Below are 72,089 nucleotides of genomic sequence, written 5' to 3'. Positions count from 1 at the left end.
AATTTTGCCTAAGATAAAGTTGGTTACTTTTGATGGGAAAGAACCTAGGGTTTGTTTGAGGAAGTGTGAGAAATATTTTGATGTCTATAGGGTTCTAATTGATCAAAAGGTCCCTATTGTGAGTTTATTTCTTGTGGATAGGGTCGATGCATGGTTCTATAATTGGAATAGGGGTGGAGTATTCTTGGGAAGAATTTGAGAAGGGAATTTGCGGTAGATTTGGGGATGAAGGGTAAGAGGATTTAGTAGAGGGTTTTATGAAATTGAGGTAGAAGGGATCTTCAGAGGAATATCAAGATGAATTTCAGGATTTGAGAATAAGAATGGAGAGATTAATGCCTGAATTAGGTTAATCCTATTTTTTGTCTGCTTTTATGGGGCTTTTAAAGAATAAAATCAAGTTGGTTGTTAGAATGATGAAGCCTATTTCTGTCACACCTTACTCCTCTGTAAGGTATGGCATGATCCTGTAGTATACCTAATGAATTACTGAACTTCACCTACCGATAATCTATTAAATTTACTACAAGGGATTTTAACAAAACAAATTATTTTTAAGTTTAGCGTGCTGATAAAAATTTAATTTAAGTGTTTTTAATTAAAGTGTGTATTATAAAATTGATTTAGAAATGAATAAGCATCCTTAAGTTTTTTGCGGAGAATCCGTATAGTTACAGCTGTAATTTTATTAAATTACAATTTTTAAACTTGTTAAATTCTCCTGTGGCAATTATATAACATCATTAAATAAATCATCATTCAAGAATTTTCTTTTTTTTATCCATAAACCAAAAAGGATACAACTTCTACATTTACAATACAAGAAATATCTGATTACAAAATTGACGTCCATTGAACTCAAGGAAATTGGTATTACAAAATTTATAAATGATCAAACTCAGAAGAAATAATATTACAATAATTTACATTTGATTAAAGTCCTAAAAATAATATTACAAACTTTCTGTACAACTGTTCGAACGTAATTACATGCATATAACTACATAATTACATCAAAACTTAATGTACAAGGGTATACTTATGATATACCTGAAGATAGTCCTAACCTGACTTCAAGTCATAGCTTCAAGTAGTCTCACTCAGTTGCTTTATCTTTTCTTTCACCTGCTATAGCATACAGAGCTATCACTGAGTAGTGAACTTAGTGGTGTACAACTAATAATTTTAAACTAAATACAAAACATGCTTTGTCAAATCATAACAAAGAGCTTAAAATATTCAAATTCTTCATAATTCATAAAACCAAGGTTAATATTTCCAATCATGTAAATCATTTGTTGGAATGACATTTTGATCAAGTAATCACAAATTACCAAATCATAATAAAGCATTTAATAATATTCACATTTTTCTTAAACCATGAAAATAATATAACATTTTTCAACCATTGACAAACATTTGTTTCAATCACCTTTTATCAAATATGCAGAATTTAAGAGTGTTGCCAACAATTCACACTGTTGGACCCATGACACAAAATTTCTAATAGATGTCGTGTTGTACACCACGAGAAGGCACACTCCCCCCAATAATCGAGGCTAAAGGGAGGCATCAAAGGCTAGCTAGCTAATGAGTACTCATCCGAACTCAACCTCAACTGCCAAGTCAGAGAGGGACGAAACTCAACTCCTACAAGTGGAGGAGATCACATATCAAATATCATCTCACTAGGCAATCTAATGAGGAACACAATCGCATTGCCATGTCAATTGTGGTTTCAAAACATATTCAAAATAATTTCCATTCACAAAACACATTTATAAATCAATAAACATATTTAATTATTGTAAATTCATGCACATGGCTAGCAATACATCAAGTTCGTAAAAAAACTTCAAAATACATTCAAATACCGGCCCACCTCCTTACTACAATGAAATCAAGGGCCAACATCCGCCTTTCCATAATATAAATTGATTTCACAATTCATCCACCTTTCCATAATATAAATTGATTTCACAATTTACAATCTTCAAAATAATGCAATAAATTCTTAAATGCATAATAGAAATCATAGTGGAGTCATACAAATTCATTCAACACATTTATAATGTTAAAACATAAGAAAAGTCTAGTTGTGCACAAACCTTCAATGAATCTCTTTCTTTATGTCTTAAGCCTTCCCTTCCTTGAAAGCCTCTTTGTCCACTGAGATAACACAATTACCAAATCTTAATACTCATTCTAAGTTCCATTCATAGTTAACTAAATAAAATTCTAATGAATTCCTAAGTTCTAGTTGATTATGGACTCTAGGTAGATTTGAAACCTGACCTTAGAGCCCAAATTCAACCCAATTCTAATAATAATTAGATAAAGTGTTCCGCGTGAAAATTATTCCTCTATGTGTTAGGTTTTATTTCCAATTTGAATCACTTAATTTGAAGTTTTGTAGCTCACGTTATGGCTAAAAAATTAGACACTGTTCTAGGTGTCATATCCTAAAATTTCAGGTTTTTCAGATTTGTACCTCAAACTTGCATTCTATATGTGGGCATCTTAAACTTATAATTTGGCCTTAGTCACTAAAACAATGTTCTAGGCCTTTATCTTAGTTTTGTAAATCATTTTGAATCACTTCAGTTGGATTTTTTTTAGAGGAAGTTATAGCCTGATAACCATTCATAGGTCACAGGGCCAATTAGCTAAGGTGCGGGAATTCCAGATTTGGGATTCCTGACTTATCCCAACAATCCCTCTACTTTGCCCTAAGAACTGGGTTTTGGTCAAAACATGAAGTTTTTAGTTCTATGTCTTATGAGAATTTTGACTTTAGAATTACTACATTTGCAATTTTTTAGCCCAAGTTATGGCAATTTTGCCAAAACTAGTCGGATGCCTAATCCTTCACATTTTTCAGGTTAGTCCAGAATTAGGGTAGATTTGCTGGACTAAATTTGTCTAAAAATTTGATCAAGTTAAAGTCATAATTTGACCCTATAGTCTTCATAAGAATTATTCTCATATGTCTCAGGTTTCCATTAGTTCAATAATCACCTAATTCGGAGTTTTTCTAGAGTGAGTTATGCCTAATTTACTGAGTATTATTGTTCATTTAGTCATTTTTGGTCAGGACCAAGATTACAATTCCGGATTCAAGTCTCATTTAGGGTAACTTATAGTCATTTCCTGGGCAGGGTGTCTTCATGAAAATTCTAGCATTATGTCTTAATTTTCATCTCCATTTAGTTTCACACCAATTGGAGTTAAGTAACTCAACTTGTGAGCATTTAAGTGCACTAGACACAAGCTATCTAGATTCAACACCAATTGTTTAATTTTACTTTGATTAATTCCTTCATCAATTCAACTCCAATTCACATTAATTGCACATCAAATGACTTTAATTTTGCATTGAGAACCCTAATTGCACTTCCTATCACCAAAACCCTAATTTCACCAAACCCTAATTTTCCATCTTCCAAATTCATGCAAGCTCATGCAAAATCAACACATCATTCATGTATACCCTTTCATCTATGTTAGAATTCATGTTTAATTGCATCAAACTCATCAAAACACTAAAGTCCCCAAGCTGGCTGAAATTTCCTCTTCAAGATTCAAACATGATTTCATGCATTTCTAATGCTAATTCATCATAATTAAACTTAATTTAAAGAAATCTAAAGTAACTAAGTTTGAACATAAACTTACCTCAATAGGTGATTTTCAATCTTTAAAATCCTTCAAATTTTCTTGAGTTTCTTCCTTCCAAACTTCCAATCATAGACTAATTAGAGGTTTTCTAAGGTTTAATCATGAAATTTGATGGAGAAATTCAAGGTTTAAAGAGCTAAGAAAGTGAAAATGGAGGAAGGATAAAAAAGGAGAGGGAGCCGGCCATGGGAGGAAGATGAATATGATTTTTGGTTTTATTTTAATTTCTTTTGTCTTATTTATAGAGATAATTATCCCATAATTTAATTAATTTAAAATTATAATTTTTAATTGTGTCATGATGAGGTCATGGAGATGTCAAAATTACAAAATTTTAATATCTTAATCCCTTTATTTTTCTTTTCTTCATTTCTATACACTTATTCATATTTTTAATTCTTTTTTACTATTTTAACCTTACCCAAATTAATTGACATTGAGGTCAAAAGTCCACTCTTAAAGTGAATTGACCAAAATACCCCTCATCGGGTTATAGTCCATCTTTTTCCATAATGCCCGATGAGTCCTTAGGTTTTGATTCACTTAACTTTACTTCTTCCCTTTTCATTCCTTTGATTTCCAAATTCCTAATAATTTCTAAATAATTCCTTCATTAAGGTCTCCATAGGGTCCCACACGAATTTAGGAAACAACTGAACTTATAGTCGCTTCTCGTATCAGTCACTCATCGTCGGGACCTAGGCTCATTTAATCTATTTTTGCTTCATTTCTCTTATTTTTATCCAACCTCATTTAATCTTTATTAATTTAATTTATGGCTTCTCTCTATAATTTAATTATGGTTCTTGATATTCTAGCTGTCTGAACAGACATTAGTGGCCAGAACAGTAAAATGTACAGAACTGCTTAATATGCAAGTGTTACAATTTTTCCCTCCTTAAAATAAATTTCGTCCTATAAATTTACCAAATGTCCATCTCTGAATAGTTGTGGGTGTTGTCTCCTTGTGTCTTTCTCACATTTCCATGTGGCCTCTTAGCCTGAATGATGGTTCCATAGCACTATTATCTGTTTATTTCTTAGCTTCTTCACCTCATGTGCCAAAATCTTTATGGGTTTCTCATCATAAGTTAGGTCTAGATTTATTTCAATTCTGGAGGTAAAGCAAGTCTGTGTGCTAATGGATCCACTCTTTCTAGAACTTCGTATGGTTTTATGTGCCATTTTTCACCTCATTTATGTTCACTTTCATTTAACTTATTGCTCATTAATTCACTTTTTTGCTTGATAGAACAGTTCAGGATATCATTGCATATCTTAAAATTATTGCTTACTCTGGTTGCATTCCTTAACTAACTTTTCTGCTGTTGTTATAAACTTAAATGGATCTTATCCCCATTTTACCTACTTCATCTTGGAAATAGGAATAAACAGAGTTTGACCCATATCCTAAAATTTTAAACTCCATGGTTTGATTCCTAACACTACCCCAATCTCTGAGTTTTGCACTTTTGATTTCTATACCATAATAAACGTTCCCTCTAGAGTCATTCCTTTATACATTCTTTATCCTTACTTTTCTATTTACCTCTTTTACCTTTTTTAAGACTGTATTTGCTTTCTTTAATTCTTGGCTCCATTTTTCCCAATCTTATCCTAGTATGGGCTTTTTAATTTTTTTTCCTTAATTAACTTCTTTTATCTCCCCCACAACTCAACTTTGGCTATATTATTCTTTAGTCTTATCCTCTTTTTGACTGGACTATCGTGTCAAAGTTGGTACCTTTTTATCATTTCCAATAAATCATCTACACTTCAATATTACTTTGAATTGGTCCTCTGACTACTTTAGCCAGCACTTTCACTAATATTCATGGCATCTCTTTATTACATTTAAACCAACTATTCAAATTTTTACTTCTATATTTTCTTTTATCTACCAATATTCTATGACTTATTTTTCATTAATTTGCAATCATTGTCCTCTCTTTTACTTCACTATAAACTACCCTCTAATACCTTAAGAAGGGAGTTTACGAGACTCTCCTTTTTCCCTTGCCATTCAGAAGTTCTGCACCAATCATAATCTGATCCTTATGATCCTCACAATGAAAATTGTACTCTTGCTAAGGAATACCTGAGCTAACTATTTACTATCACACTACTATCTCAGTTAGAACATTATTTCACAAATCATTTTATTAGTGGCATTCTTCAGTCTCTTCTTAGAAAACATTATTATACTCTTGTGGTATAACTGACTACAAAAGAAATACTATATCTACTGCCTTATCACATCTATATAAAGTTATCTAATCTCCTTTCATACCTTAAATTCCTTAAAGCATCATTTTACAAGTTTTGAACATCATCCATAGTATCCTGTCTCTTTTAGGGGAATAAAATCATACTTTGTGCCTTGCTGCTACACAAATAAAATATTATTTTTCATTAAACTTTAAGCAAAAGGTCCATTGCAAGACCAAAATAATTGTAAGACCCCATATCAGAGACCAAATGACCTCACCCTATAGGTGTTACCTTTAATTTATGACTATACTATAGCTCAAGCTAGGGTAACTAAGTCACTGACTCTAGCTACCTTACAACTGTGACATTTTGATATTCTAGCTCTAGGGTTTTAAATCCCTAATTAGGATTTTCAAACTTATTTTCAGTAATAGAACTATGTTTTGGCATATCTATACTGAAGCAGAAACCATTTGCAGCCATCCTCATCTTGGTGTACTACAGGGAAATATGTAGCTCCACACAATAATCCCAAGTCGGTACTATAATCTGTAGCTTACAGCACAAAATCGAGAACACTGCATAGTTACTATGGTACATCTCAATAGACCAGATTTTTCCTATGTCTTATCCTTCTCGAATCCACTAATATCCTAAACTTATTCTGATTGTGATATCCACTGACAATTACTAACAATAATATCTTTGCCCTCATCTAGGGCAACTATATTGCCATAACTCACCCTTAGGCCCTCTTGCCTTGCACTAAATAGGAACGCTAATTAGCTCTATAATTTATTATATTCTAGAAAAATACCTTTCACTAACAGACTCTTCCAAAACTGATTCCAATTATACTTATTACCGTAGCTTTTATCCTAAAGGACTAGTCATCAATACATTAAAATTTATTTTCATGCAAGGGAATAACAGCAGGACATATAATTTTAACACTAATATACAAACATGTAGGGCCGAAATCAAACAACACATAAACATCTTATTTAAGGATTGAGAATGTAACGACAACTATATCTGAAGTCTCTACTTCTTCCCCTTGGTGCATGGTGTACACCCTGACTGGTGCACCCCTCTGCTCGGGTTGGTCCATTGTGCCATGGCTGCCAGAAGTGTTGCCTCAACCTCTGCCTCTGCCTCTACTGACTATCTATGAATATCTGGAAGTAGAACCTTGGATTGATCCCTCTAGCATAGTATGTGGCATAGGTCGATGTACTCTAGTACAATCTCTATTAAAATGTCTGATTCTACAACAATTGTAATAGGCTCCTGTGGCCTTATAGCAAATACCCCCGTGTAATTTACCACATATCTTACAAGTGTAAGCTGATAATGCTCCTCTAGTCATCTACTGGCTGGACTAGGGTGGCCTCTGTGCTGTTGGTTTATCTCTACCATGTGGATAAGTATTGGGCCCCTCAAAGTCTTTCCTCTTTCCCAAATTACTATCGAACTCTAACCAGTAAGTTTCCCACTTTTCCCTTTTTCATGTTGTCTTTGTGGGGGTTGGGTTTGTACTTGGGCTAAGGCTGATATATTGTCAGCCATTTGTTCAAAGAATGTGGCCATCTGCTGGGCCATTTGTGCAGTAATTTATATAGGTGGGACCTGCAGTCGAACCTCCGACACTCTGAGGAGCTGGGGCCTCACGGTTTTATCCCCCTTTTCCATGTCTATTCACAACATTTTCTATTTCCTAGACAACCAACAAAAGGAGATTTCTCCCCGTTAGTTCATTTTTACGAAGTAAATGTATTATATGTATCAAACATTTGAGCAGTTATACTTATCAAAAAGTATTTCAAATTCACAGTTTAAAACTTACATTAAAACTCCCTCTGATACCACTAAAACATGTCACACCTTCCTCCTCTATGAGATATAACATGATCCTGCCGTATACCTAATAAATTACCAAACTTTGCCTATCGATAATCTATTAAATATGCTACAAAGGATTTTAACAAAACAAATTCATTTTTAAGTTTAGCGTGGTGATAAAAATTTAATTTAAGTGTTCTCAATTCAAGTGTGTATCATAAAATTAATTTAGAAATGAAGAGGCATCCTTAAGTTTTTACGAAAAATCCGCATGGTTATGGCTGTAATTTTATTAAATCACAATTTTAAACCTGTTAAATTCTCCTGTGGCAATTATATAACATCATTAAATAAATCATCATTCAAGAATTTTCTTTTTTCATCCACAAACCAAAAAGGATACAGTTTCTACATTTACAATACAAGAAATATTTGATTACAAAATTGACATCCATTGAAATCAAGGAAATTAGTATTGCAAAATTTACAAATGATCAAACTCAGAAGAAATAATATTACAATAATTTGCATCTGATTAAAGTATCAAAAATAATATTATAAAGTTTCTGTACAACTGATCGAATGTAATTACATATATATAACTACATAATTACATCAAAACCTAATGTACAAGGGTATACTAATGATATACCCGAAGATAGTCCCAACCCGACTTCAAGTCACAGCTTCAAGTTGTCTCACTCAGCTGCTCTATCTTTTCTTTCATCTGTGGCAGCATACAGAGCTATCGCTGAGTGGTGAACTCAATGGTGCACAACTAATAATTTTAAACTAAATACAAAACATCAAAGAGCTTGAAATATTCAAATTCTTCATAATTCATAAAAACAAGGTCAATATTTTCAATAATTCAAATCATTTGTTTGAATGACATTTTGATCAAGTAATCACAATTTACCAAATCATAATAATGCATTTAATAATATTCACATTTTTCTTGAACCATTAAAACAATATAACATTTTTCAACCATTGACAAACATTTGTTTCAATTACCTTTTATCAAGTATGCAGAATTTAAGGGTGTTGCCAACAATTCACACAGTTAGACCCATGACACAAAATTTTTGATAGATGCCGTGTTGTACACCACGATAAAGCACACTCCCCATAATAACCGAGGCTAAAGGGAAGCACCAAAGGCTAGCTAGCTAATGAGTACTCATCCGAACTTAACCTCAACTGGCAAGCCAAAGAGGGAGGAAACTCAACCCTAATAAGTGGAGGAGATCACATATCAAATATCATCTCACTAGGCAAGATAATGAGGAACATAATCGCATTGCCATGTCAACTATGGTTTCAAAACATATTCAAAATAATTTCCATTCACAAAATGCATTTACAAATCAATAAACATATTTAATTATTGTAAATTCATGCACATAGTTGGCAACACTTCAAAATACATTCAAATACTGACCCACCCCCTTACTATAATGAAATCAAGGGCCAACATATGCCTTTTCATAATATAAATTAATTTCGCAATTCACAATCTTCAAAACAATGCAATAAATTCTTAAATGCATAATAGAAATCATAGTGCAGTCATACAAATTCATTCAACACATTTATAATGTTAAAACATAAGAAAAGTCTAATTGTGCACAAATCTTCAATGAATCTCTTTCTTTATGTCTTAAGCCTTCCCTTCCTTGGAAGTCTCTTTGTCCACTGAAATCACACAATTACCAAGCCTTAATACTCATTCTAAGTTCCATTTATAGTTAACTAAACAAAATTCTAATGAATTCCCAAGTTCTAATTGATTCTGGACTCTAGGCAGATTTGAAACCTGACATTAGAGCCCAAATTCAACCCAATTCTAATCATAATTTGATGAAGCGTTCTTCATGAAAATTGTTCCTCTATGTGTTAGGTTTTATTTTCAGTTTGAATCACTTAATTTGAAGTTCTGTAGCTCAAGTTATGGCCAAAATATTAAACACTATTCCAGGTGTGATATCCTGAAATTCTAGGTTTTCTATATTTATATCTCAAAATTACATGCTATATCTAGGCATTTTAAGCTCATAATTTACCCTAGTCCCTAAAATAATGTTTTAGGCTTTTATGTTAGGTTTCCAAATCATTTTGAATCACTTCAATTGGAGTTTTTTAGAGGAAGTTATGGCCTAATAACCATTCGGAGGTAATAGGGCCAATTAGCTAAGGTGCAGGAATTCCAGATTTGGGATTCCTGATTTATCCTAATAATTCCTCTACTTTGCCCTAAGAACTAGATTCTGGTCAAAACATGAAATTTTTAGTTCTATCTCTTATGAGAATTTTGGCTTTTGAATTACTACATTTTCAATTTTGTAGTCCAAGTTATGGCAATTTTGCCAAAACTGGTCGGATGCCTAATCCTTCACATTTTCTAGGTTTGTCCAAAATCAGGGTAGATTTATTAGACTAATGTTTTCTAGTAATTTGATCAAGTTAGGGTCATAATTTAACTCTATGGTCTCCATAAGAATTGTTCCTCTATTTCTCAGGTTTCCATTGGTTTAAGAATCACCTAATTTGGAGTTTTCTAGAGTGAGTTATACCTAATTTTCTAAGTATTATTCATTTAGTCATTTTTGGTTAGGTCCAGAATTATAATTCCGAATTCAAGTCTCATTTAGGGTAACTTATGGTCATTTCCTAAGCAGGGTGTCTTCATGAAAATTCTACATGTCTTGGTTTTCATCTTCAATTTGTTTCACACCAATTACAGTTAAGTAACTCAACTTATGAGCATTTAAATGCACTAGACACAAGCTGTGCAGATTCAAGACCAATTGTTCAATTATACTTTCACTAATTCCTTCATCAATTCAAGTCCAATTCACATTAATTACACATCAAATGACTTTAATTTGGCATCGAGAACCCTAATTGCACTTCCTATCACCAAAACCCTAATTTCACCAAACCATAATTTTTCATCTTCCAAATTCATGCAAAATCAACACATCAATCATGTATGCCCTTTCATCTAATTTAGAATTCATGTTTAATTGCATCAAACTCATTTAAACCCTAAAGTCCCCAAGTTGGTTGAAATTCCCTCTTCAAGATTCACACATGATTTCATTCATTTCTAATGCTAATTCATCATAATTAAACTTAATTTCAAGAAATATAAAGTAACTAAGCTTGAACATAAACTTACCTCAATAGGTGATTTTCAATCTTCAAAATCCTTCAAATTTTCTTGAATTTCTTTCTTCCAATCTTCCAATCATAGACTAATTAGAGGTTTTCTAGGGTTTAATTATGAAATTTGGTGGAGAAATTCAAGGTTTAAAGAGCTAAGAAAGTGAAAATGGGGGAAGGATAGAAATGGAGAGGGAGCTAGCCATAGGAGGAAGATGAATGGGATTTTTGGTTTTATTTTAATTTCTTTTATCTTATTCATAGAGATAATTATCCCATAATTTAATTAATTTAAAATTATATTTTTAATTATGTCATGATGAGGTCATGGTGATGTCAAAATTACAAAATTTTAACATCCTAATCCTTTTATTTTTTTTTTTCTTCATGTTTATACACTTATTCATATTTTTTATTCTTTTTCACTATTTTAATCTTACCCAAATTAATTGACATTGAGGTCAAAAGTCCACTCTTAAAGTGAATTGATCAAAATACCCCTCATCGGGTTATAATCCATATTTTTCCATAATACCCGATGAGTTCTTAGGTTTTGATTCACTTAATTTTACTTCTTCCCCTTTCATTTCTTTGATTTCCAAATTCCCAATAATTTCTAAATAATTCCTTCATTAAGGTCACCATAGGGTGCCATATGAATTTAGGATAGTAACTGAACATATAGTCACTTCCCGTATCAGTCACTCATCGCCGAAACTTAGGCTCATTTAATCTATTTGTGCTTCATTTCTCTTATTTTTATCCAAGCTCATTTAATCTTTATTAATTTAATTTATGACTTCTCTCTGTAATTTAATTATGGTTCTTGGCATTCTAGCTGTCCGAATAGACATTAGTCACCGGAACAGTAGAATGTATGGAACTGCTTAATATGCGAGTGTTACAGTCTCCTTATCTCAAGCTATAGAAGTAGCTAGGCTTTAAGAACAAGTGTTGGAAGTCAGTAAAAAGCCTAAGAATACCAATAAATTTTCCAATACCAGTAATTTTTCCAAACCTTTTAGAAGCCAATCTACTATCACTTCAACTCCATATTAGACCAATTACCCACACTAGTATGCCAAGCAATATCAAACCTATCAAAACCCTCAAAGACCACCAAATTTTGACAAATCCAATCCCACAATAATTGAAACTTATCCTAGTACTAACTCACCCAATCCACCACCTGTTTCTACTTCATCTTTAGTATATAAACCAACAAATTCTTCTTCAAACCCTATTAAGAATCAACCTAAACCATGTTACAGATGTGGGGATAAGTATTTTCCAGGGATGTAAGCAAATCATTAAATGCAATTTGTGCTGAGGGGAAGGATGATGATGGAGGTGAAGAGGAGTAGTTTGAAGTAGGAATGGAGATGGAGGATAGGGGAAATATGGAAGACAATACTCTGTCAGTTCATGCACTAGAAGGTAGTCATAACACTAGTAGAAATCCAAATATAAAATTCTGTGAGATATTTTAATGATTGAAATACTATTTAATTGACGTTTAGACGCTCAAACTTTCCAGAAATCCCATGCTCAATTGCTTTCATACTCAACAGGCCCTATTATTTCCTGGGCCCACTATTGCCACTACCCTATGCATCTACTTCTGTCCAAACCTACCACATTCAAAGATTCATTGTGTCAATCAATCTATGTGCAAATTTTTACATTTGTCTCTAGATTAAGTGATTGCTTGAACAACATTTCTTTAGCCTTCGGATAATTCCCAAAACCTCCAAACTTCTGGAACTCCTAAGATCAATTACTTTCAAACCAATGGAAACCTATTTCCTAGGACACTCTTTCCCATGCCTTGCACATCTGTCCCTGCCCATGTCAACTGCTTAAAAAATATTTGTTTTGCTCTAAGTGCAAATTTAGATATTTCTCTCTTTAAAAACTAAGTTAATTTAACATCTCCACAACATGACTTTTGTGCATAGAAACCACAATAAAGATAGTGAAGCAATTACACTACAAACATCATGTGTGAGCATTAAAAAGCTTAATGGCAACAAAGCCCAGCCAACAATGATGCAACTATACAAGTGATGTCCAAACTGAAGGAGCAGAAGCATGAAAAATATAAGTTTAGATCGTTGAATTCAAAAATTTTTCATCTAGGGTCACATGCATCATGTAAGATTCATTTTTATCTATTTGATTTCAATAATAAACAATATATTAAAACTCTTTTAATATGTATTTGGATCTATATTTGCCATTTAAGATTTTAGAATTAATCAGATTAATTATTAGAACCCTAGATTGGATCAAGAACAAGTGTACTAACCTCTTGATGCACTGCAGTGTATTTGACACCTTTGGGATGTGTCTAGGACACCAAATATTGTCCCTTTAGCTTATCCACACCAAGATCACCTATGGCAGCCCTTGAACAGCTTCTAAAGCTTTTTTTTATGAATTAGAAAATCAAGTTTTACCTTTTGAGAGATTACAGATGTAAACAGGACACTAGAAACGATTTCTAGTATTTTTAACTCAAGGGATTGTTGCCTAATCTCTTTGAAATGATGAGAGATGAAAAAGAAGAGAAGGGAAAGGCTTCTTGGGTGGAGGCACCAAAGAGAGCAGCAGCCTTGTTATGTTTTTCTTTCATAACAACACATTATATAGCTAGGTCATCACTTAAAACCCTTGCCACATGTCACCCTCTGATTGGTTCTAGGTTTAATTGACCCAATCACATTGTGCCAAGTGTCAAACCTATATTTAATCTTGACTTTGATCATCTTACATGATTAAAGGAAATTTGGCAAGCTTATGTGTAGTGCCACTTCTCACCATCTCATAGTGCCACATGTCACCCTGTGAAATGACCAAAATACCCTTGTGTCTTAATTTTGAGATCTCAACCCAAAATAATTATTTCTATTCTTCTAATCAATTTATATCAAATATAAATAAATTAATTAATCTTTATTAGTTAATTTCTCATTAATTAAATTCATATTTAAACACTTTAAATATAAATTTAACTTATACTATACATCCAATAACCTAGATTTGGTTTCAAGCCATGCTAGGGACTTTGCAATCTAATTGCAAACTAAACCTATTTAATTTGGTGATTACTTGTGTATGTGTGTGACTTACTAGGTGGCAATGAGACATGATGTAAACTCTTAATATCATCAGAACTCTTTCTTACCATAAATGATTTCTCTAAACCATTTTATGCACCTCATAGACTATGGTTAACACCTAGCATAGCATGCCATGGCCACCCAATTAGTAATAAGGTTTACATTAAATGAACCTATAATCATTTGTTACCATGCACTAGAATCTCTCTGTTACAAAATCCCAATTCGAGCTAGAGTCATGGTTTATGTTAAACCCCATTTGCTATGAATATTATGTTCTCTTTTAATTCCAGTTCTTGATTAAAAAGATTTTCTCATCAGAAACTCTTTTCTGATTAAATCTATTTGTCTTGGCCAGGAACTTGAAACATCAAGAACAATTAAATGAACATAGGATTATATCCCTATTTACTTAGAGGAACAGATTCCATCTTGATCAACACCTACCTCCATATATAACTAATAGGAGCCAACACATGCCCATATACCCATACACAGTACAAGTATGAAAGCAGTATCAAACTCAAACCACCTATATACAAGGTAACTGTGCTATCTCAGATCTAAAAATTATATGCACTGATATGATTTATGATAATACATTGATAAGACTAAACTCCATGTGCTTGTCATAAATGTCACTGGTTCGACCTATTTATTATGTATAAGTGCCTATCATGTTTGTTATATGGCATGAGACTCACCATTCCATCTTATTTATATCTCATATAAATAACTTGAGAACAAACATGAATACAATCTTTTTGGATAAGTCATGTCCTTATTGTGAAGTATCCTCGATTGTGAACCTATTTATGATACTTTGTGCTAGAAATACTGTCACTCATATTCTTAACAACTTAAGAATAGAATTTCTAACAAAATATCAATGGACCTTTTCTATTACACATTAATATATTATGTAAATGGAAAAGTGAAAAATGCCTTTTATTAATAAAAATATATACAAGATACATACTAAATGATATGCTCTAGGGCATACTACTTACAGTCTCTCACTAGCACTAGAGCCATTCATTACAATACCTTAGACCCATCTTCTCAAGATGTCGGTCTAACTGAGCTTGTGACAAAGGCTTAGTGAATGGATCATTTGAATTTTCAGCTGATGCTATTTTCTGCATGGCTGTATCGCCTCACCCAACTATTTCTCTGATAACGTGGTAGTGCCTTTCTATGTGTTTGGATTTCTAGTGAGACCGGGATTTCTTATATCTAAACAACTTCCTTTGCAGCATCTGATACGGCAATATACTCAGCCTCGGTAGTGGAATCTGCAGTCGTACTCTGTTTGGAACTTTTCCAACTGACTGCACCTCCATTATAAATGAACACAAACCTAGAGGTAGACTTTTTATCTTTGATATATGATTGGAAATCAAAATCAGTATAACCATCCGATTGCATGTCACCACTTTCATATATCAAGAATAAATCCTTAGTTCTTCTCAAGTATTTAAGGATATTCTTGACAGCTATCCAGTGTTTCAAACCTGGATTGGATTGATACCTGCTAGTTAAACTAACAGCATATGCGATATCTAGCTTAGTACATAATATTGCATACATCAAACTTCCAATAGCCGAAGCATATAAAATCCTGGCCATTTTATCTCTTTCTACAGGTGTCTTTGGAAACATCTCTTTAGAAGGGTGGATACCATGTCTCATTGGTAACAATCCTCTCTTGGAATCAAGCATGTTAAATCTCTTTAACACCTTTTTCAAGTATAGACTTTGGGATAAACTAATTATTCTTTTCGCTCTATCTCTATAGATGCGAATTCCAAGAATATAGGTTGCCTCCCCTAAGTCTTTCATGGAGAATGTATTTGACAACCATACCTTTACAGTTGTCAACATACCTATGTCATTATCCATCAATAGTATGTCATCCACATATAAGATAAGGAAAGTGATAGCACTGTCACTAACCTTCTTATATACACATGGCTCATTCTCATTTTTGATAAAACCAAAAGACTTAATGGCTTTATCAAAATGGATGTTCCAACTCCTCGAAGCTTGTTTCAACCCATAAATGGATCGCTTTAGTTTGCATACTTTGGAACCATCTTAGGATTTAAACTCCTAGGTTGTTCCATGAAAATGTTTTCTTCAATGTATCCATTAAGAAAAGCTGTTTTGACATCCATATGCCAAATCTCATAATCATAGTATGCAGCTATTGCTAATAGAATCCTAATTGATTTAAGCATGGCAACAGGCGAGAAAGTCTCGTCATAGTCGATTACTTGCCTTTGGCGAAACCCTTTCGCTACTAGCCTTACCTTATAGGTCTCTACTTTTTCATCAGAACCAATTTTCTTCTTGAGAACCCATTTGTTTCCTATAGGTACAATACCTTCAGGAGGGTCAACAAGATCCCAAACTTGATTCTTATACATGGAATCAATCTCGGATTTCATAGCATCAATCCATTTTGAAGAGTCTATATCTGATATAGCTTCTTCATAGGTAAGTGGATCATCTCCATGTTCTACTTCTTCATGAGTAGACAACTCTTGTTCTTCTTCATGAAGGAAACCATATCTCATTGGTGGGTGAGATACCCTGGTTGTTCTATGAGGAACAGCTGTAGACGTTTCATCAATGGGTGTAGGTTGACTAAATGGATCTATATCCATCTGATCTGTTGGTTAGTCAAAATTCTCTAATTCTAACTTTATTTGCCTTCCTCTGCCTCCTTCTTGAACAAACTATTGTTTAAGAAATGTGGCATCTCTACTTATCACAACCTTTTGTGATGTAGGCAAATGAAAATAGAATCCAAAACTATCTTTTAGATATCCAACAAATCGACCCTTTTCTGATCTGGTTTCCAATTTATCAGTGTTCAGCTTTTTGATATAAGCTAGACAACCCCAAATCTTAACATGGTTAAGACTTGGTTTTCTTCCATGCCATATCTCATAAGGTGTGAAAGAAACTAATTTTGATGGAATCCTATTCAGAATATACAAAGCTGATTCTAATGCAAATCCCCAAAAAGATATTGGCATATCAGTATAGCTCATCATACTACGTACCATATCCAATAGGGTATGATTTCTCCTTTCAGATACACCATTCAGCTGTGGTGTTCCTAGAAGAGTCAGCTGGGAAACAATGCTGTGCTCTCTCAAGTATTCATCAAATTCACTACTCAAATATTCACCTCCACGATCTGATCGAATAGCTTTAATACTCTTTCCTATTTGATTTTCTAAGATTTAAATTCTTTGAACTTTTCAAAGGATTCATGTTTGTATTTCATCAAATATAAATACCCAAACCTTGATTTATCATCAGTAAAGGTAATAAAGTAATGAAAATCGCCTCTAGCCATTTCCTTAAATGGACCATATACATCACTATGTATTAACTCCAAAATATTTTTAGCCCTTAACCCTTGTCCAAAAATGGGTGATCTAGTCATTTTGCCCTGAAGGCAAGATTCACAAGTTGGAGTAGGCTCAGAGCCCAATGAGGATAGAATCCCCATTTTCTCCAGTTATGCAATTCTATCTTTTGCAACATGACATAACCTTAAGCGCCAAATATATTTTGAACTTGAGTTGATTTTCATCATGGCATTACATTCATTTAGATCACTTGCATTCATTTTGTGTTTGTCATTATTATCCAAATAATAAAGACCATCATTCATATAACCCGAACCAACATATTTATTTCCAAAATAAATATTGCAAATATCATCTATGAACTAAAATTCATAGCCATTTCTAGTCAAACTAGATATAGAAATGATGTTCTTAAAAGCATTAGGTACATATAAAATATTATCCAAACACAAAACATGTCTAGACATGTAAAAAGATTTGGATCCTATGGCTAAAGCTTCAACAGTTGAGCCATTGCCAATCTGGACTCTAACATCTCGAGAACGCAAGCTGCTACTATTTGCTAGTTCCTGCATATTATAAGAAATGTGAGAACTGGTTCCAGTATCTAAAAGCCAAGCTATAGATGAACTATGAGTATCATCAGAATCTAAATAACAAGATATGGACATACCTTCCGAAGATTTATCCTTTTTGTCCTTCAGAGAAGAAAGATACTCTGGGTAGTTCCTTTTCTAGTGCCCATTCTTCTGGCAGTGGAAACACTTTCCTTTGCCTCTATCAGCTTTAGTCTTCCCTTTCTGTTTAGCTATTTTCTTGGAAGGACCAGAAATCTGAGGTTTCTTTTTCTTATTTCCCTTCTTCTTGTTGGACTTTCCAGTAGAAGAAAATGCAATCAAAGCTACCTCTTTTCCTTTATTGCTCGGCATATTCTTTTGGGCAATAACTAGCATTTTGAGTAAACCAGCCAAGGTGCATTCCTGTTTAGTTATACAAAAATTTGTCACAAAATTCCCAAAAGACTCAGGAAGGGACTGAAGGATCAAATCCGTCTGCAGTTGGAAATCCATGTTAAAATCAAGATGTTCCAGCTGCTCAATTAGCCGAATCATCTTGTGGACATGATCTCCAACATTCTGTCCCTCAGACATCCTCATGTAGAATAGCTGTCTAGATATCTCATACCTAGCATTGCTGTTGTGCTCACCATATAACTCTTGTAGGTGAAGGAGCATCTCACTCGCACTTTGCATGTTCTCATGCTACTTCTGTAACTCATTACTCATGGAAGCAAGCATGTAACACTTAGCTCTCATATCATGCTCCTTCCACTTATCCAAAGTTTCATGTTCCTCTTGTGTGGCCTCTGGAGGTAAGGGTCCAAGAACATTTGAGTCTAGAACATATCCTATATGTTCAAGGTTCAGGACAAAATTTAAATTTCTTAGCCAATCAGACAGATTAAGTCCTGTCAACCTATTGCGATCAAGTATGCTTACAAGGATATTGGATGGTGGTGGTTATTTTGTGCTCATTATTATCAGAAAATTAACTGCAGAAAATAACTAGATTAATAGTAAATATATCATGTAATTAACCAAAATGATTATTTTCTTTTAATCAAATTGGTCCTCCCACTAACTTAGCGAATCCTACACTTCCAAAGTAAAAAACGGAATTCCTAGTTAGATGGATTTCTAGTGGGTGATTGAATTCTTATAATTCTATTGATCATCCTCAGGTACATCCATTATTGGAATTACAATAAACTATAAGTGAGCAACTCCTTGCCCATCACATCTCATATGAGGTTCAATCCTTTACCTAGCCCCTAATGCTCAAAATCTCAGGTACATCCATTATTGACTTATCTTGCATTAGTTAAGTTGATCCCATTGAGTCAGTAATTATGCAAATAATTTTAATGTCCTTAGGTACACCAATATTGGCTACCAAACCATTTACATATTTACAACATCTCATGCTTAATAATTATTCTTAAGAAAATCTCTTAAATTAATTGCATCTTATGCAAGTATTTAAAATTTCTTAAAATAATTGCCTCAATGGAGGGCCCATGTTACAATTACTTTAATTATAGCATTTCTAACTTAATCATTTGTTTGGAAGATTTTATGGTCATCCTAATTACTATTAAGGTCTCACTTTGCACATTATCCATTTAGCATGCATATATCATATACTTGCATACATTCACATACATCTCATGCATTCATGGATAAACAGTAATTATGGTATGATCATGGGCTTTCTAAGGGATTCAATTCTGAGCCACCAAGAATTGAATCAGGGCATTCCTAGGTGCATTTCATTCATTCATTTTACAAGAGTTGCTGAAGGAGTACATAATCAACACTTGATCTTGAATTCCTCCCACTAGTCCCACCAATGCTCTTGACCTCCTTGATCTTCTTGCAATCCAATTACATAGTAATACTTAGCATACCAAGGCGAATTTACAAGAACTGAATAAATGAAATTACAACCCAAAAATTATTATAACCTTAATAATACATGCCCAAAATAAATTAAAATAAATTAATTAATTTACAATCCTAAAAAAACATAAAAGAAATAAATCCAATCACATTGGTCTTTTATAGTCCATGATCATCCAAAATGTATATCACTATTTAACAATTAAATAAAATATACATACTTAAATTAAATTGAATATCTCATATTCAACTTAAAAATCCAGATTTGAATATGATTCAAACAAATTTAAAAATTCAGATTTGAATCACATTCAAATAACTTTTTTTTTTAAAAAAAATTCAGATTTGAATCATATTCAAACAACTTTTAAAATTTAGATTTGAATCACATTCAAACAACTTTAAAAATTCAGATTTGAATATGATTTAAATAACTTTAAAAATTCAGATTTGAATCACATTCAAGCAACTTTAAAAATTCAGATTTGAATCACATTTAAACAACTTTTAAAATTCAGATTTGAATCACATTCAAACAATTTTTAAAATTCAGATCTGAATCAAATTTAATTGTGTGATAAAAAATCCTAATTAAACACTTTATTTAGTAATGGGCCTAATTATGGGCCTTTGAATCCAAGCACACAAACAAGCCCAAAGCCATGCGCATGGTTGGATGCACCAAACCATGCGCATCAATGGAGTTCACCTCCATGCCGCCACTTTGACCTTGCAAACAGCAATGAATTAATCATTTCATGATCAAATCACATAATTAAATCATATAATCAACAATCTAAATGGCAAATATAGTGGCTCTGATACTAATTGAAGGAGCGGAAGCATGAAAAACATAAGTTTAGATCATTGAATTCAAAAATTTTTCATCTAGAGTCATACGCATCATGCAAGATTCATTTTTATCTATTTGATTTCAATGATAAACAGCATATTAAAACTCTTTTAATATGTTTTTGGATCTATATTTTCTACTTAAGATTTTAGAATTAATCAGATTAATTATTAGAACTCTAGATTAGATCAAGAACAAGTGCACTAACCTCTTAATGCACTGTAGTGTATTTGACACCTTTGGGATGCGTCTAGGACACCAAATGTTATCCCTCTAGCTTGTCCACACCAAGATCACTTATGGTAACCCTTGAAGAGCTTCTAAAGCTTTTTCTATGAATTAGAAAATCAAGTTTTGCCTTTTGAGAAATTACAGATGTAAACAGGACACTAGAAACAATTTTTAGTATTTTTAATTCAAGGGATTGTTGTCTAATCTCTTTGAAATGATGAGAGATGAAGAAGAAGAGAAAGGAAAGGCTTCTTGGGTGGCGGCACCAAAGAGTGCAGCAACCTTGTTATGTTTTTCTTTCATAACAACACAATATATAGCTAGGTCATCATTTAAAACCCTTGCCACATGTCACCCTCTGATTGGTTCTAGGTTTAATTGACCCAATCACATTGTGCCAAGTGTCAAACTTATATTTAATCTTGACTTTGACAATCTTACATGATTAAAAGATATTTGGCAAGCTTATGTATAGTGCCATGTATCACCATCTCATGGTGCCACATGTCACCCTGTGAAATGACCACAATACCCCTGTGTCTTAATTTTGAGTTTCAAGCCATGCTAGGGACTTTGCAATCTAATTGCAAACTAAACCTATTTAATTAATCAATTAAACTCTTTAATTAATTAATTAAATCATATTTAATTTGGTGATTACTTGTGTATGTGTGTGACTTACTAGGCTCATCACTAATTAGCGATGAGACATGATATCAACTATTAATATCATCAGAACTCTTTCTTACCATAAATGATTTCTCTAAACCATTTTATACACCTCATAGACCATGGTTAACACCTAGCATAGCATGCCATGGCCACCTAATCAGTAATAAGGTTTACCTTAAATGAACTTATAATCATATGTTACCATGCACTAGAATCTCTCTGTTACAAAATCCCAATTCGAACTGGAGTCATGGTTTATGTCAAACCCCATTTGCTATGAATATTATGTTCTCTTTTAATTTCAGTTCTTGATTAAAAAGATTTTCTCATTAGAAACTCTTTTCTGATTAAATCTATCTGTCCTGGCCAGGAACTTAAAACATCAAGAATAATTAAATGAACATAGGATTTTATCCTTATTTACTTAGAGGAACAGATTCCATCTTGATCAATACCTACCTCTATATATAACAACTAGGAGCCAACACATGCCCATATAACCATACACAGTACAAGTATGAAAGCAGTATCAAACTCAAACCACCTATATACAAAGTAGCTATGCTATTTCAGGTCTAAAGATTATATGCACTAATATGATTTATGACAATACTGTAACACCCTCTTGGTAACAACTCTGTACATTCTACTGTTTCGGTGACCGGTGTCGGTCCAGACAGCTAGAACGTCCGAAAAAATATTTAAACTAAAGTCAGGAACCATAGTTAACTCAAATATTAATAAGAAAAATTTAGTAAAAATTTTAGAATTAAAATACAATCAAATTAAACGAGCCGGTGCCCTAGCGATGGGTAACCCAGAGTGAAGTTGCGGTTCTCGCAACTAGGAACCCTAGACCCGGGGGAAAAATTAGAAGATAATTTTTGGGACTCCAGAGAAGGGTTATTGAGGTTCCCATGGCATTAGAATGCCAAGAAAATACCTAGAAAAAATTTTCAATCGGTACAGACAATTTTGACCCGTTAAGCCAAACGGAGGGCATTTTGGTCATTTCGCCTTCAGAGGTGATTTTTGGCCGACTTGTCCAGTTGAGTAAATAATTAATATGACATAAAATATGAATAAACATTACTAGAAATTAAATTGAAAATGAGTAGTGAAGGAAAGAAAAGAAAATGAGAAAAAAAGGCTTAATTATGACATAAGGTGATGTCATTAAAAGCCACCACCAATTGCAATCAAAACAACTAATTCATTAACTAATAAAAGAGATAAATGAAGACCAAAAATACAGCAGCCATCCTTCTCCCTCTTACCAGCCGAAACCTCTCCTTCTTCTTCCTCCATTGATGTTCAACCAAAAGCTCCCTTTCTCCCTTTGTTACACCACTAAACCCTAAACCCCTTTCATTAAAATTTGTCCACTCATCTCTTGGGAGAGTGTTTGGCAGCCTAGAAAAGGAAAGAAAGTGAAGATTTAACTTGGGAAAAATCTGCCACTTAAAGGTTAGTGCATCTATACACCTAAAACTCCTTACTTTCATGATTAAGGACTTGAATTTAGTGAGAAATTGTAGTTTAAATGAATAAAAGTTGTGTGTATGGCCACCGTAAATTTCGGCTGTCCTATTGAAGGAATAGAAATGGAGTGTTTTGATGGACTTAAGGTGGATTAGAGGTTATGTTTAAACCATCTACGCACGTGGTTAGTGAATGGGTTAGTAATTAAGGTGTGTTGTGAAAAACCTATAATGGGAACTAGGGTTTTAAGGGTGAAAATTGGACTTGGCATTTGAATTGATTAATGGACCTTCTAATGGTCAATTAGTGACCATTTAAGGCAAATTAATCATAATTTGAAGTGAGTTAATGCATGGCAAAACTGAAATGGAAGGCTGCCTAAAGACAGCAGAAATGAGGCTGAGATTCCAGCCCACTTAGACAGCCATAACTTTGGCTGTGTAGGTCCAATTGGTGTTTGGCCAATTGGACATGAAACTAGACTTATAATGGCACATTTTTGCTGAAGAAACCATGCCCAAAAGACCAAAGCAAGTGGACCAAAAGTTGGCCCCAATCCGGATACCCTGCAACAGCTCCTGCAGAAATGACCAAATGAACAGTAACTGTTCATTTGGCCATAACTCACTGTAGAAATGGTCAATTGACCTGAAATTTTTACAGAAACAAGTTAAGACATAGAAAAACAAATTTCATGAAGAAATCTACCCCAAATTATGACCAGAACCTAACCCAAATGGCAGTCACAGTCACTGTTCATGGTACTGTAGATTTGGTAATTCTGCAGTTTTGGCAATCCGGCCAGCTGTGGTTTTTGGACCATATCTGGAGCTACAAAACTCCAAATGGAGTGATTCAAAAAAAGAAATTCAACTAGACAAAATAAGGAACAACTTTCATGTTTACCATTTTCTCAAATTCTCACTGCAACAGTGCTCAATGAAACAGTAAAATCATGCTTCAAAATTTGAAAATTCTGCCCTTTTGATTTAAGCCTAGAAATGGTAATGGTAATCAATTCCAACAAGTTTTAAATGGAAAATGTGGTATGTTGGAAGTGTCAAAACCAATCTACCTATTTTCTATCCAAAAGTCAACATTTTTGTTGACCAATGAGGTGAATAGTGACACCAAAACTTGAAATTCACAAAGTGAAGAATTTAAAAGTTTCAAATGCCCTAGTATACCTAACAAGATTGGTTTGGATAGTTTGGCATGCCAATAGGGTTCAGTTAGCAGTACTGCACATGGCAATATGCCATTCTGTGATTTTATGGCTTTTAGCCATTCTGACCTTGTATTGAGATTTGGCCTTGTGCCTGATGTATTTACAGCTTGTTAGCTGTTCTGTTGCACACCGGGAGATGCATATGTGACCGATGGTGTGACGGCCCGAGGTACTAGATACCCAGTGCCAGTTTACCCGTTATCCAGTCCAGTCGTCTAGTGTAGGTTACTTGGGGCAACCAAATAAATAAAAGTGGACAAAGTAAATGATATACAAATACCAAACAAATAAAACATATACATTCGTTACATATTTATTTCTTGCTGTTTCTTTTATTTTATTATTGCACCACTAAGCATTATTGCTTAGCGCGTTGCTTTTGCCACGCGTAGGTTCTGGAGATACAGATCGTGAGCCCAGTAGACCGCAGACTGGGTGAGTCCATCCTGCAGTTCTGCACAGTGTCCGTGTCACCTCAACTTCTGCAGTGCATTGGTAGGAGACTAGGTGTCATTTTGATATTTTGTAACTAAATTTTTATTTTCTCATATGTATTTGGATTTATGTAATGTATTTTGATGTTCCTATAATTAATGAAAGTTATGGTTATGAATGCAAAATTTGAGCATTTATTTATTGTTTGTATATGAGTATTATGAGAAATGAATGTTTGAGAAATGAAAAAGTTGTTGAGATTTTGATATTGGAGTTTAAGATGATAAGATATGAATATTGAAAGTGTTTTTCACAGGTTCCGAAGAATTGTTTTCTCCATTTTTAGCCGGTATTCTGTCGAATTTTCTATAAAATTTTCCTAACCTCAAATAAATTATAATTTCAATAAATGAACTATATTTCACAAACTATATTCAAAACTATGACAAAAAAATTAATTAAGGTAAAATAGAGTGTGCCGGTACACCGTGTGACATAGCTTACTCGGATACACTGTAGCCGGGTAAGGGGTGTCACATTTAGTGGTATCAGAGCACGGTTTAGGCGTTTCTGGGCCTAAATTGAGTCCATACCATGCATTGCATTTGTAAGAGTCGAGGTGACACTAATGCAGATCTGTTTGTCTTTGTTAAATAGGATATGGACCCTTCATCTCAAAGAGCAGTCGAGGAGGGAGTGGAGAGTCATGCTCCACCTGTAGCAGCTGAGACTGGGGGCATGGGAGAACCTGCTCCGCCAGCTCAAGCAGAGCCTGCTCAGCCTCCACAGGCCATGTTCCAGCAAATGGCCGATTTCTTTAGACAAATGGCCGGAGTAATGCCAGCACCACCACCACCTCCACCTCCACAGCAGAAATCACACCTGGAAAGGCTAAGAAAGTTTGGAGTAATGGACTTTTTCGGTAAGAGAGAAGATGACTCGGTTGCAGCCGAGAATTGGTTGAACAGAACAGGCAGAGTTCTAAAACAACTCCACTGCACCCCAGAGCAAAACCTAGAAGCTGCCATATCCCTGTTGCAAGATGATGCTTATGAATGGTGGGATACTGTGTCCAGTGAAGTGCAGCCAGAAGCTATAACTTGGGACTTCTTTCTCTCAGAATTCAAGAAGAAATATGTGGGTACTGTATACCTGGAGAGAGAAGAAGAGAGTTCATTAATCTGAGGCAGAGACAGCTATCAGTGGCCGAGTATGAGAAGGAATTCGTCCGATTAAGCCGCTATGGAAGGGAGATAGCCCCTAATGAAGCTAAAAGATATAAGAGATTTGAAGAGGGACTAAATGACAACATAAAGATCCAGCTCACTGCCTTGGGAATCACAGAATTTAGCAAGTTAGTAGAAGCTGCAATAAGGATTGAAAAAGTAAGAATAAGTGAGCAGACCAGAAGGGATAGACAGCAGAAGAGGGGCCCGGGTCAGTCTAGCTCATCTCCTGCACCTGGGAAGAAGTTCAGAGGTCCATCTGTACAAAGTTCGGTCGCCTACAAGGTCGTGGTCGATCTCAGGGGCCCAGGCCACAGTTCACCCCTAGGAGAGGTCAGTCCACACCATCAGTGGGCAGCTCTCCAGGGATGGGGTTCAGGGGACCAGCCCCAACATCTTTTGCATGTCCACACTGTCTGAAATGGCACAAGGGGGAATGTTGGAGAGTAACTGGTGCCTGCTTAAGATGTGGGTCGACAGAGCATCAGTTAAGGAACTGCCCACGTAGAACTACTACAGCTGCTTCAACACAAGCGCATGCACTGCCCGCACTAGAGGGTAGAAAATCTGCAAGTCTCGAGGTCAGTAGGACCATCACAAAGGCTCGTGATTCGAGCCAGAGAGAGGCCCGATGACCACCTGTAAGAGCTTATGCTATTAGAGCTCAGGAGGAGCAAGATGCCCCGGACGTCATCAGGGGTACGTTCTCCCTCTACAATACACCTGTGCATGCATTGGTGGATCTAGGATCCACTCATTCATATATCTGCATCAACCTATAGAAAGGGGGATACTAGTAGGGGAGAGTGACCAAGACATTCTGGTCACTAATCCATTGGGCCACAGTGTAGTGGTGAACAAAGTATATAAGGGTTGCCCGTTAAGGATTCAGGGGTATGAATTCTTGGCAGACTTAATTGAGTTGCCTTTCCACGAGTTTGAAGTGATTTTGGGAATGGACGGTTGTCACGTCATCGTGCAATAGTTGATTGCAAATTGAAGAGAATTTCTAAAAACTTCAGAGGGTAATGAGATCACAATTGTGGGGAAAGGACGATTTCTTGTCCAATGTCATCTCAACCACGATTGCAAGAAGAATGATGAGAAAAGGCTGTGAAGCCTACCTAGCACATGTGGTGGATACTAGGCAGGCTAAGCCAAACCTGAGTGGTATACCCACAGTAAGAGACTTCCCAGAAGTATTTCTTGAAGAATTGCCTGGTTTGCCGCCAGATAGGGAAGTTGAATTTGCTATTGAGACAACTGCACAAAGACCCATTTCCATTGCTCCTTATAGGATGGCACCCACGGAATTGAGGAGTTGAAAAACTCAGTGCAAGAGTTACTTGATAAGGGGTTCATACGCCCCAGTGTGTCACCATGGGGAGCTCCCAGTGCTGTTTGTGAAAAAGAAGGATGGGACTTTGAGGCTATGTATCGACACTGCAGATTGAATAAAGTGACTGTGAAGAACAAATATCCGTTGCCTAGAATTGATGATCTGTTTGATCAGTTAAAGGGAGCAGGAGTATTTTCTAAGATTGATCTCAGATCAGGGTATCATCAGTTGAGGGTGAAGGATGTAGATGTGCCCAAGATTGCATTCAGGACCCGGTATGGGCATTATGAATTTCTGGTGATGCCCTTTGGCCTAACAAATGCACCAGCGGCATTCATGGACCTTATGAACCGTATCTTTCATCCATACCTAGATTGGTTCGAAGTGGTCTTTATTGATGATATTTTGGTGTATTCCAAGACCAGTGAAGAGCATGATGAACATTTGAGGATTGTTCTACAAACCCTGAGAGAAAAGAAGCGGTATGCTAAGTTGTCCAAGTGTGATTTTTGGTTGAATGAGATTGCATTCCTTGGACACATAGTGTCAGGTGATGGGATTAGGGTGGATCCCAAGAAAATAGAAGCAGTGATGGAATGGAAGCCTCCCAGGAATACAACTGAGGTCAGAAGCTTCTTGGGGCTAGCTGGGTATTACAGGAGAAAATGTAGAACTCCAGTGTGCTGGACTGAATTGGGCGAAGACAAACTGGTGGGGCCAGACCTGGTGAAACAGACTGAGGAGAAAGTGAAACTAATCAAAGCTAATCTGAAGGTTGCCTCAGACAGACAGAAATCTTATGCCGACCTGAAGAGAAAAGAAATAGAATATGTGGTTGGCGACAAAGTGTTCCTCAAGGTATCACCGTGGAAAAAGGTATTGAGGTTTGGAAGAAAAGGTAAGTTAAGCCCTAGGTTCATTGGCCCATATGAAGTCATTGAACGTGTGGGTCCAGTGGCCTATAGGCTAGCTTTACCACCAGAGCTAGACAAGATCCACAATGTGTTCCACGTGTCTATGCTAAGAAGATACCGCTCAGATCCTTTACATGTCATCTCCAGAGAAGAAATTGAAATACAACCGGATTTGACATATGAAGAAGAACCTCTACGGATCTTGGCTCGGGAAGTGAAAGAGTTGAGGAACAAGCAGATTCCATTGGTGAAAGTGCTTTGGAGGCACCACAACACCGAAGAGGCAAGTTGGGAAAATGAAGAGACGATGAGGCAACAGTTCCCTCAACTGTTTGCATCAGGTAAAATTCGAGGACGAAATTTAAATTAGAGGGGAAGAGTTGTAACACCCTCCCGGTAACAACTCTGAACATTCTACTGTTCCGGTGACCGGTGTCGGTCCGGACAGCTAGAACATCTGGAAAAATATTTAAACTAAAGTCAGGAACCATAGTTAACTCAAATATTAATAAGAAAAATTTAATAAAAATTTTAGAATTAAAATACAATCAAATTAAACGAGCCGGTACCCTAGCGATGGGTAACCCAGAGTGAAGTTGTGGTTCTCGCAACTAGGAGCCCTAGACCCGGGGGAAAAATTATAAGATAATTTTTGGGACTCCAGAGAAGGGTTATTAAGGTTCCCATGGCATTAGAATGCCAAGAAAATACCTAGAAAAAATTTTCATTCGGTACAGACAATTTTGACCCGTTAAGCCAAACGGAGGGCATTTTGATCATTTCGCCTTCAGAGGTGATTTTTGGCCGACTTGTCTAGTTGATTAAATAATTAATATGACATAAAATATGAATAAACATTACTAGAAATTAAATTGAAAATGAGTAGTGAAGGAAAGAAAAGAAAATGAGAAAAAAAGGCTTAATTATGACATAAGGTGATGTCATTAAAAGCCACCACCAATTGCAATCAAACAACTAATTCATTAACTAATAAAAGAGATAAATGAAGACCAAAAATACAGCAGCCATCCTTCTCCCTCTTACCAGCCGAAACCTCTCCTTCTTCTTCCTCCATTGATGTTCAACCAAAAGCTCCCTTTCTCCCTTTGTTACACCACTAAACCCTAAACCCCTTTCATTAAAATTTGTCCACTCATCTCTTGGGAGAGTTTTTGGCAGCCTAGAAAAGGAAAGAAAGTGAAGATTTAACTTGGGAAAAATCTGCCACTTAAAGGTTAGTGCATCTATACACCTAAAACTCCTTACTTTCATGATTAAGGACTTGAATTTAGTGAGAAATTGTAGTTTAAATGAATAAAAGTTGTGTGTATGGCCACCATAAATTTCGGCTGTCCTATTGAAGGAATAGAAATGGAGTGTTTTGATGGACTTAAGGTGGATTAGAGGTTATGTTTAAACCATCTATGCATGTGGTTAGTGAATGGGTTAGTAATTAAGGTGTGTTGTGAAAAACCTATAATGGGAACTAGGGTTTTAAGGGTGAAAATTGGACTTGGCATTTGAATTGATTAATGGACCTTCTAATGGTCAATTAGTGACCATTTAAGGCAAGTTAATCATAATTTGAAGTGAGTTAATGCATGGCAAAACTGAAATGGAAGGCTGCCTAAAGACAGCAGAAATGAGGCTGAGATTCCAGCCCACTTAGACAGCTATAACATTGGCTGTGTAGGTCCAATTGGTGTTTGGCCAATTGGACATGAAACTAGACTTATAATGGCACATTTTTGCTGAAGAAACCATGCCCAAAAGACCAAAGCAAGTGGACCAAAAGTTGGCCCCAATCTGAATACCCTGTAACAGCACCTGCAGAAATGACCAAATGAACAGTGAACAGTAACTGTTCATTTGGCCATAACTCACTGTAGACATGGTCAATTGACCTGAAAGTTTTACAGCAACAAGTTAAGACATAGACAAACAACTTTCATGAAGAAACCTACCCCAAATTATGACCAGAACCTAACCCAAATGGCAGTCACAGTCACTGTTCATGGTAATCAGATTTGTAATTCTGCAGTTTTGGCAATCCGGCCAGCTGTGGTTTTTGGACCATATCTGGAGCTACAAAACTCCAAATGGAGTGATTCAAAAAAAGAAATTCAACTAGACAAAATAAGGAACAACTTTCATGTTTACCATTTTCTCAAATTCTCACTGCAACAGTGCTCAATGAAACAGTAAAATCATGCTTCAAAATTTGAAAATTCTGCCCTTTTGATTTAAGCCTAGAAATGGTAATGGTAATCAATTCCAACAAGTTTTAAATGGAAAATGTGGTATGTTGGAAGTGTCAAAACCAATCTACCTATTTTCTATCCAAAAGTCAACATTTTTGTTGACCAATGAGGTGAATAGTGACACCGAAACTTGAAATTCACAAAGTGAAGAATTTAAAAGTTTCAAATGCCCTAGTATACCTAACAAGATTGGTTTGGATAGTTTAGCATGCCAATAGGGTTCAATTAGTAGCACTGCACATGGCAATATGCCATTCTGTGATTTTATGGCTTTTAGCCATTCTGACCTTATATTGAGATTTGGCCTTGTGCCTGATGTATTCTGACTTGTTAGCTGCTGCACACCGGGAGATGCATATGTGACCGATGGTGTGACGGCCCGAGGTACTAGATACCCAGTGCCAGTTTACCCATTATCCAGTCCAGTCGTCTAGTGTAGGTTACTTGGGGCAACCAAATAAATAAAAGTGGACAAAGTAAATGATATACAAATACCAAACAAATAAAACATATACATTCGTTACATATTTATTTCTCGCTGTTTCTTTTATTTTATTATTGCACCACTAAGCATTATTGCTTAGCGCGTTGCTTTTGCCACGCGTAGGTTCTGGAGATACAGATCGTGAGCCCAGTAGACCGCAGACTGGGTGAGTCCATCTTGCAGTTCTGCACAGTGTCCGTGTCACCTCAACTTCTGCAGTGCATTGGTAGGAGACTAGGTGTCATTTTGATATTTTGTAACTAAATTTTTATTTTCTCATATGTATTTGGATTTATGTAATGTATTTTGATGTTCATGTAATTAATGAAAGTTATGGTTATGAATGCAAAATTTGAGCATTTATTTATTGTTTGTATTTGAGTATTATGAGAAATGAATGTTTGAGAAATGAAAAAGTTGTTGAGATTTTGATATTGGAGTTTAAGATGATGAGATATGAATATTGGAAGTGTTTTTCACAGGTTCCGAAGAATTGTTTTCTCCATTTTTAGCAGGTATTCTGCTGGATTTTCTATAAAATTTTCGGAACCTCAAATAAATTATAATTTCAATAAATGAACTATATTTCACAAACTATATTCAAAACTATGACAAAAAAATTAATTAAGGTAAAATAGAGTGTGCCGGTACACCGTGTGACATAGCTTACTCTGATACACTGTAGCCGGGTAAGGGGTGTCACAAATACATTGATAAGAGTAAACTCCATGTGCTTGTCATACATGTCACTGGTTCGACCTACTTATCATGTATAAGTGCCTATCATGTTTGTTATATGGCATGAGACTCACCATTCCATCTTATTTATATCTCATATAAATAACTTGGGAACAAACATGAATATAATTTCTCTGGATAACTCATGTCCTTATTGTGAAGTATCCTCGATTGTGAACCTATTTATGATACTTTGTGCTAGAAATACTGTCACTCATATTCTTAACAACTTAAGAATAGAATTTCTAACAAAATATCAATGGACCTTTTCTATTACACATTAATATATTATGTAAACGGAAAAGTAAAAATGCCTTTTATTAATAAAAATATATACACGATACGTACTAAATGATATGCTCTAGGGCATACTACTAACACAAACATGCCAATTTTTGTCCTGAAGTTAGGTAATGAAAATCTTAATTACCTCTCCATTGTCATCTTGATCAGAATCCACTTCATCAACCTCCTGAAATAATAATAATACAAGAATACTATATGAACATTCAACTGAGAAACCTTGACAATCTCAATTTAATTAGTAAAGTCATTATAAAGAATAGAAAATCCAAGAAGATAGTAATAATAAAAAAAGAAATATGTATGATGATGTTACATTGTTGAAGTACTTCCGAGGATTGGTCCACAAGTCCTCCCTAATTGTGTCTACTAGCTCCTCTTTTGAGCGAAAAACCTCATTTAGATTATGCAATTTTAGGAACCAGTTTGCTGAATGATTTCATATGAAGGCGTTAGGAAGCATGGTTAAGGCTTTAGAGGATGGATTTCAAAAATTTTATCTAGGGTTTCATGCATACATGCAAGTGTATTATGATCCTAGCCTTTCTCTAATGCCCTAAAGCATGTCAAAACACTCTTTTATCATGCATTTGTAATTCATTTGCCATTAAAGATTGAGGTTTAACAATTAAACCTAGCAAACCCTAACTAAAAGAGGGTTTAAAGACAACTAACCTGAAAGGGTAAAGAATTAAACTTCTTGCTCCCTTTGGTAGTCTCCAAGAGCACCATTTGTTGCTCCTCTAGCTTGTCCACCACAAGCTTCCACCAAAATCACCTTAGGTAGCCTAAGTCCTCTCTTTAATGCTTGCCAATCACTAACAATTGGGGTATTTGCTTTAGGTAATTTCTATGGATGTATTTGAGCTAGAAACTTTTTCTAGTGTCTTTGATTCAAGAAAGAAACAAGCTTTCTTTCTATCATCAATGGAGGAAAAAACAAAAGAAAGAGAGGGAGAGAGAAGTTGCCATCTAAGATCTCAAGAAGGAAGAAGAAGTTAATTCTTCTTATCTTGTATTTATATACAAGAGACAAAACCCATTAATGGAGTGCCACATGTCAAGCTCCAATTTAATCTAGCTTTTTATGTGTCTTAATCTCATTATGACACTTGTTAAGACAAGATTAAATCATCAACAATCATCTTTCATCACATGGAAGATAAATGGCATACATCCATGAGTGACACGTGTCATCATCTCAAGGTACCACGTGTCACCTTATAAAATTATCATTTTGCCCTTGCAATGAATTTTGAGTTCTCAATCCAAAATTATAATTTCTCCCTCAAATTAATTAATTAATTAATTAATTAATCTCCATTAATTAATCTCACTATTAAATTCATATTCAAACTCTTTAAATATAAATTCAAATTTCATCATACATCCAATATTCAAGAATTAGTTTCAAGTCATGCTAGGGACTTTGCAATCTTATTGCAAACCAAATCTATTTAATTATTAATTAAACTCTTTAATTAATCAATTAAATCATAATTTACTTGGTGGTTAGCTTGTGTAGGTGTGTGATTTACTAGGCTTATTACTAATTGGCAATGAGAAATGATATTAACTCTTAATATCATTAGAACTCTTCCAACTCACAAATGATTTCCCCAAATCATTTTAGGCATCTCATAGACCATGGTTGACACCTAGCATAGGATGCCATGGCCACCCAATTAGCAATAAGAAATATCTTAAAATGAACCTTTAATCATACATCACCATGCACTAAAATCCTTCCGTATTATATCCCAATCCCATTAAGGGTCATGGTTGAGTCAAACCCCTTTTATGGAATCTTATGCACTCATTTGAAATCTGATTCTTGACATATAAGACTTTACCATGAGGAAACACCTTTCCTAAAATAGTTATTCGTCTTGGCCAGGAACTTAATCTTGTCAAGAATAGCTCAAATCCGCATAGGACTTTTAACCCTGTTTACTCATGGCTACGGATCACCTCTTGACTGAACACCTGTCCCAACATATGACTAATCTGAGCCAACACACACTGAAATATCCATACACAGTACAAATATGTAAGTGGTATGAAACTCAAACCACCCATTTAAGAGACAATCGTGTCATCTCAGGTCTAAGAATTATATGCACTAGTATGACACAGATAACATTTTATTGACTCGAGTAAATGCCATGTTCATGTTATCTGAATGTCATAAGTTCGACCTACTTATCTCATAAGTGCCCACTGTATTTATCTCGATATCTCATATCAGATGGCATGAGGCTCACCATTCCATATTCATCAGTATCTCATACTGATCAATGGAGATAAAAAGAGGTGATAGCTCTTTGGATATAATGTGGCCACCAAAATATCCTTTAGCTGCGAACTCTGATTTATAACAAATGTCCCATGTATTTTACCGCTCATATTCTTATCTCATAAGAATAGAACACATAACATATTGCTAATGGACAATTTCAAATAAATATGGTATTAAACACACATAACATTTAAATGAAACGTTCATTGCCATTATAATATTTACAATGTTATTTACAAGTTACAAGATTAGTGCATGCTCTAGGGCACACATAACTAACATCATATTGATCCCACTGTACAAATTCAAGTAATCCCACACAAAAACTAAAATATTATTTAAGAAGGGCCAAGAGAAAAAAAAAAGAAAAAGAAAAAAAACTAATTATCAAATGACCATCATTCATTAGTCATCACTGACAAATTATAAAACAAAAGGCAACTCTTACTTCATCTTGAAGCACTAATATGCTATTACCTTCAGTTTTATCAAACTAATCGAAAAAGCTACTTTCATACAATATTAAGAACATTAATACGCACATACAAGAAAACAAAATAAAATCTAGAATAATCATTTATTTATTTAGAAGAAAAAAAGCTTTACTCCATTTCTTAGGAGTTTCTACCCTGAAATGAGCTCTGAAATTAAACTGTTTTCCATTGTGAATGAAAGACTCAGCAATGTGTTAGTGTAAGGAAAAAAACAGTAACAATTTGGAAATAATCTAAGGACATTTACCAAATTACTTGAGTAGGAAATTCAGTATAATGAGCACTATATCTCCAATTTTATCATAAAGACTCTCATCCCTTTTAAATCTCATCAACAACTCTTAGGTATTCACAATTCTTGAACTTTTGATTCTTTTTTTCTTTTCTGCCTTTTGCTTTAACCATGGATGAGTAGACAAAGTACATACAAGAGCACATCCTTTGGCAGATGCCTTTTGTTGAGTACTCATGATAGATAAAATTTAACTAGGGTTAACAAAAATCTAGAACAAAGAAAAACACCTTAGAATCGGATTTTCAAGGGAAGAAGAACCAAAGAAAAATATATGCATTGCAATTTTAGTAATGGAATAGAAAGTGAATTAAGCTTAAACCAGACAACATGTGAGTGGAGACATTCTACAAGATAAAAAGCTAGTCCCATAATACACTCTATGTAACACCCCCTATTTGTGTAGCCTGGTATATTTCACTGTTTCGGTGACCGGTGTCGGTCAGGACAATTAAGGGGATTAGAACCACACTTAAGACAACTAGAGAAGACATAAATACAAATAATTAGTAATTGCCAATTAGTTAAGTATAAATAAGAAAAACAGAATATAAGAAGTTAAACGAGCCGAGAGTCACAGCGATGGGTGACCTTCTCGGGAAGGACTGCGAAGTCATTTTAAACTCAAATTTCGAATTGTCAAATATGACGCTACGGTCCTTAGGACCCTTATGAACATAGTGGAAAAGAGAAAATCATGAAAAAGAATTGTTAAGTCAGTCAAATAATTAGGTCAGGGAGCCGAAAGAAATATTGAATTATTTGCAAACTGGGATGAACCAACAAGGGGCAATTTGGTCAATTGACCCCGAGAGCTGACTCCTGACCTAACTGTCAAATAAAATCGGGGAAAAGAAAATTTCAGAATCAAGAATTAAATTAAAGAACTAATAGAAAAAAAAATGAAAAAGTGTAGGGAGATAACATCATGCATGACATCATGCATGATGCCATAAAAGTAATAATTAATATATTTAATTAATTAGATTTTTTTTTGGTCTTCCATAAGAAAAATTACATAAAAGAAATAAAAAGAAAAAAAATTCATTTTGGTCATCTTTTTTTCCTTGTTGCTGCCTCCCATCTCTCTCTCCCTCACCATAGTTAAACCTCCATTAAAGCTTGTCTTCAAGCTTTGAAACCCTTACCAAATCCTAACTTTTTCCATAATCACTCCATAAAATCTTATTCCCTTCCCTTGAAAAAGAAATTTAACAAGAAAGAAAGAAGAAAAGAGGAGAAAAATTGAAGATTGGATATCAAAGTTGAGGTAAGCACATCAATTTGAAAGTTTGAGATTTGATTGTTGTGTTTTTAGTTTGAATTAGCTTGTAATATGCTTAAAATGAAAAGAAAAAAATTGTGAGGGACCATTACTAAAATTCGGCCAGCATGAAGGGAATGGTAATTTGCATGATTTGATGGATTTGAATGAGTTTAGAAACTTTATTTAGTTGAATGGTTAGGATTAAAAGCACTAAATGTGGTTAAATGCATGAGGTTGGTGAATTAGGGTTTTGAACATTAGGGTTTATGGACCAAAAATGTGAGAAATGAGTAAATGATGTCTTTGACCTATTGTAAAGTGAAAAATGGTCATTTGTGACCAAATGAGTTGTGCTGGAATGGTTGGAATTAAAGCTAAATTCGGAGGGAGTGTGGTCATGCTGTTGGCAGCATGACCAAGTCAACTTTGAAGAACCAAAAATGAAATTTTATAAGTCCAATTGGTATGGGACCAATTGGGGATAAAAATAGACACTAAATGACACAATTTTCATTGAGGAAGCATGCCCAAAAAGTGACCAAAACCTAGTGAACAAATTGACCAAAGTTGAAAAATTGCAGGCTTCCCTGTACAAACTGACCAAATGAATAGTGTTCGTTCATTTGGTCATAACTCGAGCTAGGCAAGTCAAATGACCTGAAATTTTACCAGTGGTTAGATAAGATATAGACCTAAAACTTTCATGAAGAAACGAACCCAAATTCTGCTAGCAACCAAGCCATTTGGCCACCCCAAGTTGGTGACCCAAAACTGCCAGAACCAAAATTTGTCCAGAAAATCTGGGTTGTGTCCAATCCGGCAGCCATGGTTCAAATGGCCATAACTTGAGCTAAAAAAACTCCAATTGGAGTGATTCAAAAAGGAGAATAAACTTAAGACAATAGGAAACATTTTCTATGAAGAAAGGTTTGCCAAATTCCAACAGTAGAATGACCAATGGAACAGTGCAACTAGTGATACCAAAACCGAAAATTTGACAATTTTGCCTAAAGGACTTAAGCTTTGAGAAAATGACCAAAACCAACAAATTTAATGACCAAAATGTGGTATGTGGGTGAAGTTGGAGTTCTCATACCTATTAAGCCTTAAAAAGTCAACAATTTGACTAGCATAGTATAGTGAATAGTAACCCAAAACACAAAAATTTTGAGAACGTCGAATTTAGCACATTAAAGCTAGGTAAAAATGAAGTTAAATTTATTTTTGGATTTATGCTAAGTTATGGTACTGAAACACTGTGAAACTGTGTGTTTCAGCTGAAAAAGACTTGGAAGCTCTGAGAGACTGAGTCAAGGCCTAGAGGCGACTCACGTCAGGTCTGTGCACAATAATTCTTGTTTAAATATTTTATTCTCAAAAATTTGACTTATGTGATTAATTATGTACTGTGTTGCCATTTTATAATCGCAAATATGACTTTGGAAATTGATCAGATTTCTCATAAATTATTTAAATAAATTGTTTTGAATTGATTTTGTGTTCACACTTAGCCTGACAGTATCACATTATTCCTCCTCCATTTATGGGGTTGAGATCGTTTATTTTCCTCCCTCTTTGGCTTGCCAGTTGAGGTTGAGATCGGATGAGTACTCACTAGCTAGCTAGCCACCTCCCTCATTGATTTCGATTAATGGGGTTGTCGATTGCTTTGTCGTGGTGTACAACACGGCATTGATCGGAAATTTTGTGTCATGGCTCAAGTTGTGCATGATTTTGGTAACACTGTGTTTATTAAATTATTTGACTAAATTGTGTTATTATGAGCTTTGATAATTTGTGAAATGTGATTGAGAAATATTTAAATTGTGTTTCATCAATGAATGATTTATGTATTGTATTTTAAATTTTTATTGTGCACCACTGAGTATTTTTATACTCAGCGATAGCTTATTTTGCTGTCGCAGATAAGAGCAAGGAAAAAGCAGTAGAGTGAGCCGCTATTGAATTGTGGACCACACTGATCTTTTGTACGGGTATTATTTTATACCCTTGTAGTTAATTTTGATGTAAATATTATAACGCTTTATGTATCAATGTAAAGTTGAGCAGTTGTAAAATAAATTGTAATAATATTATTTTTTTTGGATTTTCTTCTGTAAATTAATATTTGTACTTGTGAATTTCATACTTTATGCATTGTGAATGAAGTTATTAAATATTTTAAGATGATAAATTTTGATTTGGATTGTGGAATTATTTTGAAGTGAATTGAATTGAGTTGATTTGAGATTTATTGGAGGTTGGGAGTTGAGAAAATTATTGAAAGTGTTTTTTTTTTTTCCAGATATTTGAAGAACTGTTTTCTCCAAATACAAATGGAACTCTGTCAAAATTTTTATAAAATTTGCTGCAAAATTAAAATGGACAAAAATTTTTACTAGTATTTAAACTTTGAATAAATGGTTTTTAATTCCTACCAAAATGCTCACCACTTCCAAAATGTAAGAAAATTGTTTTAAAATCCCTTGTAGGGTATTTAATGAGTTATCGGTAGGTGAAGTTCGGTAGTTCATTAAGTATTCTACGGGATCATGTTATGCCTTACAGAGGGGTAAGGTGTGACACTCCATTTCCCAATGGGTCAACCAATGAACCATCACTAACAAAAACAATAATAAAAGAGGCTAATGATCATGTAATTCAGAAATTTGCACACATCTTATTTCCACTTGGTTCATAGGTCACTGATTTTATTGCATTTGTGTCCAATGAGTCTAAACCTAAGGCAAGCACAATTACGGCACTAAGGTGGAAGCAAACATGAAAACAACTTGCTAATTTGGAATTGGAAGTTTAGTGATTGTGCTAAAATTACTAATAAGTTCAATTGCTATGGGTGAATTTAAACCTATACCCTATACCAATAGAAGGCCAACTTGAACCATAGACTGCACTCAACCAAAACCCACTCCATTCTCAATCATGATTAACATGAGTGGCATATATAGGGGAAAGCCATATGAGATTCTAATGGAGAAAATTACCCAACAAAGATACATGTCCTCTCCCATGTAAAGTTAAATTCACATCAACAGCACTGCAAGTTTCTCTTTTTTTATATATATAATTTAATTAGGTTCAATTATCTCCATCCATTAGCCAAATAAATGCAAAAAAGAAGATTTTAGCTTAACAAGTTTCCATCTAATTGACAAAACTTAATTTTTAAATTAAAAAAAAATAATAATAAAATGAGGTTCCCTATTAGCACTTTCCCTTGATAGCAATATACAATAACTTTGCAAGATTTTCCTATCTTGTAAAATTCTACAATAATTTGTTTATAGGAAAGAATCAACTACACCCAATGTATTACACCAAACCATAGAAGATTGCCACGTAGTATGAATGCTTTATAGTAGGCCAATGATTGATCATCATTTATCCTGAGTGTTTTACACTTCTCCATCCATAACATCATTTATTGGTTTGGCATAATACACTACAAGTAGCCAAGTATTTTCCTTTTTTTTTTAGCACACATAGAATGCCCAGTTGGACAAAAACATATGAGATGTCATGTCGTCCTATCTACTAGTATACAAATCAGGGAAAGAAAAGGCAAATATTCTTCCTGAAAAATTTAATAATGAATGTTTCTCATTAATCAAGCAATTTGCTTTATAAATTCCATATTTCAATCAACGTGTCCGAACATCTACTAACATTGAAGATGTCACGCTTTTTTTTTTTTTTCCTATAAACAAGCAAACCTTTTTAGCTGCCAAGTGCATAAAGTTTTGCATTGCTAATAGAGCAAAAGGTGGTTAGAAAAGTAACCTCCTCTTACCAAATGGTTATTTGTTTCCTTTCTTCTCATGGTTACCTCCATTCATAGTTCCCTACACATTAAAATTAATCATTAAACGTTCTATAAAAATAAAAGAGAGAAGGAGAGTAATACTTTCTAAGAAATACAAATGTTCTGTAAAAATATGAGAGATAAGGGGAGTAATACATGCTAAAGAAATACAAATGTAACCATTATCAAGCCTTCCTTCCACTGGATGTTTGCACCCATTATCTTAATCATCCCCTCATCAAAGAATGTAAAGGTTTTTCTCAGCTTTGTATTTTTAAAATGAGGATTTTCTTTGAAATTCTAAAAGTTAGGAGTGGAGAGCAAGAAAAAGGGAGGAAATCAGTAGTAACTCATCAATGATGTCACCATGCTAGAATAATAGATAAATAGCATCTCAAACCAAAAATTAAATAACAAATAATTAGAATGCTAGCTCACAAATATAAGATATTACAACAATGCCTACAACTAATAAAGAATGGATGGAAGAAGAAGCTTACAAATATAATGGAGTATCCTGACTTCATATCTTTGAAATCCTCCACATCAAGAGAATCTAGATACTTAAAGATCTATAATAATGACAAATGAATTGTTTTATTGAGAAAGCACTCACTATTAATATTGCCATAGAATGAAGAACCTTAGTTTTGTAATTCAATTCTAATAATAATAATAATAATAATAATAATAATAATAATAATAATAATAATAATAATAATAATAATAATAAATTGCAGCAAGATCCAAATAGTTATAATCAATTTTTATCATAAGCAAGTTCATTATATTTGAAATCAATTCCCATACCTTTTGGTTTTCCTCTATCAAAAGATAACATAGGGCTAGATGACTCAGAAACTATATCATGCATGTGCTAAATTAACCATAAGGAAATAACAATCAGTAATGAATTAGAAAATAGAAATTTAGGAGAACAAATGAATCACATATAACAGTTAACCAAAAGTCGGGAATAGCTTTGATGATCTCATTCTGTTGACATAGAAAGGCCTGCAGATCTCATTATACTTCTGCCTAACTTCAAGCACTTTGTCACTGGATCAATCTGCTGGGTGCCAAAGCAAATACCAAAATTCATGAATATTTTATCTAGTTCAAAAGTTCGAACAATATTTAATGGTCCACTCCAGTCCCATAATCATTTAAGAATAAAATGATAGATATTGAACCCGCATCTATGTTACATGGCCTTGTTTTATGCAAAATCACCAATTTAAATGATTCATTTAACAGACAATGTCCACATTTCCCTGTTAAAGAAGTTGCACAAAACAAAAAATAACAGGACTGCAATAGACTATTGCTACCAAAATTAGAGTTCCAACATTAGAACTAAATCAATTAGGAACTGACACATTTTACCAGAAATATCTCTACATTACCCTATTACAAAAAGTTGCACAAAAAAATAACTAGATTGTAGTAGACTATTGCTACTAAAATGCACATTAAAGTTTTGATATTAGAGCTAAGTCTAATGATAGACACAAATAATCTGCACAACCATGAAGCTTCCATCTCTTAATTCCCAAAAACAAAAATCCAAGCTTTATCCTTAAATACTTTATCATATCCACATTTCATCATTTTCCAAACACAAGAAACAACAAAACCAGTAAGTAACCATTAAACTCTCCCACCTATAATAAAGACAACAAATGGATGGAAATATTCACACTCAAGGGAACTCCACACAATCCAAAAATAAAAAAGAAAAAAGAAAAAACAACCTTGACCAATCTCATTAAGCCTCAACATAAAAACCTGCATGCACAATCATATCATTGTAGTAAAGCCCACAATGGCCACGGTTACGGATATGTATGAGTACATTTGATTCATAAAAGGAACATATGTGTGTTAATAAAGATATATGTAAAGATATAAGGAAGAGAGGGGGAATACCTTCTCAAGCTCCTCTTAGATCTCCTGTAAATTCCCAACAGAAATTATAAGTTCTCCATTCATCTATTTTAATACAAAGATTTTCTTAAGGGCATATGAACAGTAAAACAATACCCATTTTGACCTAAGGTAATTGAAAATACAAAGAAACTCAAGAGCTTGTAGTGTCTTCGTCAAAACCCATCATCCCTCTCTTTGTGTTTTCACATTCACTTTTCCTAATGACAAGAGGCTGTATTTTCTTTTCCCCATTTCTAAAGTAAGCACCTTTTACTTGCATCAAACATATCCCACAAAGGCAAATCGGTGGTTGCATTTTGTTGTTTTCGTTAAAGGGAAGGAGCGGATCATTGTTGTTGAATGTATGTTAAGGTTTGTTATATGCTTTATTTATATGTTTCTCTATCCATGTGGGTTATTTGTTGCTGTGGTTGTGGATGTCATTATGGGTGTGATACAATGCATTTAAGGGTTTGTTTATTGTACCTATTATGATAATTCATAAAAAAATGTGTAACACTCTCACTTTAAGTAGTCCGTACATTCTACTATTCTGGTGACTAATGTCTATCCAGACAGCCAGAATGTTTAGAACTATATTTAAACTAGAGTGAAGAGTCATAAATAACTCAAATACTGATAAGAAAAAAATTAAGGAAAAATTTAAGAAATGAAATGTAAAGAGGTTAAATGAGCCGAAGCCACGGAGATGGTAGCCCTAATGAAAAGTGGCTGTGAAGACAGTTGCTAACCCTAGACCTGAGGAAAACCCTGTGAAATAATTTTAGGGACTCCAGTAAAAAGTTATTCAGCCTTAGATGACAATATAATGCTAAGAAAACATGAAGAAAATTTTGTAAATCGGTATAAAAAATTTTAGCTCATTAAGCACAACGAAGGGCATTTTGGTCATTTCACCTTTAGAGATTATTTTTGACCGACTTGTCTATTTAAGTAAGTAAGGTTTATATCCTAAAATATAAGTAAATATTGCAAAAAATTTAATTAAAAATGATAAAAGAAATAAGAAAGAAAAACAAAATAAAATGAAATTTAAATCCTAATTATGACATCATGCACATGTCATAATGATACAATTAAAAGCTCCATCCAATTAAAACTTGACAAACCCATTTATAAGACATAAAAGAGACTAAATGAAAGTAAAAATCCAGCCATCTTCTTCCCTTACCCCAAATGGCCGAACCAACTCCCATGGGTGCTTCCACCATTTTCATCTTTTGCTAGCTTCATTTCCCATTAATCTCACCCAAAACTCACATGTCTCTTCATAAAAAATTATCCCTACACCTTGAAGAAGTTAGTGGCAGCCAAGAATTGAAGAAATTCTTGAAGTTTTACAAGAACAAACGTGGCTCCAAAGAGGTTAGTGCTATTCTCCACCTCTCTCTCTCCTTATTCATTGTTAAGGACTTAAGTTAGGCTAGGATTTGTTGAAATTGAAACAAAACATACATATATGAGTACCCTTGATTTTTGGTAGCCATGAGTATGGAAGTGTGTGATGAATTTTAATTGAATTAAAGTTGTTTATTGATGGGCTTGGATGAGAAAATAAGGATTAGAACTTTAATTTCTATGTGTATGGCAAGATTGAGACATTTGGGAATTAGGGTTTTGAGCCAAATTAGGGTTTTGCTAAATTAATAGTGAATTGGTGTTCTAATGGTCAATTAGTGACCATTTGAGGTGAATTAACCTTAATTTGGAATGAATTGTGGCATTGAATGGTGAATTGGTTAAGCTGCCCTATGTGCCAGAAATTCTGGACTTGAATCCAGTGAGTTTGGGCAACCATAGGTTGAAGTGCACAACTTCAATTGGTGTAAGGCCAATTGGAGGAGAAACTAATGCCACATTTTTCATGAAGAGACCCTGCCCAGAAAACCAACCTAGAGTGACCTAAAAATTGCCTAAATCCAGGTAACCAAAATCTGAACTTGGAAAACTGACCATATGAATAATGATTGTTCAAATGGCCATAACTTTGTGTAGAGAGGTCCAAATGACCTCATTCTTGAATCTATAGAAAGCTTAGACATAGGAGAACAACTTGCATGAAGAATAGAAACCCAAATTTTGACCATAACCAATTCAAATGGCTGACCAAATTTAGCTCACCAAAATTACCATAACCAAAATTTGCCCAGAAATTTTGGACAATGACCAATCCGGCCAGTTATGGTATTGGATCATAACTTGAGCTACAAAACTCCAAATGGAGTGATTTAAAAAGGGAATTAAAGTGGAGACGTTAAGGAACAACTTTAATGAAGAAAGTTTAGCTAAATTTCCACTGTAGATTGGTCCAATGGAGCAGTAAACATAAAACACAAAAACTAAAATTTTGGACTTACATCTAGTAAGCCTTGAATTGCAATTGGCAACCAATGCCAACAAAGTTGTGACCCAAAATGTGGTATAACTATGTATTTAAAATTTGTATACCTATTATTTATGAAAAAGTCAACATTTTGAATGAATAGTAATATGAATAGCAACCCCAATAACATAGAAAATAGTATAATAAATTAGAGAAGCCATTATGATTGTTAATATACAATGTGATTAGTGAATTGTAGTTCTTGAACTTGAGTGACCCTAAGACATAGGGGAATGACTTATATGAAAGACCTTAGGCAAAAATATGACTACAACATGTCCAAATGATTGGACAAAATAGGGATTCAAGAATCTGCGTGGTTCTGAAATCAGAAAGAGACAATGAATTAATTTTGGTTATTTAACCATAACTTGAGTTCTAAAATTTCAAATGACACAATTTAAAATGATATGAAAAACTAAGATGAAGGACTAGAACCTTATTTTAGAAACCTAGAACCAATTCTAAGCCTAAGTGCTTGGAATTGTATAACAAAGAAGACAGGAATTTTTTGAAACCAATAGATTGACAGGGTTCAGTACCCTGGACAATCATTAATCAATTGACTATAATTAGAGTTATACTTCAAAGTGAATGATTCAAAAGGGAAATTTAAGTTAATACATAAAGAGACAACTTCCATGAAGGAAGTATGGCCAAATGGACTATGTGTCTTGGCTAAATTGTTAGAGAAAATTAAGGTCTAAACTCTGAAATCCATAAAATATTTATGGATTACTTGGAATATGACTGATAATACATATAAGTATTGTAATAAATAAAAGAATCATATGAATGTATGAATGGGACATTAGCTCTCATCATGAGAGTAAGGAAAAATGTTGTGAGTACAATAGCACATGAGAATAATTGATGTGAATTGTGATAAATATGAATGATTTAATGAATGTATAAATTATGATGAAAGCATAAACTATGTAAAACTGTGATTTAGAAATTTATGCTTCTACTAGAAACAGAATTAAAATGTTATAAATTATAATTGGAACTTGTAATGAAATAATAAAACATATTAATACTTAACGGTACTAATGTGCCCACGTATTGCCTAGACACGTGTGTCAGATTGGATAGATTGGCATGCCAATAATGAATTGTTTGAGCAGTACTGCGTAAGGCTTTATGCCTGTATTTATGGCTTTATGCCTGTATTTATGGCTTTATGCCCGCATTTTTGGCTTGTATGCCTTATTATTTGTTATCATGGCTTCTTAGCCATATTGATTGCATACGTAGTTGACGTTTTGCGCTTTCACATCCCATGGTATGACGGCCTGAGGCACTGCGGTGCCCTATGCCAGCTATATTGATTGCATACGTGGTTGACGTTTTACGTCCCATGGTATGACGGCCCGAGACACCACAGTGTCCAATGCCAATGACCCACTTATCCAGTTTAGTCAGCCTGTCATAGCTTACTTGGGCAGTGAAATTTATTAAGAATAATAGAAATTAAATAAATGAGTAAGAAAAACCTAAAATGAACTAGATTAGCTCTAAAATTTTATTTATTATGAAATGATCCAAAACACCTAGAAAGTTTTCAGTAAAGTGATAAAAAGATTAGTAAAATAAATTTAACTTAAATAAATATTATAAATGCATCTTCCACACAATATGAACATAAATTTAATATTTTTAGAAATTTTGTATATTGTATATTAGTATCTGTAAATTATGAACTAAGTACTTCTAAAGAGGAATAAAAAGGATAAAAGATAGTTAATATTAGAAATTTCATATGAAATCAAAATAATTCTTGAATACCCAAATTATGCTTCATTTTTATTTTTATTTGTATATTATTTCCTTGTTATATTATTACACCACTAAGCAGCAATGCATAGTACGATGGATTGTTTCCTTCGCGCAGGTACAGAAGATAAAGCCCAGTGGACATTAGACTGGGATTTTTAGAGTCTGGATCTGTAGAAGTGTCAAGGTTGTCACATCCTCAGTAATACATGTAGATAGGGCCCATGTAGGTCATACTAATATATTTTGTATTTTATAAATAGTTATCATGTTGTTATGTAATGTAAGTTATGAAAATGTATTTAATATGTATGTCATTTAAATTAATAAATTAGCTCTTTCATATGTAATTAATTTGTATATCTTGTAAAATATGAATTTATGTAATTAGCTTGTAAATCATGTAAATTAATGAAATTTGAGAATTTTTTTTATGTGAATTAAGCATGAATGGAAATGTAGGAGAATAAATATGGAATGGAAATGTAGGAGAATAAATATGGAATGGAAATCTACAAATGATATTTGAAATGATGAGTTGGTTGTGATACATATGGATGAGATTTATATTAGAAATTTTTATTGAAAATTTATATGAGATTTTTAAACAGGTAAATATGAAGACATGCCAAACGGTAATAAATTAGGGGAAACTCTGTCAGTTTCTCCTATGAATTTAATTTATTTTAAAATATAACAAGTTTAAAATTTTTAAAGGGATAAAGTAAGATAAGATAGGGTGCTCTGACACTGAATGTAACACGCCTTGCTCAGCTACATTATAAACCGAGTAAGGGGTGTTGCAAAATGTATTTTTTTAGAATAGTTAAAATATATTGTCTTTACTACAAACCATAGTTAAACCAAAAGTGAATGCTTAAGTATAGTGTAGATTTTGCAATGGGTTTGGGTAGTGTAAACCTAGGTGAATAGTGAGAAGTAATTGGTTGTGTAAATGCAATTTTCATGTTTAATATGATAGTGTAAATATTGGTTTATTTAAAATGCCAATGCATTTTTATTGAATGTTAAAGGAAAAAAATGGATTATGCTAAATACTCTAATTGAGATTGGGAATGTTCCTACTGATAAGTATCATGTATTAGCATGTTGACTGATGTCTGATTTTCTGGATATCAATTGTGGTAATGGAATGTAAATTGAGGATTATTTGGATTTAATGTTAGTATTTGAGTAATATAAAGATAATCTTACCATTCCTGTGACTATTACCTTGAAAGTTGCATTAAATGTAATTCCTTCTAGGAATGGTGAGGGACCAAGTAATGTAAAACATAGGAATGATGACGTCCATGTAAGCTAGGGTATTGAGAGTTCTTTCAACTCTAATTTAATGAGAGACATAGAAATGGAGGATAAAAGGGTCCATAGTGATAGTAGTAATGGTCAGGTTAGGGAAAGGGTGTATAGAGGTAAAAGTGGTGATGGGAAAGGCCAAAGGCCAAGTTAATGATGGTGATAATGATGAAGAAAATGTATTTGAATTATCTGTTAGTGAAGATGTAGATTGGCAGCCTACAAAGGTGGAAGAAGATAGTGTTAATAATGGAGATGGGATTGGTATTGAAGATGAAGATAATGACGTTATTTATGGGGATAATGATGTTTGTCTCATTTGGATAGTGGGAAGGATACTAAAATAAAGGGTTCTAAACATGAAGAATATGACAAGAAGCTTAGAAAGAGGAAATTTACAAATCCATTAAAGGAGTATACTCTGACCCTTATGGGCATAGAAGTGGAGATCAAATTCAGTTCAATATTGGGTAAGTATTTGAACATGCTGGTGCATCAAGGGATGCATCGAGAGATTATGCAGTGCAGGGGGGTTATACAATTAGAATGATTAAAAATGATAATGAATGAGTTATTATTGCTTGTGAAGGTAAAGACTGTCCATGGAGATTTCATGCTTCAATCTTGGCTGATAATATTACTTTCATGATTACAACACTAGTGCCTGAGCATACTGTAACATCCTCCCTATACGTGTTCTGTACGTTCTATGGCTCCAGTAGTCAAATAATAGTTCAGGCAAGTCAGGACGTCTGGAACTACACTTCGATGATAGTGAACACACATATAATGATGAAATAAATAAAAAGAAAATACAAATAAATCAAACAAAAATGAAAGAGAGAAAATGAAGCTAAGTTAAACGAGCCGGCACCACAGCAATGGGTGACCGCACCGGGAAGGCCATTGCCGACCCCAGGACCGCGGAGAACTCTCTGAATCTAATTTTGAGACATAAATAAAGGTTTATTGAAATATAATTGACACTAGAAATATCAAAGAAAAATTAATAAATTAGTATAAAGAAAAACGAAAAATTGAGAAATAGACAAAAATCGGTGTTACTGAAAAATCGGGAATGTAACCCAAAGTGGGGTGTTTTGGTCATTTGACACATAGTGTTGCTTTTTGACCTCAATCTCCATTAAAAATAAATGACATTACACTTAGAAAATTTCAAAGAAAAATTAGAAAGTTAGTATAAACGAAAAATAAAAATTAAAGAAATCGGCGGTACAAGGAGTAAATCGGTGTTACCGAAAAAGTCCGAACTTGAACCGAAGAGGGGCATTTTGGTCAATTGACACCTAGAGTTGACTTTTGACCTAAATGTCCATGAAAAATAAGTAGTATTAAATTTTGAAAATGTCATGAAAATAAGAAGTTTTATACATAATGTAATTAAAAGAAATTATGGGGACATAATTGAAATAACTATAAGTTTAATTATACTAATATTAACCTAAAGTGAGTGGCATATATTATATTCATAAATCTTAATTAGTGGAGCATTATGGACATGTAAAAGCACTAAGTGGACAGATTTTATTAGGAAAACCATTCATTTTCTTCAATTCCACTTCCATGGCTGAATATGGGTCTCCATTTTTCCTCCATGAGAACTCATCATGCAAGCTTCAACCCTCCCCCATTTTCAACTTAAAACTCAAGGTTCCCTTCATAAAACTTTGTCTCCACATCATGGGAAAGCTTTGGACAGCAAGAAAAAGAAGAAATTTCAAGGTTTAGCAAGCTCTAAACAAAGGTTAGTGCTAGTTTTCCTTACCTCACTTAATTAAAATTTGTACTAAGGTTGAGATGAGTTGAATTATTGAAAAATTAGATGGATTGGATAAATATTTAATGGTGATTGAATTTGGCAGCCATGGAACCTAAAGAGGTTTGAATTATCTTTACATGTATTTGATGGGAAATGATATTGATTAAGGTAATTAGAGGTCCTAGAAAATTAACTTTATGTATATGTTGAGATTGAGTGATTGAATTAGGAGTTTGAAAGAATTGTTGAAGACCTTGGAAAATTGTTGAATTGGGGCAGCCTTGAGAAGCATGAAAATGGTTAATTTATGCATATTATTGTTGATTAATGATGCTCAATTTATGTGATTATAAGTGGTAGAATTTAATTGTAAGAGTACATGTGAGGTTGACAATGTGAAAGTGGGTTTTGAACAAAATTTTGAAGACTTGGACAATTGAGCTTGAAATTGGCAGCCTATAATGTTATGAATTGTATTTGAATTTATGTAATATATTGATGAGATGTGATGGTATTAAATTGTGGGCAACATGTGTAGTTAAAATGGAAGTGTTTGTGTAACATAAGTGCTGATGTACATTGAATTTGAGTGGATGTAAATGTTGAAGTTTAATGGTGTATTGTGTGCCTTGTGCCCTTGAGTATTCTGCCCAGAATTCTTGCTGGAATTGTGTACAATATATATATAGAAGTGTTGTTGATTGAATATTGTAGTAATGAGGAGGAGAAGGAACATTAAATTGGGAGTGTATGAGCTTTGTGCAGGTTGTGTATTGAGGGCAGCACCTAAATGAGGCCATAAGTGCCAAACTATGAACCCAATTGGTATGAGGCCAATATGGGGTGAAACTAGACACCAAATAGGCCAACTTTTATGTAGAAAGGCTGCCAAAATTCTGCCTAGAAACTGACCTTAAAAAGTGACCAAATCCGGATTAGCGCATTTAAGGCCTGAAAACTGACCATTTGGGCAGCAGTTAGTGTTTAGGCCATAACTCACTCAAAACAGGTCCAATTGACCTGAAATTTTGACCATGAATAGTTAAGACCTATATCTACAAGTCTTATGAAGACACCCAAGCCCAGAAATGACCATAAGCATGTCAAAAAGCTTGCACAAATTCGGGTCCAAAAACTGGCCGAACCTAAAATGACATAAAGTGACCAATTTTGATACATTTTGACCAGCAATAGTAAAATGACCATAACTTGGCCTACATAACTCAGAATGACCTGAAATTTTGCCCCGCGTTCCATAAGACATAGATCTACAGGTTTGTAGTTTGGACCGAAACCCGAAAACTGAGGAAACTAAGTCGTCCAGCTAGGTCAAAATAGTACACCGAAATCCGATAAATAGCAATAAAATGCAATACACTTAGAAATGAAATTGGTAACATATACCAATACTAAAAGGCTATAAAATGTGACATATTGGTGACATTAGAATTGACTCATGTAGAGTGCATCAAGGGTCAACATTATAGGTTGACTAATGAAATGAACTGAAGGGAATAGTACCAAGAGAAATATGACTTTAAGCTAGACAAATCTAGCACACAAAAATTGAGAAATTAACCCAATTTTGCACCAAAGTTGCAATCTGTCCAGTTTTAGTAAATTGACCATATCTTGGTCTATACAACTCAGAATGACCTGAAATTTTGCCCCGCGTGCAATAAGACATAGAGCTACAATTTTGCTTCTTTGACTAGAAGCTAAAAACCAAGGGAAATAGGACTTTAAGCTAGATCAATCTAGCTCACTATAATTGAAAATTGGTAATTACATAAAATAATGCTTGAAGTGATTTGGCAATGAATGCCAACTTGTGAAAAGGGTAAATTGCATTATATTGACAACATATTGAATTGTAAATTGTGACATGTGATGCTAGAATCAACCTATCCATGATGCATAAAAAGGTCAATAATTTTATTGACCAGTGAAAAGCAGAAAGATGTATAAGCCCTATGAATAAAGAATTAAATATGTAATATTGTAATATGCCCTAATTTGCCTAGTTGACTAGTTTGGATAGGTTGGCATGCCAATAGGATTCTGACAGCTGTTCTGTAAATGACTTTACGTCATATTGTGTTTTATGGCTTATTATGCCATACTATGATCTTAATAGCCTATGGCTATATAGATTGTGTTATTATACTCGGCTTAATGCCTGATTGATTATATGGCTTTTTAGCCACACTATTTGCACACCGGGAGACACTTTGTGACCGATGGTGTGACAGCCCGAGGTACTAGATACCCAGTGCTAGTATATCCATTTATCCAGTCTGGTCAGTGTATAGGCTACACGGGCAGTCAATTAAAATATTATTCAATTCAAGCAATTAAGTTAAGTATAATGAAATTTCAGTATAATTAAGTTAAGTATTGAATGAATGAGTAAAAGAGATTAGCAAAAGAAACATAAAAATAATATAAATTGCAGAACCGTAGAGACTTGAAATACAATACAGTTAGAATAATTTGTATACTGGGTAGTATTACTGAAAAGTTATAAACTAAGCACTTCCAAAGAGGAACAAACTAGTATATGGGATCATTGATGCTAGAAATACCATACCAAATTAAATTGATTCCTGAGTATCTAAATTATGATTTATTTCTTTCTTTACTTGTATATATTATTTCTTGTTATATTATTGCACCACTAAGCAGAAATGCTTAGCGCGATGGAATTGCTTTCTCGCCAGTAATCAAGGTAAAACCAAGAGACTATCGATCGAGATTTTTGGAGTCCGCACTGCGAAGTGTCAGAAGAGTTCAAGATTGTCACCTCCCCAGCAATACATGTAGATAGGGCTCATTTTATACATGTTATGTATATTGTTCATTCCTAACACATTGTAAATTATTTGTATATCTTGTAAGAAATAAACTCATGTAATTAACCTATGAATTATGGAAGCTACTCAAAGTAAGTTTTTTTTTTTTTTTTTTTTTTTATATATGTGAATTGAATTTGAGTTATAATGAGATTGTACTTGTGAATATTGAAATGTTGAAAATCTGATGAGATTTCTGAGAAATCTGAATACTGTATTGAGATAAATTATGTTTGAAAATTTTTTAGACTATTAAGTTTGAGAAATTGATTATATATTGAAATTGTTTTTGGCAGGTTCAGAAGAACTGCTAGTCCAAATTACAGCTGGCACGTTGTCGGATTATCATTAAAATTTTTGAAATTTCCAAATTAATTAGATTTTGATAAAAGTAAAAAAAAAAAAAAAAGCCTAAACCTTAAATAAAGTTTTTGAATAAATAAATCAAGAACTGTAATGAAATCAGATAAGATCAGGTGCTCCGACACGCCGTGTAGCACGCCTTGCTCGGCTACACTGTAGACGGGTGAGGGGTGTTACATTTAGTGGTATCAGAGCATGGTTTAGGCGTTCTTAGGCAAAGATAAGTGGAAAGATAGTGTGCATACATGCATTGCATTCATAAGAGTTGAGGTGACACTATGCAGATCTGTTTACTTTTGATTATTCAAAGTTAAGATATGGACTCAGAGTCACAGAGGGTATTAGAAAAAGAAGTAGAAAACCTAGATCATGAGGTTATAACGTAGTGACTATGTAATATTCTCGATGTTTGTATTGTAAGCTACGGATTACAGTACCGACATGGGATTATTGTATAGAGCTACGTGCTTCCTCATGGTACAATAAACTAAGAATATTTGTAAGTAATCTATAATTTGATACAGTTACGCCCGAATAGAGTACTATTATGGGAAATAAATGTGAAAATTCTAGTCAGAAATTTAAAACTTCAGAACTAGCCTATCGAAAGACTACACTTCTAAGGTAGCTAGAGTAAGTGACTCGGTTACGCTAATGTGGACTACCTTTACCACAAAAATTGCTATGAACTTAGAGAATCTAGTATGGCTATAAATTAGAAAGAACACCTTAAGGATGAAGATATCTGGACATTGATATGGAGTCTTATCAGTATTTTAATATTTTTGACAGGAAGGAATGATGTAGGTATTTGAGAATACATTTAGAAATTGTATTGATGCTCTCTCCGGAAGCAAGAATAGATACCTTCCATTGATGGAGTTATTTTGGCTGTTTGCAAGTGAAGTGAATCATACAACAGATACAGGATGGGCGTAAGACGATGGGAAATTAATGGTCATATGGGCAAAATTACGAGGAAGGAAATCAATATGAAGTGAAAGAAAATGGGTGCTCAGACTATAAAGAAAGAGTGTGTATTCCGGATGATAAAGAATTGAAAACCAAGATTCAAAGAAGCACATAACAAAGGTGTATGCTATGCACCTGTGAAGCACCAAAATGTACCATGACCTGAAACTCCGATACTGGTGGCCAAGTATGAAGAAGGACATAGTTGACTATGTAACTAGATGGTTGACATGTCAGCAAGTCAAAGCAGAACATCAAGTTCCATCAGGCTTGTTATAGCCCATAAACATACCTGAATGGAAATGGGATCAAGTCACTATGGACTTTGTCAGTGGTCTACCTCTCACTCAGAAGAAGCATGATGCAGTATAGGTGATTGTGGATAGGTTAACCAAATCAGCACATTTTCTCGCGATGAATCGACTACTCACTGGAAAAGCTAGCAGAATTGTACATCAGTGAGATAGTTAGACTACATGGAATTCCACTTTCCATTATATCTGATAGAGACCCGAGGTTTACATCTAGATTTTGGAAGAAATTACAAGAATCCTTGGGCACACAACTCCATTTTAGTACGGCTTTTCATCCTCAGACGGATGGACAGTCAGAAAGAATAATCCAGGTCCTCAAGGATATGCTGAGAAGTTGTGTTATTGAGTTTGAAGGAAGTTGGGACAGATACCTTCCACTGGCAGAATTTGCATATAATAATAGCTATCAAGCTAGCATACAAATGGCACCCTATGAGGTATGGGAGAAAATGCAGAACACTTGTGGACTGAATTGGGTGAAGATAAGCTAGTGGGGCCAGACCTGATAAAACAGACAGAGGAAAAGGTGAAACTAATAAAGGCCAATTTGAAAATTGCATCAGACCGACAGAAATCTTATGCTAACTTGAGGAGAAAAGACATTGAGTATGAAGTTGGCGAGAAGGTATTTCTCAGAGTATCACCGTGGAAGAAAGTGTTGAGATTTGGGAAAAAGGGAAAATTAAGCCCTAGGTTTATTGGCCCATATGAAGTTATTGAACGTGTGGGACCAGTAGCCTACAGATTAGCCTTACCACCTGAGCTAGACAAGATACATAATGTGTTCCATGTCTCGATGCTCAGAAGATACAGATCAGATCCTTCACATGTCATCTCAGCAAAAGAAATTGTGGTACAACCTGACCTGACATATGAAGAAGAACCAATTAAAATCTTGGCATGAGAGGTAAAAGTGCTCAGAAATAAGACAATTCCACTAGTGAAAATCCTATGGAGACACCACAACACGGAAGAGGCAACATAGGAGAGCGAGGAGACAATAAGATAACAGTTCCCTCAGCTCTTCACATTAGGTAAATTTCGAGGATGAAATTTTTATTTAGAGGGGAAGAGTTGTAACATCCTCCCTATACGTGTTCTGTACATTCTATGGCCCCAGTAGTCAAATAACAGTCCAGGCAAGTCAGGATGTCTGGAACTACACTTCGGTGATAGTGAACAGACATATAATGATGAAATAAATAAAAATAAAATACAAGAAAAATCAAACAAAAATGAAAGAGAGAAAATAAAGCTAAGTTAAACGAGCTGCAAGACTGATGGGTGATCAGACCGGAAGGCCGTTGTACCCAGACCGCATGAGAACCCTCTGAATCTAATTTTGAGACATAAATAAAGGTTTATTGAAATGTAATTGACACTAGAAATATCAAAGAAAAATTAATAAATTAGTATAAAGAAAAGCAAAAAATCGAGAAACAGACAAAAATTGGTGTTACCGAAAAATCGGGAATGTTACTCGAAGTGGGGTGTTTTGGTCATTTGACACATAGTGTTGCCTTTTGACCTCAATCTCCATTAAAAATAAATGATATTACACTTAGAAAATTTCAAAGAAAAATTATAAAGTTAGTATAAACGAAAAATAAAAATTAAAGAAATCGGCGGTACAAGGAGTAAATCGGTGTTACCGAAAAAGTCCGAACTTGACTCGAAGAGGGGCATTTTGGTCAATTGACACCTAGAGTTGACTTTTGACCTAAATGTCCATGAAAAATAAGTAGTATTAAATTTTGAAAATGTCATGAAAATAAGAAGTTTTATACATAATGTAATTAAAAGAAATTATGGGGACATAATTGAAATAGCTATAAGTTTAATTATACTAATATTAACCTAAAGTGAGTGGCATATATTATATTCATAAATCTTAATTAGTGGAGCATTATGGACGTGTAAAAGCACTAAGTGGACAGATTTTATGAGGAAAACCATTCATTTTCTTCAATTCCACTTCCATGGCCGAATATGGGTTTCCATTTTTCCTCCATGAGAACTCATCATGCAAGCTTCAATCCTCCCCCATTTTCAACTTAAAACACAAGGTTCCCTTCATCAAACTTTTTCTCCACACCATGGGAAAGCTTTGGGCAGCAAGAAAAAGAAGAAATTTCAAGGTTTAGCAAGCTCTAAATAAAGGTTAGTGCTAGTTTTCCTTACCTCACTTAATTAAAATTTGTACTAAGGTTGAGATGAGTTGAATTATTGAAAAATTAGATGGATTGGATAAATATTTAATGGTGATTGAATTTGGTAGCCATGGAACCTAAAGAGGTTTGAATTATCTGTACATGTATTTGATGGGAAATGATATTGATTAAGGTAATTAGAGGTCCTAGCAAATTAACTTTATGTATATGTTGAGATTGAGTGATTGAATTAGGAGTTTGAAAGAATTGTTGAAGACCTTGGATAATTGTTGAATTGGGGCAGCCTTGAGAAGCATGAAAATGGTTAATTTATGCATATTATTGTTGATTAATGATGCTCAATTTATGTGATTATAAGTAGTAGAATTTAATTCTAAGAGTACATGTGAGGTTGACAATGTGAAAGTGGGTTTTGAACAAAATTTTGAAGACTTGGACAATTGAGCTTGAAATTGACAGCCTATAATGTTATGAATTGTATTTGAATTTATGTAATTTATTGATGAGATGTGATGGTATTAAATTGTGGGCAGCATGTGTAGTTAAAATGGAAGTGTTTGTGTAACATAAGTGGTGATGTACATTGAATTTGGGTGGATGTAAATGTTGAAGTTTAATGGTGTATTGTGTGCCTTGTGCCCTTGAGTATTCTGCCCAGAATTCTTGCTGGAATTGTGTACAATATATATATAGAAGTGTTGTTGATTGAATATTGTAGTAATGAGGAGGAGAAGGAACATTAAATTGGGAGTGTATGAGCTTTGTGTAGGTTGTGCATTGAGGGCAGCACCTAAATGAGGCCATAAGTGCCAAACTATGAACCCAATTGGTATGAAGCCAATATGGGGTGAAACTAGACACCAAATAGGCCAACTTTTATGTAGAAAGGTTGCCAAAATTCTGCATAGAAACTGACCTTAAAAAGTGACCAAATCCGGATTAGTGCATTTAAGGCCTGAAAACTGACCATTTGGGCAGCAGTTAGTGTTTAGGCCATAACTCACTCAAAACAGGTCTAATTGATCTGAAATTTTGACCATGAATAGTTAAGACCTATATCTACAAGTCTTATGAAGACACCCAAGCTCAGAAATGATCATAAGTAAGTCAAAAAGCTTGCACAAGTTCGGGTCCAAAAACTGGCCGAACCTAAAATGACCTAAAATGACCTAAAGTGACCAATTTTGATACATTTTGACCAGCAATAGTAAAATGACGATAACTTGGTCTACATAACTCAGAATGACCTGAAATTTTGCCCCACGTTCCACAAGACATAGATCTACAAGTTTGTAGTTTGGACCGAAACCCGAAAACCGAGGAAACTAGGTCGTTTGGCTAGGTCAAAATAGTACACTAAAATCCGGTAAATTACAATAAAATGCAATACACTTAGAAATGAAATTGGTAACATATACCAACACTAAAAGGCTATAAAATGTGACATATTAGGGACATTAGAATTGACTCACGTAGAGTGCATCAAGGGTCAATATTATAGGTTGACTAATGAAATGAACTGAAGGGAATAGTACCAAGAGAAATAGGACTTTAAGCTAGACAAATCTAGCATACAAAAATTGAGAAATTAACCCAATTTTGCACCAAAGTTGCAATCTGTCCAGCTTTAGTAAATTGACCATATCTTGGTCTATATAACTCAGAATGACTTGAAATTTTGCCTCGCGTGCAATAAGACATAGAGCTACAATTTTGCTTCTTTGACTAGAAGCTAAAAACCAAGGGAAATAGGACTTTAAGCTAGATCAATCTAGCTCACTATAATTGAAAATTGGTAATTACATAAAATAATGCTTGAAGTGATTTGGCAATGAATGCCAACTTGTGAAAAGGGTAAATTGCATTATATTGAAAACATAATGAATTGTAAATTGTGACATGTGATGCTAGAATCAATCTATCCATGATGCATAAAAAGGTCAATAATTTTATTGACCAGTGAAAAGCATAAAGATGTATAAACCCTATGAATAAAGAATTAAATATGTAATATTGTAATATGCCCTAATTTGCCTAGTTGACTAGTTTGGATAGGTTGGCATGCCAATAGGATTCTGACAGCTGTTCTGTAAATGACTTTACGTCATACTGTGTTTTATGGCTTATTATGCCGTACTATGATCTTAATAGCCTATGGCTATATAGATTGTGTTATTATACTCGGCTTAATGCCTGATTGATTATATGGCTTTTTAGCCACACTATTTGCACACCAGGAGACACTTTGTGACTGATGGTGTGACGGCCCGAGGTACTAGATACCCAGTGCTAGTATATCCGTTTATCCAGTCTGGTCAGTGTAGAAGCTACACGGGTAGTCAATTAAAATATTATTCAATTCAAGCAATTAAGTTAAGTTAAGTATAATGAAATTTCAGTATAATTAAGTTAAGTATTGAATGAATGAGTAAAAGAGATTAGCAAAAGAAACATAACAAAAATATAAATTGCAGAATCGTAGAGACTTGAAATACAATACAGTTAGAATAATTTGTATACTGGGTAGTATTACTGAAAAGTTATAAACTAAGCACTTCCAAAGAGGAACAAACTAGTATATGGGATCATTGATGCTAGAAATACCATACCAAATTAAATTGATTCCTGAGTATCTGAATTATGATTTATTTCTTTCTTTACTTGTATATATTATTTCTTGTTATATTATTGCACCACTAAGCAGAAATGCTTAGCGCGATGGAATTGCTTGCTCGCGCAGGTACTGAAGTTAAAACTAGTAGACTGTCGACTGAGATTTTTGGAGTCCAGACCTGCAGAAGTGTCAGAAGAGTTCAAGATTGTCACCTCCTCAGCAATGCATGTAAATAGGGCTCATTTTATACATGTTATGTATATTGTTCATTCCTAACACATTGTAAATTATTTATATATCTTGTACGAAATAAACTCATGTAATTAACCTATGAATTATGGAAGCTACTCAAAGTAAGTTTTTTTTTTTTTATATGTGAATTGAATTTGAGTTATAATGAGATTGTACTTGTGAATATTGAGATGTTGAAAATCTGATGAGATTTCTGAGAAATCTGAATACTGTATTGAGATACATTATGTTTGAAATTTTTTGAGACTATTAAGTTTGAGAAATTGATTATATATTGAAATTGTTTTTGGCAGGTTCAGAAGAACTGCTAGTCCAAATTACAGCCGGCACGTTGTCGAATTATCATTAAAATTTTTGAAATTTCCAAATTAATTAGATTTTGATAAAAGTAAAAAAAAAAAAAAAAAAAAAAAAAAAAAAAAAGAGCCTAAACCTTAAATAAAGTTTTTGAATAAATAAATCAAGAACTGTAATGAAATCAGATAAGATCAGGTGCTCCGGCACGCCGTGTAGCACGCCTTGCTCGGCTACACTGTAGACAGGTGAGGGGTGTTACACATACTTTCATTAGACCACTAGGAACAAGAATCCAAATTCTATTGTTAGATGGATTGCAAGGCAATTGGCAAGTAGTTTAAGTGTAGACCCTAAAACGAGCTATGATCTAATGAAGAATGAACTAATGGAGAAACAGGGAGTGAAAGTTAGTCATTAGTAGCTATATAGGGCTAAATGTCAAGCAAGATCACTAAATGATGGAAATCATGCTGCTAGCTTCAAAAAGTTGCACAACTATGTACATTACTTGCAAATATACAATCTTGGTACTGTTGTGAAGATTCAGACAGAATTGAGGCCTATTGATGATGACCCGTTTGTGTTTAAAAGGATATTCATTAAATTTAAAGCAGTGAAACAAGGATACTTATTTGGATGTAAGCCTTTCATAAGGTTGGATGGATGTCATTTGAAGGGACGTTATGGTGGTATATTTTTATGTTTTGTTGCCTTGGATGGCAATAAGGGAGTTTTGGCATTGCCATTTGCAATAGTTGACTCTGAATGTGGAGATAGTTGTTTGCTAGTTTTTCAACCACCGTAAGTCCATGGATCGCTAACAAATAATAAAGTGATGAGTGAAGTATCGTTCTCACGAGAAATTTAATTATCAAGTACTAGGATACATGGCAATTTTGACTGTTTAGGCTACTGAATATAGATGGAGAATGAGTAAAACCTATTTTAGATACTGAAAGTAATTTTTGAATTAAACTATTTATAAAAGCAATTCCAGAATTAAGATTTCACACTGCAACCTTACTATGGATTTTAATATTATCTATTCATCGGATTGGGAATAGTTACTTTGATGGAAATTAATCTTAGGATATCCTAAGTCCTCTCTCAAGGAACTTAAGGTGTATTTTAATTAACCCAAACCCTACTTTCGTGGTGATTAAATTAATTAAAACCCTTTAAGATCTATGATTAATTTTGAAACTCCACAAAGGTCATCAGCCTATCTCTAGGTCAGATTTCCTAGGTTCAAGATCTCGATTTTCTAATATTAATCTTCACCTTTCAGTCCTTCAATTAATATCTGCAATCAACACTAAGTGGGTACCAACACATAGTATGCATTAAGATCACAAGAAATTGAATCAAAGAACTAAACTCAAATACAATAAAGAAAACTCAATATTTATCCATAATAACAATTACAAATGCTACTTTCTTAACTCCAGAATAAAGGAATTACTCACTCATGGTGAGTTTAACAAACATAGAGAAAATAAAATAAAAGAACATAAAGAGTCCGCTTAGAGAAATATAACAAAAGAATCGAAGAGGAATGACTGTAGTTTCTATCCTTGTGGAACTTTGGCTGAGGATTTCTCTTCTATACTGGTGTTCAACTCTTCAAGACGGCTGCGGAGAATGCAAGTATGAAAAAGTGAAAACCCTTCTGAAACTCTCTAAAAATCTTCTGCAAAAGGGTTGAACTCTAGAGAGCCTCTTCTGTTGTCATTTTCTGCTTCTATTTATAATAGTTGGTCTAGGGTTAGGTCTTTAGAATCCCAAAAGCATTAGGAGTCTGTTTGGAGTATGTAAACAAGAGCTGAAATTTGGATTAAGAAACTGGCTACTGCATGGTACACGGCCCAGGGCCGTGTAACTTACTGGAGCTGAATGGTTGCATCTTGCATAGGCACAGAAGTTTACATGGGTCCGCATTAGTCACACGAGTCTACACTAGTCACATGAGTCTGATTACACAACCCGTGTTCTTCTGTTCTTACAAAATTCTTCAAGCCTATGCCCGGCAAAGACTTACACGGGTCTCTATAGCTTATACGGGTCTGATTACAAGATTTGTGTACTTTTGCTTCTTCTTTGGCTCTCTAGCTTTCTTTTGGTAGTAGGTTACATGAGTCTGTGGCTTTGCTTACACCATCCCTGTAATGTATATCAGTAGCTTTTCTCAATCGTTTGGCCTTTCCAAGTTTCCTTCCACACTCCTATGCCCTGGGACTTCACTCAAACACCTGAAATGATGTAGAAAACATGGAATTTAGAGCTTGGTAGTGGAATTTACAGAAGTTAATGAAATTAATGGTTATGCATAAGATTACTATTCTAAATGCTATGAAATATTATACAAATGTACGTAAAAACATCGATATAATATAAGTGTATCAAATACCCCCAAACTCAAACTTTTGCTTGTTCTCAAGCAAATCAAAACTCTTTTTAGAACACCATTTAGGGGAAAACTTAGAAACATAACCATAGATTCAATATGCACATAATTGAACTCTTTCAACCTTCATACCAATTTCCTTCCTTCAAGGCATAAGGGCTTCAATAGCTACCTGCTTAAACCTTCACACTTTTCATGGAGTTTTAACTAGTTATTCCTCTATGCAAGGCTATTAATAAGTCACAAATAACTTGTTTTGTCATGATAGACTTGAGAAACACTTACTCTCCCAAATTTGCCTCTAATATGGATAATTGTGATAGAGTGACTCAATTCCAACTCCATAGGCATATCTCAATTTTTTATCTCCACTAATGTAGTATACACTTTGCAAAAGATCAAAAGGTCTTTAAAAGGGTTATAATGGGGCTAGAGGATAATGACTTGGTTGCCAATAAAAGGTTTTTAGAGAATGCAAATATGAGGATAACATGTATGCATAAAATATCAAGCATACTAAGTTTATTCACTGATTTTATATGGAGAAGAGGGGCATTTGGGTTTTTTATAGTGCCAAGCATGGTTCCATGATACTTATTTTGGGACTTCTTCTCTCCTTTCTTTTTTTTTTATGTCCCTTTTGTCCTCTCCCCTAAACTCATCGCTTTTACTGGGTTGGAAAGGTAAATTTTTCTTTGATTTCAATTGCACACTTGCACTCTTTCTTGAGTTCTACACCCTCTCTTCATTTTCCTTTTTTTTTTTTTTTAACACTTAATATACTTTTTACTTATGTATTTAGCTTCCTCAAAAGGGTATGATAGGTGTTTAGGCTAGGGGCTAGGTAAATAATATGGGCAAGCAATAAATTTTAAGAGATAGATATAGGTTTCAAATTTGCTACAGGGGATATATATTTTAATTAAAGGTGGCTAAGGCTTAGTGAGGTTATTTCAAAGAATGCCTTAATCATCTCGTCATCAAGCATATACTAGGATTTTGCCTTGATAGGTCCAAGAGACATGTTCTAGAGCTGATGAGGCATTTTTAGGTTCACTTGTATTTCAAAAATTTTCTCCTAACTTTGCAAGTTCAATGTGACAAATTAATAGCTATGAAGGGGTTTAACAAGTCTAGCTCCACTAAGGTGATCAAGTTGTTTTATAGATAATAGATTAAAGCCTTTTTGCCTATTCAGATACATTCATTCCTCATCCCATGGAGTCCAATTATTAGCTCATTGATTTTTGAGGTTATAGTTCTAAGTTAAAAACCAGTCCAAAAATTCAAAATTTGCAAAATTTTTGGATTTTTGATATACAAGTATGATATGGATATAATTAAGCAATGAGATGCAATGCATGAAATGCATTAGTACCCCCAAACTCAAATTTGGCATTGTCCTCAATGTCAATTACAATATGCAAAATTAAAGCATAGCACACAGAATTATCAAAAAGCATTTTATGTTATTGAGAAATTTAAAGTTTGGACAAAAAGCAAGTAATAGGGACCTATGAGTACTGAGTAGGATTAGGGCATATAAATTTTTACATGAAAGATCTTATCCTAAAGTCCTAGCTCTTAAATGTCTCTGATGGAGATGATGGTCCCTCGCCATCAAGTCTCTACATGATCATGTCCAGCTTGTTGTGGGCCTCCTGGAGACTATCCTTGATCTCGTCCATCCTATTGTTTATGGTAGTCTCCATTCATTGAAGGTAGGCAAGGATGGGATCTATCGGGGGTGGAGTTTAGGGAGGCACTCGGGCTGGGGAATCATGGTGGAGTGGCTCTTAGGCTTCCTCCTATGGCTCTGATGGTTCACTAGGCTCTGGTTATGCTTCATCTCTTCTGGGAATGACATTTCCTTCAACATCAACTAGGAAGTAGTTGTTCCCAACCTTCTTGCATATCCCCATGGATATGCATATGGTTTGGTCAATTTTGGTTATACTAGCAATGGAGTGCAGCCTGTGATGCCCCGAGATGAAGCCGAAGTGCAGTGCGAGGGCTGTGATGAGGCTACCAAGCACTATTTGCCCTGTAGGCTAGTGACATAAGCAGTGAAGGTGGTTACAGAAGAAGAAACCAGTGCTACAGCACTGTCAAGTGACCATACACCATAGGAAAAAGAGTTTGTTGGCATTTACTACACCCAGGCTGTCCCCATGGCCCATTATAGTGTGTGCGGAGAGTCAGTGCATGTATGTCAGGGTGGGACTGGTGATGCCAGTGGATTTAGATTTTCTAGAGTTATAAACTTTGGTGTTTGGTGCGATGGAGAGCTAGAAGTCCACACTGTTGTAGATCATTTCATTGTGTGGAATTTCTTAGAATCCGGCACTGTCAAAGCCAAACACCGCGTTGAACTCGTCCATGTTCATAACGCAGTCAATGCCAAGAATCCTGAATTTGATCCATCCCCTATCTTCTTGATTTGTGGGCCATAGGGTGGCCTTGAAACTCCCTAGGAACTCCAGGGTGGTGTCATGGTAGGCTGGGAATCGTAGTTGGGCAAATCAAGTCCACCCAATGCTGTCAAGCAGCCCGTCAATCTCCTCTCAAAGGCCGATTTGCTCTAACAGCCCGAAGTCCATGTATTTGGTGGAGATAATCCTCCTGTTGTTCAGTTGGGCACACAAGTCTCGGTGGGTGCTATCTCCGAATGGCCAGGCGATGGAAAATTCAGGTTATGGTGGTTGTGGTTCAGCTTGTGGCTGGGTTGGGGTTATTGTGGTTGTGGTTAGGGTGGTTGTGGTGCGGCTCGTGGCTGGGTTTGCCTGGTTCTCCAGTGATGGGGTGATGGCTGAGAAGGTGAAGGTGTGGAGTCGCCTCTTTACCTCGAGGAAGAGCCCATTCATTGGGCTGGTCTCTTTACAGGTGCCATTGATGGTTTTGGAAAAGGAGAGGCTAGGGTTTGTGAGAGAAGAAGAAGATTTGAGGGGGTTTTATAGGGGAGGAGGCTTAGAGAGGAAGAGTTTTTTATTGTGAGGGAGTTTAAGGGAGTGGGATGAATTTAAAGGGTCATTGTGACCCTTCATTTTGCGCATTTCGCGCCCCAAAATTCGCGTCTATGACATGATACATGGGTCATGTATCACTACATGGGTCCTGACCTGGAGACCTGTGTAATCTTCTGTTCAAGATTTTTCTTTTTCTGTTGAGTTACATGGCCCATGTAACTTTATTCAGGGACCCGTGTAACTTTTTGTCTCCTTCAAATTTAAAGTTTCTCTTTCTATTATCAAAGCACGACCCATGTAATGTTACATAGGGTCAACCCGTGTAAGTTTCTGGGGCTTATGCATGGGTTTTTTGAGGATCCCAGAAGGTTACACGGGGCATGTAAAACCAATACACGACCCGTGTAATTTTCTAACTCTCTAATTCTTCCCATATGAAAAATTAATGCTTACCACTATGCATAAAATGAATGAAAAAGTTAGCAACAGAGCTACTTCCCCAGTTTTGTATGGTCTCCTTTTGTGTGGTTTAGACTTGACATCTCATCTCTTTTAGTGCCCTCAGTTTTTGCTTTTTGCAGATTTGAGACTTGGGGTACCTACAAAATAAAGCATGAACAAACAAAAATAAGAGTTGAAATAAAGGAAATTACATAAAATAAAGTAAAAATTAAAATTAAAATAAAAATTTTGGGTTACCTCCCAAAGTGCGCTTGTTTATAGTCATTAGCTCGACTCTGCCTTTATTCTATCACGGTTTGTTTGGAGGGTTGTTGAAGGTACAGTTGATTCCCTCCTCTATGGGTTCTCCCTAAAAATATGATTTTAGCCTTTGCCCGTTCACTTTGAATGCTCCTAAGGTTTCACTCCAGATTTTTATAGCTCCATGCAGGAAGATTTGTATAACCTTAAATGGACCTGACCATATTGATTTCAGCTTTCCTAGAAAAAGTTTTAGTCTGGAGTTGAAGAGTAGGACAAGGTCTCCTTCTCTTATTTCTTTTCTTGCTATGTGTCTGTCATGCCATCTTTTAGTCTTATCTTTGAAGATTTTAACATTCTCATATGCATCCTGTCAGATTTCTTCCAACTCATTGAGCTGTAGCAATCTTTTTTCACCAATAGCCTTGAGGTCAAAATTTAGGGTCTGAATTTCCCAGTAGGCTTTGTGTTCAAGCTCGACAAGGAGGTGGCATGATTTCCCATAAATTAACCGAAAAGGCGTTGTTCCAATTGGAGTTTTATATGCAGTGCGGTATGCCCACAATGCATCATTTAACTTCATAGACCAATCCTTCCTTGAGCGGTTTACTATTTTCTCTAGGATTCATTTTAGCTCCCTGTTTGAAATTTCTACTTGACCACTGGTTTCAGGATGTAACACTCCTATTTGCATAACCTGGCAAATTATACTGTTCAAGTGACCGGTGTCGATCAGGATAATTAAGGGGATTAGAATCACATCTAAGACACCTAGATGAGCCCTGAACGCAAATAATTAGTAATTGCCAAATAGTTAAGTACAAAGAAGAAAAACAAAGTATAAAAATTTAAATGAGCCGGGAGTCACAGCGATGGGTGACTTTCCCGGAAAATGACTGCGAGGTCAATCGTAACCCAAATTCTGAACCGGAAAATGTGACGCTGCGGTCCTTAGAACTATTGCAAACACAGTGGAAAAGAGAAAATCACGAAAAAGAGTTATTAACAAGGTCAAATAATTAGGTCAGGGATCTAAAAGAAATATCGAATAACTTACAAATTGGATCAGACCGTCGAGGGGCAAATTAGTTAGTTTATCCCTAGAGCTAACTCCTAACCTAACTGTCCAATAAAATCTGAGAAAAGAAAATTTTGGAATTGGGAATTAAATTAAAAAACTAATGAAAAATAAATGCAAAAGGAAAAAGAAAGGAAAAGAAAAGAAATTAAATAAAAGAGATTTATGACATCATTCACATGACACAAGTATGACCTAGTTAATTTAAATTTATAAATTATGAAAATTAGATATAATTATGACTTAAATAAAGTTAAAAATAAAAAGAAAACAATTTTTTTTATTTACCTTCTTCCTTAGCCGTCCCTCTCCTCTCCTCTCTCTCTCATTTTTCTTTCACAAAACCTCCATTGTTATACATTCAAGCTTCAATTTCTCCTCTTTTCCACCATAAACCCTAAAGCCACTTGAACTAAAATTTACCCTTGGACCTTGATAGGAAGCTTGGCAACCATTAGAACCAAAAAATTGAAGAGAATTGGGAGTTATAAATTCTGCCTAATGAGGTAAGTTTTCCTTCCATCTTAATTTGTTAAGTAATCTTGTAAGTGAGTTTGTTAGGAGAAAATTTAACTCAAAAAGAAAAAAAAAAAAAAAAAAGAAAGATATCAATTGGTATGATGAAGAGAAAATTCAGCCAGCTTGTAAGGGTGTTGGATTTGAAGGTGTTTAGTTAAACTAAACATGAATTAGAGCTTAAATAATATGGTATGTGTGGTTAGAATGCTAAGTGAACTCAAATTTCAAGGAATTATGATGAATTGGGAAATTAGGGTTTATGGAATTGGAGAAAAAGTTAAGAATTGGTCAATTGATGCTATTGACCTTACTTGACTTGAGAAATGGTCAATTGTGACTATTTGTGGTGTGTGTGAATTGTTAGAACCAAATTGTAATTCGGATTGGTTAGGGTCAGTATGCAGACAGCTTGACCTAGGTCCCTTTCAGGGACCAAAACTAGAAATTTACCAACCCAATTGATGTGAGGTCAATTGAGAATGAAACTAGACATAAAATGGACCATTTTTTATTTAGGAATCATGTGACCATAACTTAGTGAACCATTAGGCCAAATCCGAGGGCACACTGACCTATATAAAAATGACCAAATGAACAGTAGTTATGTAAATGACCATAACTTGGTCTAGGAGGGTCCAAATGACCTGAATCTTATACCAATAGAAAGCTGAGATATAGCCTATAACTTTCATGAAGAAAACAAACCCAAATTTTGACCATAACCTCTCCAAAAAGTCACCTGCAATCAGTATGCAAAAATTGCCAATATTCAGAAAATGCCCAGAATTCTGGGTAACACCATATCCGACCAGCCTTAGAAAAATAGGCATAACTTGGGCTACAAAACTCTAAACTGAGTGATTCAAAGATGTAATTAAAGTTAAGATAATAAGGAACAACTTTGATGGAGGACACTTAGCCAAATTCTCAAAGTAACTAGACTAATGGAATAGTAGACTACAAAAGACCAAAACTGAAAAATTGTAATTTCTCTTAGAAGACTTAGAAATTGAATTGGCAATCAATGCTAACAAAATTGACACCCAAAATATGGTATATGGGTAACACCATATCCGACCAGCCTTAGAAAAATAGGCATAACTTGGGCTACAAAACTCTAAACTGAGTGATTCAAAGATGTAATTAAAGTTAAGATAATAAGGAACAACTTTGATGGAGGACACTTAGCCAAATTCTCAAAGTAACTAGACTAATGGAATAGTATACTACAAAAGACCAAAACTGAAAAATTGTAATTTCTCTTAGAAGACTTAGAAATTGAATTGGCAATCAATGCTAACAAAATTGACACCCAAAATATGGTATATGGGTGCAATTAGAACTAATAAACCTATTAAGTATAGAAAAGTTAACATTTTGACTTGAATAGTACCACCATACACAAAAATATGAAATACACAAAATTTATAAACCGTAATAGGTAGGATAAGTCTGCAAAGAAATTATTGGAATTTAAGTATTAGAAATGGATACTGAAGCACTTTAAATTTATGTGTTTCAATTGAAAAGGGATCTTCGAAGAAGAAATGAAGGTTTAAGTAAATTGAGTCGACAAAAGAGGTTTGTGCACAACTAATTTTTGATTGAATTTGTTTTGAATATTTTATGAAATTAAATGATTTTATTCTTTCTTATACACTATGTTTATCAATTATAGGATTTATTTCAATGATTATTGAAATTGGTATAGTAAGCATGGGTTTAGTTTTGTGAAATATTATTTCAACATTTATTGAATATTGTTTTGGATTGGATAAATTATATTTTGAATTGTGACGGGCAATTTGCATGAATAAAATACAAAATTTTGTTTTGGATTGTGATGAGCATAAAAAAATTATAGAATATTAGAATTGATCTTGAATTAATATTGTGTTGTGATTTATGCTCACAAAAAGGACAAAGACATGCATAATATGGTTTTATATCTCACTATAGATGCTTGACTAGGTTATTACCCATCTCTATATCATTTGTTGATGAAGCTATGGAGTTAGCTTTGTTTTGTTTTGAATACCATGGTATGTGCACAGGCTTAGATCCTCCTCTTATTAGAGGTTAGATCTAAGTAATTGTTAGTGTCCCGTCGGAAGTTTCATTATTGTGTTGTGTACTGTGCACGATGATTCGACCTCCTCGACCATAGGGAGTTACAATCCCAATTCAACCTCCCCGACCATAGGGAGTTAGAATCACCCCGAAGATGGCCCTTTCGGATTAGTCTTGCATAGTTAGTGAGATAAAGAATGGGTTTTGATTGATAAGAAATTGTGATTTTAAATGAGATTGTGCACAAATGATTTTGTTAAAATAATTGTTTATTTTCATAATTGCAGGAATTATTTTTATTGTTCAGTTGTGATTTGACAAATTAAAATTTTGATCAAGGTTATTTTAACAAGTGACTATTATTATTGGCAATGAGAATTTTGATATTTGGAAATTGGTTAAATTTCAAGATTTTAAATTTTTGGTATAATTATTATCAATGTATATTGTATTACATTTTAAATTATAGTTATGCACCACTGAGTTCACCAATCAGCGATAGCTTTATATGCTGTCGCAGGTGAGAGTAGAGATAGAGCATTTGAGTGAGATTCCTGCAGCTGCACCATGAAGACTACTTGTGACTAGCCTCGGTTATATTATAGGTGTATCCTTGTATATTAGATTTTGATTATGCATGTAAATATATGTGTGTAAATTATTTGAGCAGATGTATAAAACTTTTGAAATGTTATTTTGGGAGTGTAATGGAAGTGCAAATTATTGTAATGTTCAAACTTATTTTTGAGTTTTGTAATGAATGTAAATTAATTTCTCTTTAGTGGAATATGAGTGAAGTTATTAAATATTATTTCTGAAGACAATTGAATTGAGAAGTGTTTTGAATTATGGAGTTAGGAGAAATGATGTTGATTTGTGTTGTGGAAGTAGTTGATTTTGATGAAATGAATTATTGGAAGTCTTTTTACAGGTGTTTGAAGAACTATTTTTTCAAAATATAGACGGCACTCTGTCGAAAATTTTTCAAAATTTGCGTAAAAATAAAAATGTACAAAAATTTTAACTAGTCTTTAAACTTTAAGTAAAAAGTTTTTAATTCCTACTAAAAGTGCTCCCCACCTTCAAAAAGCAAGAAAATTATTTTAAAATCCCTTGTAGTATATTTAATGGGTTACCGGTAGGCGAAGTACGGTAATTCATTAGATGTACTACGGGATCATGTTACATCTTATTGAGGGGTAGGGTGTGACATGTTTAGTGGTATCAGAGCAATGGTTTTAAAGTAAATTTTGAACTGTGAATTTAAAATATTTTTTCGGTACATACAATTGCTTAAATATTTAATACATATAGTATAATTGCATCATAAATATGAATTAATAGAGAGAAATCTCCTTGTGTAGGTTGTCCCGAGAAAAGAAAATTTTCTGAATAGAAATGAAAGAGGGGAATAAACCAGTAGAACAATCAGATACGATTGAGGCACAAGAGGAGGCCTCAGCTCCTCGGAGTGTCGAAGGCTCAACTATACCAATTCCACCGGTACAAATCATCGCACAAGTGGCATAGCAAATGGCCACCTCCTTTTAACAAATGGTTGATAGTTTGTCAACCCAAGCTCAAACCCAAGCTCAAGCCTAAGTACAGACTCAACCCCCACAAGGGCAGTATGAAATAGAAAAGAGTGAGAAATCTATGGGTCAAAACTCGAATAGGCAATTGGAGAAAAGAAAAGAATTTGAGGAACCCCGAATTTATAGATATGACAGAGGTGGATCTTCAGGGTGGAAGCAATCGAGAACCCATCGGCAAAGAATTCGAAGTTCCTACCCTATCTGTGTCTGTGAGGTATGTGGCAAGTTACACGGGGATATTTGCTATAAGGTTACTGGAGCCTACTTCAGTTGTGGTGGAATCGGCCATTATGCCCGAAATTGTACTAGCGCACATCGATTTATGCCACATACTACACCAGAGGAATCAGTCTAAGGTTCTGATTTTAGAAGCTCATTAATGGTCAGTAGGGGCAGAGGTAGAAGTAGAGATTGCACTTCGGGTAATCCTAGCACAATGGACCAACTCGAGCAGAGGAATACACTAGAAAGATGGAACGCCATGCATCGAAGGGAAGAAGTAGAGACTTCAGATGTAGTTGCCGGCACGTTCTTAACTTTTGAAAGGAATAATTATGTACTATTTGATTTTGGCTTTACTTATTTATATGCTAATGCTAAAATTATATGTTCTACTGCTATTCCCTTACATGGAGATAAATTTTGATGTGTTAGTGATTAGTCTTTTAGGACAAGAATTACGATAATAAGTGTGATTGACATTAGTTTTGAAAGAGTTTGTCAGCGAAATATAATTTTTAGTATATAATAATTTATAAGTTAATTAGTGAGCCTATTTAATATAAAACAAGAGGATCTAAAAGTAAGTTACAATAATATAATTGCTCTAGATAAGGGCAAAGATGTTACTGTTAGTAATTGTCAATGGATGAGGTAATCAGAATAAGTTTTGGATATTAGTGAATTCGAAAAAAATAAAATATAGGAAAGTTTGATCTATTGGGATGTATCGTAGTAACTATGCAATATTCTTGATGTTTGTGCTGTAACCTGCAGATTACAATACTGACTTGGGATTTATTATGTAGAGCTACGTACTACCCAATAGTACATAAGGATAAGAATAGTTACAAATGGCTTTCGCTCTGGTACAAATATACCAGAATAGAGTTTTATTACTAGAACTGAGTTTGAAAATCCTAATTCGGGATTTAAAACTCTATAATTAAAATATCAAAAGATCATGGTTACAAGGTAGTGAGAGTTAACGACTCCGTTACCCTAGCATGAATTATAGTACATCAGGAATTATTATGGGACTAGAGATTTTAATATGGTCAAAATTTAAAAATAACACCTATAGGGCTAGGTCTTCCAGTCTCCGATATGGGGTTTATAGTTGTTCTAGTATTGCAATGGATCTTCTGCTCAAAGTTTAGTAAGGAATAGTATTCTATTTGTGTAGCAGTAAGACAAAAAATATGATTTTGTTCCCCTGGAAGAGACGGGATGCTATGGATAATAATTATAACTTATAAAACAGTTAAGAAATGATATTCTACTAATA

General features: G+C 34.4%; 1 pseudogene; it reads right to left on the bottom strand.

Moving 5' to 3' along the window:
- Window positions 1-40,366: 40,366 nt before the first annotated feature.
- On the bottom strand, window positions 40,367-42,199 carry LOC110666666 (NAP1-related protein 2-like; annotated as a pseudogene).
- Between the last annotated feature and the right edge of the window lie 29,890 nt (window positions 42,200-72,089).

The sequence above is a fragment of the Hevea brasiliensis genome, chromosome 15 (genome assembly GCF_030052815.1).
Source record: "Hevea brasiliensis isolate MT/VB/25A 57/8 chromosome 15, ASM3005281v1, whole genome shotgun sequence".
Taxonomy (NCBI): Eukaryota; Viridiplantae; Streptophyta; class Magnoliopsida; order Malpighiales; family Euphorbiaceae; genus Hevea; species Hevea brasiliensis.
The sequence above is the reverse complement of the archived record's forward strand: the minus strand, read 5'-3'. Positions and strand labels throughout refer to the sequence as shown.